The following is a 72089-nucleotide window of genomic DNA, read 5'->3' on the forward strand; positions in this document are numbered from 1 at the left end:
CAATTAAGTAAGAGTGTGACCTATTACCACTGACATAAAAACAGCTCAAAGGCCATGTACTATTTACTATTCATAGGAGTCCCGTGGCATACATTGGTTTTCAAAAGACAGCAGGTGACATTCATCAGCAGACTTTCTGTGTCCCTCTGCTCACACTTACAGCACAATTTTAGAGTCTCAGGTTAAGGCTGTTTTTCCTTAACAATACTCAATTTTCTTCTGAATCACTGAGAAAATCTAAGTCTACCGTGGGGTCATCCTCAGTAGACTGGAAATGGGGAAGAGAATGTGAGCTTCTTTTGTTTTTATATCCTCCTGTCCATAATTAGGCAATATTTTTAAAAGAGAAAAACAAAAACGTTCCAAGCACAATAACCTTGATGCCGTTCTGTAATCCAGAGTGGCATACTGGCAAACTGGGTTATTATTTTTTTTTAATTTCAGATAACCTTCTCTCAATTGTCAAGGGTATATTCAGCAAATCAAATCGACTTCCCTCAGCATCATAAATCCCATTTGTATCCTAGTAGAAACACACATTTCCTGAGAAAGGGAGCTGGGTCTTAAAAAAGGAAGTTGAAGTTTTTAAGCTGGAGATAAGGCATTTCAAAAGGGAAGAAACTTTTGGCAGGACTCGAGTGCATCCTGCACTAATGGAAATTGGAAACCCATCCTTCATTTCATGAACATTACTATACAAAATGTAAAACATATTGGTACCACAGCAACCAACTCTGCATAATGTACTTGCAGCTTCAAATGGCAACCCTGGGGGAGATAAAAGTTGATTTTTTTTTTTTGCTATCATGAAATGTTGGAATTTCTTAATTCCACAGATATTAGCAAGTGTATATTTCATGCCAGGAAATGTTCTTGGCTCCAAGGATATAGCAGTGAACACAATTAGGTTGCTGGCTTCATGGAGTTATATTTGGAGGTGGGAAATTTTAAAAATTACTGTATAATATAGCAGATTAGAATATATAGGGATGGTATAATATATATTATGGTATATTAGTATATATATTTATCATTATTACATGTGTCACATATAGAAACATAGTATATAATACCATATTATGCAATATAACAAAATATGTCAGGTAGATATAGATCATATCAGATGCTAGTAAATTTTAGAAAGCAGAGAAAAGGGGATAGATGAGTGTTGCATTTCTGAATAATATGTTTTGGGAAGTTCTCATGGATAGGCTGGGACACCTAACTAGAGAACTGAAGGAAGTGAGGGGGTGATACATGTAGAATATCTAGAAAAAGACCATTCTAGGCAAAAGGACCAGCAAGTGCAAAAGCTCCAAGGAAGGGGAGCACTTGATCCATTTGAGGAACAACAGCAAGAAAACCAGCATGGGTGGAGCAGAGTGAGCCGAGCAGGAGAGCGGGGAGGGTGGAGATGAGGTCAGAGAAGCAGCCTGGGGTTAGAAGAACAGCAGCGCAGATCCTGTGGCATTTTCTGGCAGAGTAAGGACTTTTTATGGGGGGGCCAGGGTGGAAGCCGGGAGGCTGATCAGGAGGCTATTGAAACAGTTCAACGTTTCTCTGCATCTGTCCCAGACCGTTCCCTTCCCATCTTGCTTTCTCTCCCAGACCACTGCTGGCTTTTTTTTTTTTTTTTTTTTTTTTAGATGGAGTCCCACTCTGTTGCCCAGGTTGGAGTGCAGTGGAGCAATCTCGCCTCACTGCAACTTCTGCCTCCCAGGTTCAAGCGACTGATTCTCCTGCCTCAGCCTCCCAAGTAGCTGGGACTACAGGCGCATGCCACGACACCTAATTTTTGTTTTTTTGTTTTTTGTTTTTTTTGAGATGGAGTTTCGCTCTTGTAGCCCAGGCTGGATTGCAATGGCACGATCTCGGCTCACTGCAACCTCCGCCTCCCGGGTTCAAGCGATTCTCCTGCCTCAGCCTCCCGAGTAACTGGGATTACAGGCTTGCGCCACCATGCCCAGCTAATTTTTGTATTTTTAGTAGGGACGGGGTTTCACCATGTTGGCCAGGCTAGCCTCGAACTCCTGACCTCAGGCGATCCACCCGCCTCAGCCTCCCAAAGTGTAATTTTTGTATTTTCAATAGAGACAAGGTTTCACTATGTTGGCCAGACTGGTCTTGAACTCCTGACCTCGGACGATCCGCCCACCTCAGCCTCCCAAAGTGCTGGGATTACAGGCGTGAGCCACCTGCCCGGCCATGGAGCCTCTTGCTCCTATGTCTCTTCTGACCTCCAGCCTTACTCACCCATCCATCCAGTTCATCTACACATGGATGGCTCAGTATGTTCAAGTGTGCCCGCCTTCCTCCATGCCCCTCTGGCTCCTCTAGGATCCCACCTTTCAGCAAATGGCACCACCACTTAGTTGCTTAAGACTTCTCTTGGGAGTGTCCCTCCTTTAACACCTCACATCCAGGGACTCACATCCAGAGTCCTGTTGCCGCAGACGCATTTCATTTCCTTTCATGATAACACAGAGGAGTAGAAGGGGCCAAAGGCATAGGAGGAAAACAAGAAAATACAGTGTCACCGGAACCAGGGGAAGTGTGTTGATAAAAGCAGTGGTTAGCATGTACTTCTCACTGTAGCAGACACTATGCTCACCACTTCCCACAAACTATGTCATTTAGACCTCGCTACAATCTGAGGAGGAAGGTGCTACGCCCATTTTGCAAATAATTTAGAGAAGTAAATTTCCCAAGGTCACAGTGTGTACTAAATCCCCTAAGAGAAATAAATTGAGTCTGAAAAACTCAAGTCCACTGAACTGAGTCATGTGGAGACCACCGGTGACCTTAACAAAAACCTGGCCAGTGTCCAGCCGGAAGAAGAGTGAGAAACAAGAGGGAGATGAGAAAATAAGGACAGGAAGTTAGCCAACTCTCTCCAGGGTTGGCCTGCAAAGCAGACAAGGAGGAAGATAAGGCTATAGTTGAAGGGAGGGCAGAGGGGCTGGGCACGGTGGCTCACGCCTGTAATCCCAACACTTTGGGAGGCTGAGGTGGGTGGATAACTTGAGGCCAGGAGTTCCAGACCAGCCTGGCCCACATGGCGAAAGCTTGTCTCAAAAATAAAAACTAAAAAAGAGAGTGCTGGGGGAGTGTCTAGGGAAGGTTTTATTTTAGGTGACAACAAAGTAATTTAAATTTCTAAAACTCAACCCCTTTGCAGAGTGTGGGTTAGCATGTCTATGTGAGCAATCAGCACAGAGAAGGTATTTGTTTTCTCTGCTTCCTGCTCCAAGGAAATTCAGATTTTGCTTATGAGTTTGGTTTAAAAAATCATTGGCTATGCATAAAATTTGCGTCCCATATCCTAGAAGATGGGAAAAGCTATAGAACAGAAGGTGTATAACTGGGTCAACAAAATAAACAAAAAGAGGATCTACTCTGGTTTTCTTGGGAAGCTGAAAAATCAGTGCTTTAGAAAAAACCAGTCAAGCCAGACTATTCTGTCACAATGTGGTGGAGAAACCCCAACACTGAACCCAAAAGCAGATGACCTAGTGGGCTGCTCTTTCCGGCCAGCCACTGTCTAGCTTTGTCATCTTGTATAAGTCACTCAATTCAGGGTCAGCATCCTCTGTGGATCAAGGAGCTAATATTTATTATGCCACACTTGGTTCTGGGCAGAATCAAACAACTGAATCAGCCAGAAGATTGACAGAGGATGCATGATTTCAAACAACTGAAATCAGCCAGTAAAAACGCTTTATACAAATGCAAGGTATTCCCAATATCTATCATAATTGAAGGTAAGCATTAAAAGATACTTATGGGCTAGGTACAATGGCTCACACCTGTAATCCCAGCACTTTGGGAGGCCGAGGCAGATCGCCTGAGCCCAGGAGTTCGATACCAGCCTGGGCAACATGGTGAAACCCCATCTCTACAAAATATACAAAAACTAGCCAGGCATGGTGGTGTGCACCTGTAGTCCCAGCTGCTCGGGAGACTGGGGTGGGGGGATCACCTGAGCCTGGGAGGTTGAGGCTGCAGTGAGCCGTGATGGCACCCCTACACTCCAGCCTGGGCAACAGGGGAGACTCTGTCTCAAAAAAAGAAAGAAGATATTGTACACAGTCTGGAAGCAAGCTGTTTGGATACATGTACATTCACCAACTGATTCAAGATTTTTAAAAAATTCAGTGATAGCTTAACAATGCCAGATATATAACAACAAACACCTGCATATTTACTTTTCATTACAGCTGGTGCTGTTGAAGCTGATTTCCAGTGAATCAGGTTAAGCCAGGCCTAAACTTGTGGCCATGACTGGTCTGTGAAAATGCTCAAAGTGTGACATACTTTCAGTTTGCTCTGGATCTCACAGCATACCAATTCAGTACACAGGTCCTGCCACAGAGGTGTTTCTGGCCTGTGATTTAATAAGCAAAGAAAAACCAGTACAGCCAGTCTAATTATTAGAGCAGCCAAGCTTTCAGACTCTCTTAAATACTTCCAACATCAGGCCTCCCTCAGGCAGGGCAAGATTACACATGACTCCAGCCCGGTACCAATTCCCTAACTGTCCATTTCCTATGGAGACATGGATATGGCCTTCTCTAATTAGAGGGACAAAGACAGAAGAGAACCATTATTAGGACTTTACTTTTTATCCCGTTTTAGTTCTAAAACATTCAAGTCCTGCCCTTCACTGATCACTATTACAAATATTAAAATGGGGGTAGGAGTGGTGGATTAAGTGCCACAGAGACCGAATGCATCAATTGTTTCACTTATGGAACATTCTGGGCTCTGAGAACCTCGGAGTAGGAGTGAATCAATCGTACATCCAAGCAGATAACAGCTCAAATCACCAGCTCAGCACAATTCTTCTGGGCACCCTCTTCTCTATCTGCAAAAAGAGACTGGCTTTCCTTCCTCCTCTTGCCCTCCCTCCTGCCCCCACCCCACCCCCGCCGCGCCCTAGGCCTGGAGTCTAGGGCTGCCCAATGACAGGAACACCCAAATCAGCACTGTCTTCTGGGCTGCGTTGGCTTCTGTGGTTGTAGCTAGGAATGGCCAGCAGGGCGGGGGTTGGGTGGGGTGGGATGGGGGCCGTGGGGGTGGCTGCACAAGGAATCATACACCTTTGGTAATACACTTACCGTTTACAAAAAGTTGAGAGTCCACATAACCAGGAATGTGTAATTCATGCAGCTTCCTAAAACTGCCAGGGAATTATTCTTGCCTCCAAGTCAGCCCTGGCTAGGATCGTAAGTATTATAAATGCAAAAAGAATAAAAAAAAGACAGTGCAATTCTTATTTAGTGGGTATTCAGCTCTCAAACCTGAGGGATGGACTAGGAGATTAACATGATGCTCACCAGCCTCTGAGACCTTCCACAAACGCCCTCTGACCAGTCTTTCCCACCTACCCTCCTGCACTCCCGCACCCTCTGCCCTGCAGTCATTCTGCCTCACTCACCGCGCCCTGCACGTGCCTTGCCTCTCCCTTTGTGCTTTTGCAGGTTATGGTTCCGCTGCTGCATAGAATAATCCCTCCTCTCTCACAGAAATTCCTCCCATCTGGGCCCAGATCAAATGCTCCTCCTCAAAGAAGACTTCTCTGATTGCTAGGAGCAGTATCTCCTTCTTCTTGCCACAAATAATATTTTGTTTACAGCAATAATAAGAGCTACTTATTGAACACATACTATGGGATGGGAATCCTATGAAGCACTTGATACATTTTATTTCATTTAATCCTACTACTATTCCTAGTTATAGGTGAGAAAGCCATGATTGAGAAAGGTTAAGTACTATCTCTAAAAGGGCAGTGGCGACACTGGACTTGGTCAGGCAGTTGGACACCAGAGCTCCCACACTCTACTACACGTTGCCTTATACTGTAATGATTTGTGCAAGGGTCCCATCTGCTCTGTGAATTTCTGAGGTCATATATCTTCAGATATCCCATTATATGAACTCATGGCTTGGCCTAAGTGGTCACTGGAATTGGAGCAAAAGTGCACTTAGAGACAGGTTGCTATGGCTGATTCTTCCAGGTATGCTATTTTATCTTTAACCCAGCTCTGACCTTTAGGATGGGTCAAGAGCAGCAACTAAAATGGCCTCACAAAGTCAAGGATCCAAGACCCAGGAAGCAGGAGAAATCTGACCCCTGGAATGCTCTGGAAGCACTGAGGGGCCCCACAGGATATGGGCACCATTGTGTCCTAATTTGGATAACAGGTACCTGAGACATACAAGCCTGTCTCTGTGCATATCAGCTAGATCTCTTAGAATGGTGAGTCCCGGAGCCAGGGGCAGGGTAGCTTTCTTTTCCAGTATATAATAAATGCACACTTGTTGCAGTCAATGTTTCTTCAGACTCGGTTTTCAGTCTCCCAGAGAATAATAAATTCTTGTTGAGAGGATAAGACAGCATGGCTCAAAGGTTAAAAGCAAATGGGCTCAATGTTAAACAGAATCAGTCTGAATGAGTCCAACTTTGCCCCAGTATTTGTGATCTAGGACACGATACTTAATGTCTGTACTTCAGTGTCCTCGTCTGATAATAGAGATAATATCACCACCCATTCATTCATAAGGTGACTAGGAGGACAGAGTGAGATAATGCATGTAAAGTGCTCACTATACTCCACTCAAAAACGGTTAGCTCTTATTATTTAACAATTGCTCTTTTCACTAATGCTAATTATTGTTGTTGGTTAGTCAATTTATAGCTAATGAGAGTACATTTTCCATCTGAAAAATTCTTTACTAAAATTCACTGGTTAGTGTTACTCTTTTCTGCTCTACAGAGCTAGCAGTGAATATAGAGATCAACAATTCTGAACATAAAGAATGAGAAGATATGCCAGGCATGGTGGCTCACACCTATAATCCCAGCACTTTGGGAGGCTGAGGTGGGCGGATTGCCTGAGGTCAGGAGTTCAAGACCAGCCTGACCAACATGGTGAAACCCTAAGTCTCTACTAAACCCTTAGTCTCTACTAAAAATACAAAAATCAGCTGCGCATGGTGGCAGGCACCTGTAATCCCAGCTACTTGGGAGGCTGAGACAGGAGAATCACTTGAACCCAGGAGGCAGAGGTTGCAGTGAGCCGAGATGCCGAGATTGTGCCACTGTACTCCAGCCTGGGCAACAAGAGCGAAAATCCATCTCAAAAAAAAAAAAAAGAAAGAAAGAATGAGAAGATATATAGTGATATGGTTTGGCTGTGTCCCCACCCAAATCTCCTCTTAAATTCCTATGTGCTGTGGGAGGGACCTGTGGGAGATAACTGAATCATGGGGGCAGGTCTTTCCCATGCTGTGCTTGTGATAGTAAATCTCACGAGATTTGATGATTATTACAAGGGGGAGTTTTCCTGCACAAGCTCTTTCTTCCTGCTGCCCTCTCTGTAAGATGTGACTTGCTCCTCCCTGTCTTCCGCCATGATTGTGAGGCCTCCCCAGCCATGTGGAACTATAAGTCCAATTAAACCTCTTTGTTTTGTAAATTGCCCAGTCTCGGGTATGTCTTTATCAGCAGCATGAAAACAGACTAATATATATAGCCTGGGCAACATGGTGAGACTCTGTCTCTACAAAATATAAATAGCCAGGTGTGGTGGTGCATGTCTGTGGTCCCAGCTACTTGAGAGGCTGAAGTGGGAGGATCGCTTGAACCCTGGATGTCAAGGCTGCAGTGAGCCATGTCTGCACCACTGCACTCCAACCTGGGTGACAGAGTAAGACCATGTCTCAAAAAAAAAAAAAAAAAGATATAAACATTAGAGGTACCACCTAACAATTAAAGCTGTTCAAAATATGGTGGCCTCTGAGAAAAATGAGCTGCCCCCTTTCCCTACCCAGCAGAAACTGCCTCCTATGGCCATTACATTTGGTTCAATTTAAGACCCTGATATGGTGGGGATTTGTGTCCCTGCCCAAATCTCATGTCATCCCCAGTGTTGGAAGAGGGGCCTGGTGGGAGGTGATAGGATCATGGGGGCAGTTTCTTGTGAATGGTTTAGCACCATCTTCCTGGTGCTGTTCTCATGAGAGAGAGTGAGTTATTACTAGAGCTGGTTGTTTACAAGTGTGGAGCACTGCCCCCTCTCTCAATCCTGCTCCTACCATGTACGATGCCTGCTCCTGCTTTGCCTTTCGCCAGGAATGAATGCTCCCTGAGACCTCCCCAAAAGCAGATGTCGCTATGCTTCCTGTACAGCCTGCAGAACTGTGAGCCAACTAAACCTCTTGTCTTGATAAATTACCCAGTTTCAGGTATTTCTTTATAGCAGTGCAAGAATGAATTAATACAGAACCCAATGGTCTTACTTCTTCTAATATCCTATTTTGCCCCAGCCACTTATGGTGATGATTCTCAAACTTTGGTGGACGTAAGAGTCACTTAGTGTGTTTAACAAATACAGATTCTTGTGTCTATTTGGGATTATGATTTAATTTTATTTACTTTTTAGAGACAGGGTCTTACTCTGCTGCTCAGACTGGTGTGCCAAGGCCTGATCATAGCTGACTGCAACTTGAACTCCTGGGCTCAAACGACCCTCCAGCCTTCCCTCTTAAGTAGCTGGGACCACCGGTGTAAGCCCAACTGGGATTATGATTTAATAAAGAACATCCCAGGTGGTTTCTGATACCAGTGGTCCTGTGAACCAATTCTCAAAAACAGGGTCAGTAACTGACAACTTAGAAATATTTTTCCGTGTAGGCTGGGCGCCGTGGCTCACACCTGTAATCCCAAGCACTTTGGGAGGTCAAGGCAGGAAGAACGCTTGAGGCCAGGAGTTCAAGACCAGCCTGGCCAACATGGTGAAATCTCGTCTCTACTAAAAATACAAAAATTAGCTGGCTGTGGTAGCATGTGCCTGCAGTCCTAGCTACTCAGGAGGCTAAGGCTTAAGAATCGCTTGAACCCGGGAGGCAGAGGTCACAGTGAGCCGAGGTCGTGCCACTGCACTCCAGCCTGGGTGACAAAGTGAGACTCCATCTCACAGAAAAAAGAAAGAAAGAAAGAAAGAGAAAAAAGAAATATTTATCCGTGTAAATTTATTTCCTGTAACAGAAAAAGATGGAAAAACTTTTAATTCTCCAAATCTGGGTCTGCATTTTTTGAAAATAATGTTCCCTGAAGCCTAATCCTTGGATTCGATAATAATGAGTTTGTCTATTAGTTATCACTTATTCTGGTGAGTAATTTCTAAAGTCTCGTTTTACTTCCTTTTTTTTTTTTTTTTGAGGCAGAGTCTTGCTTTGTCGCCCAGGCTGGAGTGCAGTGGTGTGATCTCGGCTCACTGCACACTCCACCTTCTGGGTTCACACCATTCTCCTGCCTCAGCCTTGAGTGGCTGGGACTACAGGCGCCCACCACCACGCCCGGCTAAATTTTTGTATTTTTAGTAGAGACGGGGTTTCACCGTGTTAGCCAGGATGGTCTCGATCTCCTGACCTCCTGATCTGCCCACCTTGGCCTCCCAAAGTGCTGGGATTACAGGCGTGAGCCACTGCACCCGGCTAGTCTCATTTTACTTCTCATTGCTGATGAAGCACCAGTTACTTTATTGTTTCTTCCCAAGGCTGTGTACTGGTAATAATTTTCTTTAAGAGAGGCCAGAATCTTGACATGGTCCTGATTCTGGGGCCAGGAAGCCTCAGTTTTGCTTTATTACAAGCTCTGAGGCTTCTTTTCAAATGGCTACAGTCAGGCTGACATTGGCAATGATGAATATGATGCAGAAACAGCTGCAGTCTCTGAAGCAGAAGGTGCTCACAAACCTGCTTTCTAAAATTCACTAATATCTGATATGACACACATCCATCCCTCAAGGGTCTAGAATACAGGATGTCAGGAGAGAATGAGGTTGTAAATATAGAATCTGCTCCAGCACTGGCCAGTCTGAACATTTCTTTCCCTTGGCTCCAGCATAGCATTAAAGACCAATAAAACCACAGACTCTAAAGGCAGAGACTTCCTGAGTTTCAAATCCCCAGCTCCAATACTTACTACTGTGTGAACCTGAGCAAGTTACTTAACTTCTGTGTGCCTCAAGTTTTAAGTTTTTCATCTATAAAGTGCTGTAGGGGGAAAAATATATTTTCTTCTATCCATCTTAGGTGTCTTGGCTAGTGCTCCTGTAATAAAAGCCAAATTAATAAGAGAGAAGCACACAAATTTATTTAATATGTTTTACATGACACAGCAGCCTTCATAAAGAGAGGAAACCATAGAGAAGCAATTAAACCTGAGTGTTTTTCATAGTAGGTTGATGAAGAGGATGGTGGTGGAGAAATATGATAGGGCAAAGGGTGCAAGGTGAGTGCAGTGACCTGGAGGAACTTAGCAAGGCCTGTTTGGATTCTTCTCTGTGTCCCATCGTCTTCAGAGATAAGGATGCTCCTTCCCTTTGAATATAGGGAAAGCAACTCTCACATGAGTGTTTCATGACCCTCTTCAAGGGAAGCTCAGAAAATCTGTCCTAGATTTTATGATGTGCTTCAGAAGGGAAGGGTAGAGGAAAGGTCAGAGAGACCTTCCTGTGTCTGCATTTTCTCATATTCCTTCAGATTAAAATATGCAGTATGCCAAACTGCCATATATTGGGGTAGTGTGTTCTGAACCCCATCAATGGGATGTTACAAGAATAGAATTGGCACATAGTGCTATGTGAGCATTTATTAGTATAGGATGGTCATATGGCCCAAGCTATCCATGACACTTCATTCCGGTACTTTTGCTGAATGAGATGCTTCTGCTGGAGTTGATAAATCGGTAAATATTTAAGCTGAGAACTGCCAGGGGCCACCTGTGGAGAAAGCCTTCCTGAGAGTGAAGCTACTGCAGAGGAACGAGGGCTGAGAGGTGGAGACAGTGTAGGATTTAATGCGAATGCTTAAGACCTGGGTCCAGTCATGCCTGGATATCTAGTGTGGACTTTTCAGTGACACGGGCTGTGAACTTTCTTTTCTCACTTGAGTTGGCTTGGGTTGGTTTCTATTGTCAGAGGCATTTGAACCAGAGCGACTCCATCTTGAATAGGGGCTGGGTAAAATGAGGCTGAGACCTGCTGGGCTGCATTCCCAGGAGGTTAGGAATTCTAAGTCACAGGATGAGATAGGAGGTCGGCACAATTTACAGGTCACACAGACCCGGCTGATAAGAGGTTGTGGTAAAGAAGCCGGCCAAAATTCACCAAAACCAAGAAGGCCATGAAAGTGACCTCTGGTTGTCCTCACTGTTCATTATACACTAATTATAATGCATCAGCATGCTAAAGACACTCCTACCAGTGCCATGAGTTTACAGATGCCATGGAATGTTAGCAAGTTACTCTATATGGCCTAAATGGGGAGGAACCCTCAGTTCCTGAAACTGCTCACCCCTTTCCTGGAAAATTCATGAATAATCCACCCCTTGTTTAGCATATAATCAAAAAATAACTATACATATACTCAGTGGAACAGCCCATGCCACTGCTCTGCCTATGGAGTAGCCATTCTTTTATTCCTTTTCTTTCTGATAAACTTGGTTTCACTCCATGGACTTACCCCAAATTCTTTCTTGCACAAGGTCCAAGAATCCTCTCTTGGGGGTCTGGATTGGGACCCCTTTCCAGTAACATTATCACCTTCCAACAAAAGAATTCTGACCTAGCTTTATTGAGATATAATTCGCATACCATCCAGTTCACCTATTTAAAATGTACAATGCAGTGGTTTTTACCACATTCACAGAGCTGTGCAACCATCACCACAATTGTTGGATTGTTGATCTAAAGATCCTCAGAGATGGCTCAGTAGGCCTGGGATGTGGAATGTGGACAGGCATGTGTGATTCTGCTTCCAAAGTCACCACGATTTTGTTTTGTTTCGTTTTTGAGACAGGGTCTCATTCTGTTTTCCAAGCTAGAGTGCAGTGGCTCACTGCAGCCTCGACCTCCTGGGCTCAGGTGATCCTCCTACCTCAGCCTCCTGAAAAACTGGGACTACAAGCACACACCACCACGCCATTTTTTTTTTTTTTTTTTTTTTTTTGGTAGAGATGGGATTTTGCCATGTTGCCCAGGTTGGTCTCAAACTCCTGAGCTCAGGGGATCCTCCCATCTTGGCCGCCCAAACTGCTGCGATTACAGGCATGAGCCACTGTGCCTGGTTTCACAATTTTGAAACTACCTTTTTTTTCTTTGAAACTGAGTATCGCTCTGTCGCCCAGGCTGGAGTGCAATGGCGCGATCTTGGCTCACTGCAACCTCTGCCTCCCAGGTTCAAGTGGTTTTCCTGCCTCAGCCTCCCGAGTAGTTGGGATTACAGGCGCACACCACCATGCCTGGCTAATTTTTGTATTTTTAGTAGAAACAGGGTTTCACCATATTGGCCAGGCTGGCCTTGAACTCCTGACCTCGTGATCCACCTGCCTTGGCCTTCCAAAGTGCTGGGATTACAGCCATGAGCCACCACAACTAATTTTAAAGTTAGAATTATCAACTTTTTGATTTGGAAGTAATGAAAGTTCAGCAGAGTATAATGGAAAAGGAAATAAAATAAGAGTTAGCACTCCTGCTTTCTTTAAAGAGACATTAGAAAATCCCTACAGTCCCTTTATACTCTCAATAACTCGACCAGGCACAGTGGCTCACAGCATTAATCCCAGCACTTTGGGAGGCCAAGGCAGGTGGATCACAAGGTAGGGCGTTCTAGACCAGCCTGACCAACATGGTGAAACCCCGTGTCTACTAAAAATACAAATTAGCCGGGGGTGGTGTCGCATGCCTGTAATCCCAGCTACTCGGGAGGCTGAAGCAGGAGAATCGCTTGAACCTGGGAGGCAGAGGTTGCGGTGAGCTGAGATCGCGCCATTGCACTCCAGCCTGGGCAACAAGAGCAAAACTCTGCCTCAAACAAACAAACAAAACAGAACAAAAAACCTCTATAGTTTTCATCAACTTATCTAATATTTCAGATGACAAAACTGAGGGCCAGTGAGGGTAACTAAACCGCCAATAAAACTGAAGGCCAGTGAGGTTAAGTAAATTGCCAGAGCTCACAGAGGTACTCACTTTTAGACACATTCAAGAATTCAGTTCAGTTTTCTATGTTGTTAGTTTCAAGTAGTTCTTACTTTTTCTGCAGGATTTCATACTCAAGACTCAGGTCAGTCTCTTGAAATGCCTGGAGATTAAGAGGGTCTTTGTAGTACTAATCAAACATTCATTCAATTCTGTTTTGACTCATTCAAGAAATACACTGTGATTATGATATTCCCTATATTTATGTTAAATTCATTGCATCTGTCTCTTTAGATAAAATAGTGTTCTACTTACAACCTAGAGAAAAATCAATATACTTGCCCTAAAGCAGGATGTAATAGGAAATTTCAAAAATATTCTATGGTATTTACTGGGTTAGGTAAATAATAAATTGGCAAGTTTCCACAAACATTTACGAAATAGTCTTAGTTTGTAGGACCAGGAGGTTTAATTACCATGTAGTGCTGCTGGGGATAAGGAAGGATGATGGTTAGGAGAGTAACTGCACTCTTTGTCTAATAAAAATAAAGAGATTTGATAACCAAACTGGAAATATAGAATAATTTGACTTCTAATAGCCCTTGAAGCTTCAGATAACTTCTCAAAAACATGAAAAACAACCCTTTAGCTATTGCTAATTACAAATCTGTGTATCTGGGCACATAAGGACTCTCTATACCGGCTTTGGAAATTTTTAGAAACACATTTCCTGGAAGAACCTGAGAGGTTGGATCTGGCCAAAAAAATATAATACAGTCTGTGGCAGGATGCATTGTACTTAACCATATTCAAGGACAGAAAGGCATTTGCTTTATCTGGGATATCCTGTGAAAACACATTAAGAACACCCAGGGAAACATCGTCAGCAGGGATATTATTTGTGGTCATCGTTGTTTTTAACGTGTGTTTTTTCCTTAGTAAATCCTAGACAAAGTAATTTGAACCTTGTAAAAGAGTACTGCAGGCCAACCTGGGCAACATAGCAAGATTACGTCTCTAAATACAAAATAAATAAATAAATTACAAGCAAGAGGCGGTAGAATTTTTAAACTGAGTTCATTGGTGAGGATCTTGGATGGAGTTCAAGGGAAAACAGTGAAAAGGAGATGAAACACTGTCCCTAATCCCACCGTCTTGATAGAACTACTCTGAGAACTTTGGTGCCTTTTTTGTGTTACTTTTCTTCTAAGTATTCCTTGTATATACTTGTAACTGGGAAGTGACAAAGTTCTAAGAGATCCTGGCAAGAACTGCCACCCCCAACTCATCACCACAACACTATCCTTCCCTTCCCCACTCCCTTCCAACACACATACATTCTCAGCCTTCAAAACCAACAAGATCAATCCCATCATGATTTGTTTTTAAAACTTTTTTTAGAGTCAGAGTCTTGGTATGTTGCCCAGGCTGGTTTCAAACTCCTGGGCTCAAACGATCCTCCTCCTCTAGCCTCCCAGTTGCTGGGATTACAGGCATTTTAAATTCACGACCAGAAACTAGGACTGCCAATTGGCAATCCTACCACATTCCCTGGTCGATTTACTCTGCCGCGCTGCTAGATGGTTAATTCATACTCCTCTTTCCTCAAACTTCCGACACCTCTCCTCCTCCTCCATCTTCACTCTTGGCTCATGATCTTGTTTTCTACTTCTCTGAAAAGTAATTGAAGCAATCAGGAGAGAATTTCCACACATTCCCTCTACCACATCTATTCCCACCTGCTCCTGTGCCCATATATACTCTGCCTCCCTCCTGCTGCCATGGATGAACTGTCTGTGACCCTGAGGCCAACCCCTTTCCTCATCTTTCGCAGTCCGAGCCCCCTTCCCTACTTAGGAGCCCTGCACCAGCAATTCTGCCCTCTTTCCTGCATTGTCATATTTCTCTCTCCATGCATCACTTCCAATAGCATACAAACACGCTGGTATTCCCCTACCCTTAAATATCCCTCTCTTGACCCCGTTAACCTCTGTCAAAACTAAGTCAAATCTGGTCATTCCTGTTTGAAACCCCCTAATGGCTCTCGTCTCACTTAGAGAAAAGTCAAAATCCTACAAGACCCTATATAGTCAGAGCCCATCTACTTACTACTCCACCACCTGTGTTCCCTGTTCCTAGAACACACACCGGGCCTCCTCCTTGCTCAAGGCCTTCGTATCTGCTGTTTCCTGAAAGGCTCTCTGAGTATCTGAATGTTCATTCCCTCACTTCACATCTTCACTCAAATGCCATCTTTTCAGAGAGGCTTTCTTTGGCCTCCCTACACAAAATAACCACCACACTCCCTCATATTACCCATCTCTCTTCCCTGCTTTATTTTTCTTCTTAGCACTTCACGCTTTCTAACCTACCATACCAACCTTACTTGTTAGGTTTATTGACTGTTCCCCCCATTTGAATATAAGCCCCATGACAGCAAAAAAAAATTTTTGTCTGTTGTGTTTGCTGCCAAACATATTCTCTAGCTAGCACTGCAGTGCCTGGTACATAGGAGGTGCTCAATAAAAGACACAGACATAATGTAGGTCATCTTAAAGTTTGCACAGTCATGCTCATTTATGATTCTTCTGCAGCCTCTGCTTAGAGTTCTCTGAATCAAACCCATGGACCTCGTCTTACCATGGTCTACTGTGTACATGTCTTTTTGTCTTTCAAATAAAATCTGACTGTAGAACGAGAAAAGCGAAGGACCTGGAGTGCCTTCAGCAATGCACTGAGTCTCTTTCCTCGCTTTCATTTTGGTTTCTACTAAGTTTGGTATGGAGAGAGGAAGCATTTGTGTCTATCTTGGAGAGAGAGCAGAGAAGATCTTGCAGGGGGTTTCAGCATGAGTATTTGGCAACAGAAAGGATGATTCAGAGCTTGAACGTGAAACTCATACAGAGGCTTAGGGGAAAAAAAATAGGAGCTAGAAAGAGAAGGGAGAATCAGTCCTATCGCCTGAGAATATGGTTCTCTGGATCAGAAAGACACTGTGGCCCAAAGCAGATTCCAAAGATGAAAGGAGAAGCGGCATTCCACACCAGGAATAAATGTTTTAGCCTTGGTTAAAAGTAAACATAAAAGCAAATCACCACAGGATTAAGATTTCAAAACAATAAGGAGGCAGTGAGCTCTAGAGTCAGAAAGACCTCGCTCTAAGTCCAGCTTCCACCACCTCGGAGCGCTGGGACGCAGTTCTCAGGGTTGCAGAGGATTTCAATGCAAGCCTGGAGCACTGTCTGGCAAACGGTGGGGCCTCAAGGGATGTTAGTTCCTTCCCCCGCTACAGCCTCCACTGCATCCCCACAGCCCCGCACCACGTAAGACACATAGCAGATGCTCAAGAAATACTAGTTTGATGAACGGATGGGTAACACAAGAGGAATCAGTTCCCAAATCAAGCTGCTTCTGCCCTCACACCAGACTTCATAGAATTCACTTGCTTTTTTATCACTTTCCTGCATCCCCTTGCCCTCTGCCTCACCCACTCCCAAAACCATCTTCACGTTTGTTGTTTGTGTTCCCACTCCACAATGGAGCCGGCGTCAGCTACGTCAATCCTCGAGCTGCCAAACGTTCATTTCCATTTAAAAACATCGTGTTTTAGCAGAGAAACGTGGACTAGGGAGGCACGGTGCAGACACCAGCCTCCATCTATTACTCCAGGCTGACAGATTTTTTTTAGCAGAGTCTTGTTTTTCTCCTCTGAAGGAAAGCTTGTTTCCATAGAAGGATTTCCCCTCTTTGTGTTCTTGCTTCATTCACAGTTTTAGTGTTTACTTTTGCTTTTTATCTTTGCATAATCCTTGCTGTTTTAAGAATCTGAGGAGACTCTGGACTATAGTCCCTCACCCTCCCCTGTAAATATCTCTGGTTCATGCCAATAGTGGCTGACACATTTCCCCAGTTTTCCTTCACATCTTTGTCGTGTGAAAAAATGCTGGTAAATCATGTGGACAAGCCTCAGATGACTTGGTATTTGTTCATGGGACATTTTTCAAATCCTTCTGCCAAGATTTTGTGCAATAATCAGTTTGTTTTAATGCAGTTCATGGAGAGAGGGTTCCAGTTCTGCACTGGCTGTGCAACCACCAACCTTTCTGTAAGTCCACCAAGGGTCTGGAGGCGGAGGGCCTCAATGCTTGGAAGGCCAGGAGGCCCACTGCTCAGGGAACAGGTGTGCTCATGGAAGTAAGTGGCTGGCCTCCAGGACTAGCTCATAAGCAATGGGGAAACTAGGGTTGGGAACTGTTTGGTGGAGCAGCAAAAAAAGTGATGCCATCGGGGCAACCCCAGCGTGAGTGAGGGCAGGGGACTCTTCTTGTCTTGTTCACAATGTCCCCAGCACCTACCTGTGTGCACAGCTCAGGACTGGTATTCTGTAAATATTTGTGGAATGAATAAATGAACAAATGAGGTAGAAAGACAGGGTACCACGAGAATCCTCTTGAATAAAATGGAGAGTTTTGAAAGGGATTAAATTGCTATTGTCATGTTTAATTTTACTGGAAAATATTTGTAATTCTACTGAAACACCAGGTTGGTGTGGTCTAGAGAAAAAAAATACTAGACACCATTTTTTTTCCATATAAGACAAACCAAAGCAAGGAACTTCATTTTTTAAAATTTATTATTTTTTTTTATTTTAAATGTTTTTTTTCTGGGTACATAGTAGGTGTATATATTTATGGGGTACATGAGATGCTTTGATACAGGCATGCAATGTGAAATAAACACATCATGGAGAATGGAGCATCCATCCCCTCAAGCATTTATCCTTTAAGTTACAAACAATCCAATCACATTCTTTAAGTTATTTTAAAAATATACAATTAAATTATTATCGACTATAGTCACCCTATTGTGCTATCAAATAGTAGGTCTCATTCCTTCTATTTTTTTTTGTATCCATTAACAATCCCAACCTCCCCGCCAACCCTCACTACCCTTCCCAGCCTCTGGTAACCATCCTGTTACTCTCTATGTCTATGAGTTCAATTGATTTGATTTTTCGATCCCACAAAATAGGGGACTTTAGGCAAAAAAATAATTGATGCCTAGTATGTGCCAAATATGGTGTAAATAGGAGGTGAGAAACCAAGATAACTTGTGTATATAATGCTATACACCTGGAGTTATTATGCAAACATACAGAGTTACAATAATTGAGCACTTGCTGCATGCCAGACACTATGTAATTCTTCTACTACCACTAAGATGTTGTACCATTATTATTTCCATGTTACAGATTTAGAAACTGAAGCTCTGAGACATTAAAAAAAAAAACAAAAAACCCAGCTCAATACAAGGTAACCTTGAAAATAATATGACACTCGAATTTTCCAGTGAAAAAATTACCCTCTTCCAGAGATTTTTGGCTAACCTGAATTAAAAAGCTTTTAGAAATGACAGCACAAAATCTCATACACATTGTTCAAAATAAGAAACCTACCAAGGTCACTGACTTAATTTTTCCTTTGGTCAAAAGAAGAAGAGACAGAAATAAGTTTCTGAATTTATTTCTCAGAGAACAGCTGTGCCCACTGATCAAACTTAATGTAATCTTTGGGAGTTACAGTTACCAATTTGAATAATGTTACCCCATGACAATTAATTAGCATGTAATGTTATTTCCATTGGAGACATTATTAAATTTTAGAAAGTCTAGATGTCTCCAAGTGGGCTTCTTAGAGATAACTCTGAAAGGATATTTAATGGTAACGAAACACAGGGTAGGATTTTACTGTGGGAATGTTTTCAGGCTTCCATTTTATCCAGCAGCTTTCCTCTGAATGGCTTTACTGTTTATCACTCAGTGTCATGCGCTCGCTCTCTCTCTCTCTGTGTGTGTGTATATATAATATATATTATATATATTATATATATTTATATATATATATATATATTTTTGATACTGAGTCTTGCTCTGTTGCCCAGGCTGGAGTGCAGTGGTGCGATCTTGGCTCACTGCAGCCTCCTCCTCCTGAGCTCAAGTGATCCTCCTGCCTCAGTCTCCCAAGTAGCTGGGACTACAGACGCATGCCACCACGCCCAGCTAATTTTTGTATTTTTGGTAGAGACAGGGTTTCGCCATGTTGCCCAGGCTAGTCTTGAACTCCTGAGCTTGGGTCATCCACCCACCTCGGCCTCCCAAAGTGCTGAGATTACAGGCGTGAGCCACTGCAGTCCCTATATTTACATCAACAGCCTCTCTTAGAGGCCTGGAGTTTCTCTATGATATGGTTTGGCTGTGTCCCCACCCAAATCTCATTTTTAATTATAGTTCCCGTAATTCCCACATGTTGTTAGAGGGACCTGGTGGGAGATCACTGAATCATAGGGGTGGTTTCCCCCATACTGTTCTCATGGTAGTGAGTAAGTCTCACGAGATCTGATGGTTTGATAAGAGGAAACCCCTTTGGCTTTGTTCTCATTCTCTCTCATCTGCTGCGATGTAAGATGTGCATTTCACCTCCCACCGTGATTGTGGGGCCTCCCCAGCCACATGGAACTGTGAGTCCATTAAACCTCTTTTTCTTTATAAATTACCCAGTCTCGGGTATGTCTTTATCAGCAGCATGAAAACGGACGAATACAACCAGCAATGCTAAAAAGGAAAAATACACTTTCAAGACCACAGGCAAGATTTTATTTGCTGGGTCTGAATCAGATACACAGACCCCAGACAAATCTAAGGCTAAGTGAAAGAATACGAGAAGAAACAGATTTTCAGGAAGGAATGTGAGACCTATAGCATTTTTCTTCCAGGGATGAAATCATGTGATAATCGGACATCTACTATCCATCAATTTCATTCAATAAACATATTTCAAATGTCTTTATCATGATTAGAGCCAGCCACTTTTAAGCCAACTAACCATTTTCTGAAGTCTTTGTCCTGTCTACTTTGTTTCCTCCATAGAAACACACATGAAAGCAAACACAGCCCCTTCCTCCACTACATTTGTTAAGTAGCCGCATATTATTTCAGAATTTATTACCAATTCTCTAAATTGAACATTGGGTTATTTCCAAATGCTCAATATTACAAAGGACATTGAAATGAACATCCTATGAAGAAACTTCTACACACGATCTTAATGATTTCCAAAGAATAGTTATGTCAAAAGTGTGCATGTGCCTAAGGTTTTCAATACACATTGCCAAACTCTCCAGAAAGATCACGTTATAGTTAAGGCAAACTTTTCACTACGTTTCCTGGTATTATCATTGCCACATTTGCCAAGATTTGGCTGTAACACTCAATAAATTTTTTTCAAAACCATTTTTATTATAGTGTATAAGAAGCAAAGTAGGTAAAGTACACAAGCTAAAGTATACAGTCTGATGAATTTTTACATAGGTATGCCTCTGTAACATCACTTGTATCAAAATACAGAATATTTCCAACACCCAGAATGTTTCATTATGACTCTTTCAAATCAATACTTCCCAGCCCCACCCTGGCATAAGGGATAATCTTTTTTTTTTTTTTTAACTTCCTTCCATAACCACTAACAAGTTTTACCTCTTCCTGAACTTCGTAAAAGTACTCTTTTAGTGTCTGGCTTATTTCACCCAACATGATATCTTTGAAATTCATCCATGTTCCTGCATGTTTCATTAGTTTATATTTTAATTAGTTCATTATTTATATTGCTATGAAGTATTTCCCTGTATAGGAAGCACCACATTTTATTGTATCCATTCCCCTCTTGATATCCACTTGGATTATTAATTAGTTTGGGGCTGTTAGGAATAAGGCCGATATGGACACTATTGTGCATGTCTTTTAGAAGACACATGTACATATTTCTCTTGGTTGTATACCTAGTAGTGGAACTGCTATTCTTGGGGTGGGTATACATTTAGCTTTAGTGGAAATTGCTGGTTTTTCAAAACGGCTGAACCAACTTAAATTCCCACCACAAATAATGTGTGAGAGTTTCAGGTATTTCACATAGTTACCAACATACTGCTTAAACCTTAAGGTACTTGGTAGATATATGACATGACAGTCCTTACGTGTTCAATTTTTACATCAGTAATTTATTCTAGAGTTTACCTGTAGTATACAGATTACAATAATGAGGGAGGAAGTTTAGTCAGTTGATTTAAGTGGATGATCCTAGGTAGAGAGGGTCCCAATTATCCTGGTCAGCATGTCTGAGACCGTCCAAAACAAGGGTGCCCCACTCCGGGGCCATGGACTGGCACCCGTGCATGGCCTGTTAGGAACTGGGCTGCATAGCAGGAGGTGAGTGGCAGGTGACCGAACAAGCGAGCGAGCAAGTGGAGCTTCATCTGTATTTACAGCTGCTCCCCATCACTCACATTACCACCTGAGCTCCGCCTCCCATCAGACCAGAGGCAGCATTAGATTCTCATAGGAGCATGAAACCTATATGAACTGTGCATGCGAGGGATCTAGGTTGGGCGCTCCTTACAAGAATGTAATGCCTGAGGATCTGTCACTGTCTCCCGTGCCCCCCGAGATGGGACTGTCTAGTTGCAGGGAAACAAACTCAGGGCTCCCACTGAATCTACATTATGTTGAGTTGTATAATTATTTCATTATATATTACAATGTAATAATAATAATAGAAATAAAATGCACAATAAATGTAATGCACTTTAATCATCCCCAAACTATCCCTTCCCCTCAACCCGCCCACTGTCTGAAAAATTATCTTCCATAAAACCAGTCCCTGGTGCCAAAAAGGTGGGGGACTGCTGATCTAAAGTGCAAAAATGTCAAAGAAAAATCCATATGACCTTTCAAGTCAAGTTATTCACCTCCAAGATGAACCTCTAAGATGTGACAGTCTATAATATGCCACAGAGTCAACAATCTAAAGAAAGATACAGGCACCTGTATCTCAAATCTAAGAGGGCCTATGTTACTCTGCACATTAAGACTTCTCATCTCCATGAGAAGTCTCAAAAATTGTTAAAAAGTCTATTAAAAATCATAATAAGGCCTATAAAACCTTTAGACTTTACCTAGTTGAGGCCTTACATGTCCCTGAGAAGGATGTATTACCGTGTTCATTTTATAAATAAGTGAACTGAGGTTTTTTAAGAGATATAGCTACTGAGATAATGAATCAGTCTCAAAGGCTATGTAGAAGAACCAATTTCAATTCGTTGTCCTCCAACTAATCCATTGCCGGACTTTTTCCAAATGCACACTTACAAAAAGTAATTTGTAACCGTCTACCTGGAAGATCTAGCCATCTGTTAGACACCTGGAGCCAAGAATGTCTGAATCTGCACGAATGCCAAGAAGTGTGCAAAACTGAACTTGCGATCTGCCCCACCATTTCCTGGGCATGCCCAGGGTGGCAGCGGTGCTGGTACCTTCCACCTGCCCCTCAAGATCCACCCCATCTTCTCTGGGAGTCCAGTGTACATGGCTGCATCCATGGACAAGGCTTCCTGCTGGGCTCGCCCCTGAGGAGCAGCAGCAGGGGGAAGGAGGGAGAAGAGGGAGGCTGGGGTGTTCATTTCCCCTGTTGCCTTCTCTATGGCTCACTGTGGGCTGGCTCCATCCTCTAACTGAAGGGCACAGCTTGGGTCAGGAAGCCCCCTCCACAGAGCCTCTTCACCCCCAGGTTTGGGTAAGTACTCCCTTCCCTCCTCAGGTCTAGGGCTGGTGTTAGCCCTTCTGTGACTAACCTGAAGGAGCTCTGCAATGATCTGCATTTTCTCTCTACCTTTGTAAGAAGTTACTTCATTAATGCTCTTCAGGTTATCTGATTTGGGTGTATCATCTGTTTCCTGTTTGGACTCTAGGTGATACTGTAGTCTTGTCAAAGCCCAGAACTGAAGCCTTCATAATAAATGAAAAGAAGGGCTCCATTGGAAATATCATAAGTGATACATCTAGTCTTAGGAGGCCTGGAGGAGGAAAAAGGAATCAATGAGCTTTTCCTTACTGACTCATAAACCACCCAAGAAGAGTTGGTGGTCTCCTCAACACTGTTGCTACATAGCAAGGGGAGGGTGGGAAGAGGAAGAAGGAGGGAAAGGGCCACATAGTGAGCACTTATTATGTGCCAGGTGCAGTACAGGATTTTCACACACATCATGTGATCACGTGCTGTGTAATCTTGTTTCGACCGTAACCTCTCTTTGTCCCAGTTTTTCATCTGTAAAATGAGAATAATAGTAGGATCTATTTTGTGGTGTTGAGACAATTAAATGAGATAATACCTGTAAAGTGGCTAACACATCATACATGTTCAATAAATATTATCTATTAATAATGATGATGAGGATAATAGTAATGATTTTAAAAGCCTCATAATCATCTTCTAAAGTAGATATTATTTTGCCCATTTTAAAAAGGAAATTAAGGCTCCACCAGTGATGTCACAAAGAAGAGGCAGAAGGGAAATTAATCTGGATCCTGACATAAAATCTTAGAAATTTCACCATCATCACATCACCCTGCCCCTCAGTTGCCTCCCATGTGCCACAATTCACAATCTATATAAGGGATGGCATATATGTGACCCATGTGCTGTCATGCTCTTCTCCCAGATGAGTGATGGACAAGGGTCCTCTTTTGAGCTGACTCTCAGAATGCCTCCTAACATACTCCCTGTCTTAGTCCTTTTTCTGCTGCAATAACAGAATATCACAGACTGGGTAATTTATAAAGGTCAGAAGTTTATTTGGCTCATGGTTCTAGAGGCTGGAAAGTCCAAGACTATGGCAACACTAACTGGCCAGGGTCGTCACCTAGAAGAAGGTATCATGTGGCAAGGAAGCAGGCACACAGGAAACAGAAAAAGGAGGCCAAACGTATCCTTTTAACAGGAACACATTCCTACAATAGCAGCATTAACCCACTCATGAGGGTAGATGCCTCACGGCCTAATAAGCTCTTAAAGGCCTCACCTCTTAATACTGTTACAGTGGCAATTAAGTTCCCAACAGATAAACTTTTGGGGGACACATTCAAACCACAGCACTACCTAAGCACCCACTAATAATCACTCCCAGTTGACCTGTGAGGTAAAGCTAATTTATCCTTGAAGAAAAACATTAATGCAGATGAACAGGACAAAGTCAGATTCAACAAAGACTGTGTGCTCCATAGATCAAAATTTTGTTTTGTTCACACCAGTATCCCTAGGGCCCAGAACAATGCTTGATATGTAGAAAGCACTCAGTAAATACTTGCTGAATAAGTGAATGAATAAAAGGTATTATATAAAGACCCATGCCTTCAGAGAATTTACAGAGAATGAAGACAGACAAAAGGAAGACCATAAACAGACCTAATGCAAACTAGCCTAAGATAGGCACCATAAAAGCATAGTCAGTTGTGGGTAAAATAAGAAGAGAGGGAAGTCTGAATTAGTCTGGGTAACAGCATTTAAAAAAGAATATGGTGTTGCTTTCAAGTTATCTTAATCTAAGCTCACCCTCTTCTCAGGCAGATACTCTAATAGGCCTGCTTTAACAAGCAGATGAAAATAATTTATAATTAGTAACACTATTTACCTTAAACTGTTTACAACTTAAGTTCATAAATCTCTTTGGAGAGAACAAATGGGACTTTCAACCCAATTCTGGGTGGGTCAGTGTGAATAAATGAGATCTTGAATTATTCGAACAAGAGCCCTAAGGTGCTATCACTTGTCCTTTTCTCACTGAAACCTAACAGGGGCCCACACAGAGACTTTCTCCTCTTCCTTTGCTCTAACATGGAAATATTTTTTTTTTTTTTAATTTTAAGAGCCATAGGCCAGGCGCTATGACTCATATCTATAATCCCAAGACTTTGTGAGGCAGAGGCAGGAGGATAACTTGAGCCCAGGAGTTCAAGACCAGCTTGGGCAACACAGGCAAACATCATATCTATTAAAGAAAAAAATTTTAAAAATTAGCCAGATCTGGTGGTGCATGCCTGTAAGTCCCAGCTACTTGGGAGGCTAAGGTGGGAGGATCACTTGAAACCAGGAGTTTGAGGCTGAAGTGAGCTACAATCATGCCACTGCACTCCAGCCTGGAAAAAAGTAATAATTGTTCTAAAAAGTTCCAAAAATACAAAAATTTAAACAGTAGAGAGTGAAAGCAAGCAAACAACTTCTCCCCAACCCAAATGACAACAGGCGTCAGCAGACTATGGCCTGTGGCCAAAGCCAGTCTGCACCTATTTTTATACCGCCTGTGAGCTTAGGATTGTTTTTATACTTTTAAATGACTGAAGACAGGAATAATATTTTGTGACATGTGAAAATTATATGAAATTCAATGTTCAATGTCCATGAAATTTTGGTGGCACATGGCCACGTCCATCCCTTTATATATAAAATCTGTGGCTACTTTCAAGCCAGAGCTGCAGAGTTGAGTAGCACCCCCGATCTAAAAGAATAGATTCTTTGGCCTTGCTAAAAAACACTTCTCTTTCCAACTCACCATCTCTTTTTTTTCTTTTTGAGACAGAGTCTCGCTCTGTTGCCTAGACTGGAGTGCAGTGGCATGATCTCAGCTCACTGCAACCTCTGCCTCCCAGGTTCAAGCAATTCTCCTGCCTCAGCCTCCCAAGTACCTGGGATTACAGGCCTGCACCACCACACTCGGCTAACTTTTTTACATTTTTAGTGGAGACGGGGTTTCATCATGTTGTCCAGTCTGGTCTCGAACTTCTGACCTCAGGTGATCCGCACGTCTTGGCCTTGCAAAGTGCTGGGATTACAGGTGTGAGCCACTGTGCCCAGCCCTAACTCACCATCTCTTATTCATCCATCTATACATCAAACAAGTTGTGTAATATAACACCTCCCGTTTGTCAACCGGTTTTTTTTTCATTTAACTATTTACTGTGGCTATCATACTCCAATCAGGCTGCTATAAAAAAATGCCATGGATTCTACACGACTGAAATTTATTTCTCACAGTTCTAGAGGCTGGGAAGTTCAAGATCAAGGCATTGGCAGACTCAGTGTCTGGTAGGACCTGCTTCCTCATAGATGGAGCCTTCTTGTTGCTTCCTCATGTGGTGGAAGGGGCAAACAAGCTCCCTCAGCCTAATCCCACTCATGAGGACTCTACCCTCTTGACCTAATCACCTCCCAAAGGTCCCACCTCCTAATACCATTGCACTGGGGATTAAGTTTCAACATAATGACTGGGAGTGGAGGCACACAAACATTCAGACTAGAGCAGTGGCCATCATTCTTCAGGTTTTCACAGAACAATCAACTTTCTAATATGTATGTCAATATCACCCATATCCCTATCAAGTTTCTTACAGGCATTTCATGACCAGCCATGCATTCAAAAGCATCTCTTCCCTACCTCACTTATCTTGCTGGGGAAACAGCACAGAGAGTACAGACTGCAAAGGGCTCATAAGAAATGGGAGCTATAACCCTGTGACTTCCCTTTGCAGTAAACACATGACCCTGGTAATCAGTCACTCTCCAACTTGGCTGGTCCGGTGTGGTAGAACACACCCTGGGTGACTGTGCAGTTTGGTTGGGAAAATATTTGCCAAGCAAATGTCTTGGGTAAGTGGGGAGTCCCAACCAAAAATGTGAGATGTTAGTCTTCTGCTCATTTAGCTAATGTGAAGAACTAGCTTTAGACTGTATAGTTTTCATACCTAATTCCTAGCAACTCACAGATTCATAGATAAACTGATTTTACATTGGCTTACTTCCTACAATTATTTTGATGGCACTTTGTTGATATTCTACTAACAAATGTGTTTTTTCCTAGAAAGTTTCAATTTAGTCAGTAAATATGTACTACTGTAGGTGGTCTTTGGTATTTGGTTTAGTGAGGATAGAGAAAAAAACATCTTTAGCATGCGAAAATTATTCCTGGAATAATTTTCAGGAATGGCTTAATTAAGAGTTAAGTTTTTGCTAGAAGAAACTTTCTATGATAGCACTAATATTAAAGAAAGCAAAACATTTTTTGATCTCACATATGATTCTAACGTATATTAGTTAACCAAATTGGCTGGTGTTCCAGTTACTGCTATATAATATGCCATCCCAAAAATTGGTGGCCTAAGACAATACTAGTCATTTATTTTTCTCATGAAATCTGCAATTAGGGCAGTGCTCAGCGGGAACAGCTCATCTCTGCTCTATGGGGCATTAACTGGGGTCATTCAATTGAGGCAGGGGATCCACTTCCAAGATGGCTCTCTCATATGGTTGGCAAGTTGCTGCTGGCTGTAGGATGGCAGCTAAGCTGGGCTGTCAGCCAGTGTCCACATTTCCTTTCCATGTGGGCCTCTCTATGGGCTTCTTGCAGCTTGGCAACTGGATTCTAAGAGTCAGTGTTCAAAGAAACCAAGGCAGATGCTACAAATCTTCTTACAGTCTACCTCATAAGTCAAGCAATGTCATCTCCACCGCATTCTACCAGTTAAGCAAATTGTTAAGACCAGCCCAAAGTCAAGCAGGGGATAATAAGATCCCACATCTCAGTGAAAGGAGTTGCAAATAATTCATGGCCACCTTGAATCTACCACAGCACATAAAAGAAACAATATAAATGAATCTCTGAAACTCATGGTTTGGATATCGAAGTGGCAAAGAGAAGCCAAGAGTAGAATTAGAGTCTCTCATGGTTGGACCAACTCTCTTGACAAGAAGGAAGACACAGTGGTCAAGAGCACAGGCCAAGGCCAGGAGCTATGGCTCACTCACACCTGTAATCCTGGCACTCTGCGAGGCTGAGACAGGTGGATCACCTGAGGTCAGGAGTTTGAGACCAGACTGGCCAACATGTGAAGCCCCATCTCTACTAAAAATACAAAAATTGGCCAGGCATGGTGGTGCACACCTGTAATCCCAGCCACTCAGGAGGCTGAGGCAGCAGAATCACTCGGACCTGGGAGGCGGAGGTTGCAGTGAGCTGAGATCACGCCATTGCACTCCAGCCTGGGTGACAGAGCGAGACTCTCTCTCCCCGCCAAAAAAAAAAAAAGAGCACAGGCCACCCAAGTGTGACTCCTATGTTCTGTCATGTACCAGCTGAATGACCATAGACAAACTGTCCTTTCCATGTCCCCATATCTTCATCTACAAAATGGGGAAAATAATGATGTCCACTGCAGGGTTTATCCAGAGAAATCAAGATTCTGCTTTTTAATTAACTTTAAAATTTTTTTAACCTGGTATATAACATGCTCACAGAAAACTGCAAAATAAGTGCTCTGTGAATTTTTACTAACTGAACAGACTTAGCTGACCACCACCCAGACCAAGACGTGGAACACAGGAAGGACTGGGAAACAACAGGGAGCGGGAACAATAGGGAGTGGGGAAGGGGAGTAGGAAACAACAGAGGGTGCTGGAGACTTCAGGAAACAGGAGACCACAGATTCTTGGCTCTTGCCAGTAATAAAGGTGGGATGTGTAGATTAAGCAAAACATGGCAGAGGCCAGACTTAGTCCACATACCCCTGTTTGGAACCTTGAAAATAGGAGGTGTTAGCAGCTTGAAGAAGTGGGGAGGGTTTGGAATAGTGTTAAGGGATGGGAAGATGGAGGTGCGTGAAGAACAAGAAGGGAATGTCAGCATAAGAGAGGCTGACATCATAGGTATAGCTCAGTATGGCAGGGATAATGGGCGTGGGGTTAACTAGGCTCAAGGTTCTAGAAGGAATCTTGGTGTGAAGTTGTCCTAATACAGGAAGAAGCCTACCAGGTGCTGAGAAACGCTCAGAGACAAACCTCTTGCCACAAAGCCAAGTGATCACCCTTCCTAGCTGTCACCTATTTAATCACTAAAACATCACAAGGAGCTCCACTCCCATATGCAACTGTGCTCAGTCTTTCTCCCCCTCTCCTTTTGCTCATTCCCACACATAGTAAGACGTTTGTTTTCTCTCCCTTGCTCACTTTGTCTTGCTTTTGTGTATACTGCCCCTCTGCGTAGAGTTCCTAAAATTTCTCTCTCTTATGAAACATCTCACAGCGCACATACTGTTGGAAGATTTGGGCACTTCAAATCCTTTTTGGAAAGAGGCAGATACAAAATGAGGAACACGAAAAGTGAAGTCCTGTTCACAACTCTGGCTCTGAAATCCAAGGTATCTGGTAGACCTCTTGAAATAATCCCGAGCCCTCCTCACCTTGGCTACGGCAGGCAGTTTAAGAAGTATGTAACTAACCTGCACAATGTGCACATGTACCCTAAAACTTAGAGTATAATAAAAAAAAAAAAATTAAAAAAAAAAAAAAAAGAAGTGGCTAATGAGATACTCAAGAGTGGTGGGAGGAGGGGAAATCCGGAATCATTAGCAACTAACTGGGTGACTGGCAGATCTGGAGATGACGGCCCATGGCATGCAGCTGGCAAGGGTAACATCAAGAAGAAGACTAATTTATTTAGAAATATTTAAATCAAACTCCCATCTGAACATTAGAATATGCCTGCACCTTACTAGATGAGACAGCACACAATAAGCATTTCAGTTTAGTGCTTGGCAAAGAGCAGGTGCCTCTAAACGTTTTCCCCTTACTCACCCCTTTTCCTTTCTTCTCCTACTCTATCAGGCTGTATATGGTTACATGAAGCCTTATTTACTTAGGGACCCTGCTGGCTACAGTCAGCTCTTCTTCTCAAGCTGTGCCCCTGGCCTGATCTGAACTACATGGCCACACTAGTTTTCAATTGACTTTGGAAGAAAGATTTTTGAATCATTTCATTCATGTGTTAAAGGTGAAGTCTCTAGTTCACAGATCTTGAGTGTCTTTGGAAATATGTTCTGCCTTTTATCATCCCTGCCTTTTATCATACTACCTTGGAGGCAGTGTGATGGTGCAGCTGGTTAGTTCATGTGTGTGAACACTTTTTTATGTTCAGTGCATGTTCTATTGAAAGATACAGGTACTTTACATATATTTGGAAAGAGGCAAGATGTAAATTAATGAAATCAAAGTGAAGAAAATCCCATTTGCCACTGAAATCCCATTTTTCACCCTGTATTTGTAAGTATAGTGTTGTTTTTTTTTTTATGAAGCACTGTTTTGGGTATTTTAACTACTGTAGCATAAAATAAAACTAAGGAACAATAACTATTTGCTGGCTTCTCTATAACACAGCTCTAGATTCTTCACACTGTGAATGAAAATTCTTACTCAATAATTTAGGATGAACTACAATTTTTATTTAAGAAATTCAGGATTATTTTGGAGAGGAAGCATATGGGTGGTGATGGGAACATGTTTTAGGCTCTACAAAAATGATAGTAATTTATGAGAGGACCGTTTACATCACTCAGAATTTAGCACTGAGAGTCCACATTTTGGTTTAGAATTAAAACATTTTTATTTTCATTTACAGTTTAAAAGCATTTAAAATTTAGCATATGTTCTTTTAGAAGTGTACATGCACACATACATTTTGTATAAACTGGACTATATGAATGCATTTTGAAATATGTTTTTTCAAAAATTTAATGCAAGCCTTTCTATTATGATTGCTACATCTACAACACTGAAGCCAACCAGTGTCTGTCTTGTTGGATGTTATCCTCAGTGCTTTACTATTTTAAACAATGCTTAGATGGTCATTCTTTACATATATCTTTATATGCCTATCCCATTGTTTCCTTAGGATAATCTCTAGAAGTGGACTGACTGAAACGAAGGATAAATACATTTTAAAGTCTGGAATATATATTTCAAGCTGCCCTCCCCCTATATTATGTTGATCTATAATCCTGCCAGAGTACTCTTCTTCATACTCTTGCCAGCATTGGTTCCTGCATTTCTTTGCTATCTTCACAAGTTTAATTATACATCTTTTGTTATTTGCAAAGTTTAATTTTGTTCACACATGTATTGCCACCTGAATTTCTTTTTCGGTGAAGTGCCTGTTCATGACCTATGCAGGCGTGAGGTCTTGCCTGTGGTTTGATCCTACACTGATAAATTTCACATATTTCATATATTGTTAATGCACAGCAGACATCGCAGGCCTCTGATGAATGGCTGTGTGTATTTTTGAGGCAGTTCTGGCTGTAAAATATAAATAGGGTAGAAAAAGGAATGACTCAAAGCTCTTACTTCTTGTCTGAAGTAAACAAAACATGCGCTCCAGTATATTTGGGTCAACACAACCAGCATTTCTAGCTAAAGAAAAAGGGCTGGCTCTGGCTGCTGAGTCACTTAAATCATGTTTCACTTGGCAACATGACTCTAAGTCCTTCTGCAAATAAAGAGGGGCTGATAGCTACTCCAAGCTCCAAGCAATGCATTAATGACAAAAAGATAAATTTACCCACACAGAAACATAGAAACAAGAGCAGGAGTCCAGCTATTTATACAAGTTCAATCACTACTTTATTTTTAATCCAGTTCCTCTTTCTTTTTAAATTAGAATTTAAATGCCAAATGCTGTGAGGCTAGAGGTCATTTTAAACCAAACATCTGAAATCCAAAAGCCCTTTCTGGCCATTTTTATTACTTTAACTGTTAAACGGTACATCGCATTCATGGATATATCCCTAGTACCACGAGTTCATTATTTCCTATTGCAAGCCAGACTGCCTCCTATATTCTGTCATTTCTGTCCACTCGCATAGCTAACTTCCGAGGTAATCAGGCCAAAGACTTTCACAAAAATCTTTATTCCTCCTTCTCCCTTGCCCTCCTTACCTAATCAATTGCCAAATCCTAGAGATTTTTAATATTTTCTTAATATAAAGCTTTTACTGTAGAACAGTTTTAGATTTATAGCAAAGTTGCAAAATTCACCTATTCTCCTAACCTAGGTCCCTGTAATGTGAACATCTTACATGGCCACAGTAAATTTGTCACAACCAAGGAACCGACACTGATACATGACTATTAACTGAGCTCCACACTTTGTTCAGATGTCACCAGTTTTTCCCTAATGTCCTTTTTCTCTCCCAAGGTCCCATGTCCAGGATACCACACGATGTTTAATCACGTCTCCTTAGTCTCCTTTGATCTGTGACCGTGGTTCAGTCTTGCCTTGTTTTTATGGCCTTGGCAGTTTTGAGGAATAGTGATCAGGTATATTGTAGACTGTCCCTAGGTCTACCTGGTCATTTTCTCATGCTTCAACTGCTGTCAATGGCTTTTCTGGAGGATGACCGCAGGGCTGGGGTGCCATTTTCATCAAATCCTATCAAGGATGCATGCTATCAACGTGGCTCTCGGCTGCTTCACTCGCAACACTTCTAACACCAACTGTGGGGGTTTTTCCTCACACTAATTCTCCAGTTTTCTGGACAGCAGCCAGGTATCCTGTAATTCAATTCAATTCAGTTCTGACACTAACTACCCAGAGTTAACACAGAGCCCCACAAGACTGCCCCATTTCAGACACCAATTGCAAGTCCTGAGCCCTCCACACTTCTGACTGGCTATAAATCTGGGGTCAGGGGAGTCCTAAAACTCCCTCCTCAGGGCTCACAGAACTAAGGAGAATACTTTCCTACTCTTACTTGTTTGTTATAAAGGATACACATAAACAGCTCAAGGAAGAGGCACACGGGGTGAGGTCCAGAAGGGGCAGAGTACAGAAGCTTCCATCCCTGTGGGGTTGGGATGTGCCCCATTCCTGGTACATGGATGCATTCATCAATCTGGAACCCTCAGAACCCTGTCCTTTAGGTTTTTTAATGGAGCTTCCATAACAGAGGTATGATTGATTACATCATTGACCACTGGTGATTAACTCAATCTCGACCCCTTCACCCCTCCCTGAAGGAAGGGTGACTGCATTAGTCTGTTCTCGTGCTGCTAATAAAGACATACCTGACACTGGGTAATCTATACAAGAAAGAGTTGTAATTGACTCACAGTTTCATATGGCTGGGGAGGCCTCACAATCACAGCAGAAGAACAAGGGACATCTTACATGGGAGCAGGCAAGAGAGAGCTTGTGCAGGGGAATTCCCCTTTATAAAACCATCAGATCTCATGAGAGTCATTCACTGTCATGAGAACAGCACGGGAAAGACCTGCCCCCATGATTCAATTACCTCCCACTGGGTCCCTCCTACAACACACGGGAATTGTGGGAGCTGTAATTCAAGATGAGATTTGGATGGGGACACAGCCAAACCATATCAGTGGCCCTGAAAGTTCCACTCTTTAATTACATGGCTGGTTCCTTTGGCAACCAGCTCCATCCTGGAGCTATCTAGGGGCCCACCAAAAGTCACTGCATTAGCAGAAACTCAGGTAAGGCTGAAGGGGCTTGTTATGAATAATAGAAAATGCTCCTATCATGCATGCCACTCAGGAAATTCCAAGGGTTATAGAAGTTCTGTGTCAGGAACCAGGGACAAAGACCAAATATTTCTTACTCTATCGTGACTTAGCACTGATGATGTTGACCATGACCACCTGACTCAGGTAGTGTCTGCCGGGTTTCTCCACTGTAAAGTTCCTGTTTACCCTCTTTTCATACTCATTTTTCAGATGGGGAAACTGAGGTTAGAAGTTAAATGATTATGTCAAAACTAAAAAGTAATAAAACCAAAATTGGAAGGCAAGGCTTCTCACTCCTTGTTCTGAGTTTCTTCCACTCTACCAGGAGTTGGCAAACGACAATGGTCCAGGGGCCAAATCTATCCCAGCACCTGTTTTTCATAAGGGCTGTAGTTTTAAGCTGTTGGGAAAAAAAATCAAATGGACAATATTTCATGACATGTAAAACTTACATTAAATTCAAATTTCAGTGTCCATAAGTTTATTGGAACACGGCTATGCTTGCCTGTTTACATATTGCCTATAGCTGCTTTCATGATACATTGGCCAACTTGAGTAGTTACGGCAGAGACTTATGGTCCACAAAGGTTAAAATATTTCAGCTTAAAAATGTAAAATATCTGGCCCTTTACAGAAAGTGTTTGCCAACACTGCACTATACCATGATGCTAAGCTGCCTCTTTATTTTTTATCTATCTATTTATTTATTTATTTATTTATATACTTTTGTCAGGGATAGAGAAAACCAGCAGCTCTTAATCTCTTAAGATGGGTTCATTGTGCAATATACGAAGTGTAAAACAAAATCCTCTAAAACATTTCTTTAGGGGCTCAGACTTGAGGTTTGCTCAGCTTTCCCACTCTTAGTGATGATATCACATAAGCGCAGTGGAGAGCTTGAGTGTGGGAGAGAAGAAGAGATGCAGAGACAGGGACACAGAGCAGGGAGAGGCAGAGACACATACATTACTCTGGACATTAGAATTGGAGAGAAGAAGAGTGACTCCCCCAATTAACAGATCATAGATAAAATTTGTGCAATGAGTCTAAAACACCCCAAAAACCAAAAAACAAAACGTACCGGGGAGGCTGTGACAGGCCAGGATCTTTTAAATGCAAAAATCTGAGATCTTCCTCCAACATGTACAGCAAAGACATTCTTAGAAACGTTGCCTACATGTTTCCAAGTCTCAGCTGCTCCAACAGCATGCTCAAGAGACTGCCTCTCCACTCTCTCCCTCACTCAAACATGACCCCCATCATTCCTATCTGCAGACGACAAGGCTGGCTACTCGCCCAACTCCAAAACTGTTCTCTGTTTATTTCTAACTCTAGGAAACGACAGAGATGTCTCAAGAGAACTGTATTCTGGGGTGTTACGTTCCGATTTTTATTGTATGTATAATACAGAAAGCTACTTTTCGTTTTTGTCTCAGTATCTTTTGTGAATAGTCACTTTTCTAAGTTCATATCGAATACCTATGAAATTTCTTAGGAGGCCCCTCCTTTAGAAAAATATTTTGCAAGGCAGATAAAAAGCTGGCACCATTCAAGAATCAGGAAAGTGGGATAATCCTTGGAGAGGAAAATGCAACTGTCACAAAAAGACAAAGGGCGAAGTGAAGGCCGTGTGAGGATAACTTCATGAAAGCAGATAATAGAAAAAAGAACTGATGTTAGAAAGTTCAAGGTTAAGGACATTGCTGAAGCTGTGTCATCATTCTGACCTCAGGAACTCTGCATTTAATACTTTATACTTTCAAAAATGTGTTTCACCATCACAGCAATCCAGTGAGGTTAGGAATTAGCTTCACTTTTCAAGTCAAGTCCAGGCATTAAATGGCTCATTTAAGTTACCTCCATGAGATCAGGGCTCAGCTGGATCATCACTGTATACCCAGAGCCAACCATTATGCCTTGGAACACAGCAGGTGCTCAATAAAGACTTGCTGGGAAAATGTCATTAGGCCGATTGACAAATCCCCAAATCTTCTATCTCCTAGTATTTACATCACTAATGGATAAAGACGACCCCCTGCTACAATAAATACCCCTCTCCTTTCTATTCTACCATCAAGGTGCAATTTGTTGATCAATGACTTCCCAGCTTAGGCATCCTCTAAGTGCAGCTCTGACACTCAGTGAGTCAATCGCAGACACAGAGAGCAAGGAGAGGGCCTCAAAATCCCATTTCTTACAGGAGAGGATGGGTTATATTAATCTTAAAACACAAATGTGGACACCACAGTATTTCTAGAGGATCAGTATTTATGGAGGAGACGTTACCTTTTAATAATTAAGTCCTAAGGTGGCTTTTCAAACTTACGGATGGGACTGGCTTACTTAACAGTTTAGCAATAAGAAAATAAAGCACAAGATGAGAATTCTGCACAACTCGCCTTCTGGTAGAAGCCATATCTGTGAAGCAGAACGAGTATAAGGATTCTAAAAAAAGCAGAAGAAAATCCAGCTGTCTTTCTGTGATCATCTCATAAGAACAGCAACTCTCAATCACAGTCTACTTAGTACAATCGATTCATTAACACCTATTTACATAATAACACCAGGGTTTGAGGCTACAATTTTCTGTACAGAGGCATGATTTTAAAGCAAGTATCTTCACAATGCCACACAATGATCCTCAAGGCATGAAGATATCTAGCAGACAATGCCATGGGCTTCTGGAGTCCCCTTTAAAATTTTATTTTTCCTTTTCAGTCCCAGGAATGAATAGGGACTTCCTGGAAATGCCATCTAACCTTGTATTTTAGAGACATTGTTGGGGATAACAAGGCATGAAATTGCTTTCCAAAAGAAATCATTTTTCTGTTTCAATAAATGGTGCTGGATATTGGGGGAGTCCATTCAATAGCCGATTTGAATAAGGGAGAGCAAAGAAACTCTTTAGATGCTGTTCAAGTTATTCCTGGATTGAGATATTGGTACTGAGAGATGATGAGAAAAGAATTTATTTAAAAAGAAAATGTGAAGAGCAGTTGGTCATGAGAGAGAGAGTGACTGTGTTATTCTCAAGAAAACAGTAGACTGTCCCCAGTTTTTGCCACCAGGCCACCCAGCTATGATGGGATAACTAGATATATAAAGCCCAGTGTCTGCCAAGGGCAAATTGGTTCCTCAGGTAAAGCACAAATAAGTCACTAGCTTGACAGTAGAATCAGCAGCAGGTTGTTTTGGTTTTTTGTTTTTTGTCTTCTATTTTTTGTTTTGTTTTGTTTTTTCAGTAAGACAACAAAGAGCTCACAGTCCCCAAAAGAAAAAGTTACTTTCTTGCCAACATTGGTCAAAAGTATGATTCTTTTAGAAAAATTCAATGAAGGTTTCCTCTCCCAACCCCATCAAGGCAGGAAATGGAATTGTATTTCTTAAATGAATGAATGTTTTCATAATATTTATGTTTTTGGATATATATGATCATTAAAATGTGACTTCTATTTGCATGTGAAGTGGAGACAAATTAGAATTGATTGCATGTGGAGATTTTGTTTGTTTCGTATCCTTTTGTATATGCTATGAAATCTTAAAATCATTAGACCAGGAGGAGCCTGGAGGGGCCATTGGATCCACCTTACGTCTCTCTGCTTCCAAGTGTGGGCCTTGGACTAGCAGCATCAACATCTTCCGAGACCCTGTTAGAAATGCAGTGGACCCCATCTCAGACCTAATAAATTAGAATCTGCTTTACTACAAGATTGCCAGGTGATTTGTATGCACTTCCATCTCCCATCTTCTTCAGCTGTAACTTTCCTGGTCTCAGACAAACTCATCTAGCCTACAGATGGGTTAGTGGTCAAGGAGGTAGTGTCCAAGAATCAGAATCACTTTGGCCGTTGGTAGGATGGGTGCTGACTGGCCATGCCTAGGGTCGCATGCTCAGCCCTGGATGAAGGAAGGTCCCTAGAACCATGGGGACTTAGATTGAGGAAGAAAATCAAGGCGCTACTATCAGAAGAACAGGGAATGGATGACAGGCAAGCAAACCAAAAGACCTTCCCAGAAGTGATCAATTACTTGGGATGAGTATCTGACCAAAGTCAGATCAACGAAGAACAATTGCATGACTTTGGCTGTATCTACAGAGAAGGGGAGGCTCTTAGATTGAGGTTATAAAGTTCATAGAACGTAAACCTAGAGCTGCCACGTGGAGAAAGCCTGCCTGTGAACAAGGCAAACCCCAAGGAAACAGGGCTGGGAAATGGAGAGAGACCAGGTCCCTGTAAGCTTAGTTGTGTCCCTGAATGTATGGCCACTAACTCCAGGGGGCAGCCTTCACACTGTTTGCTAATGCAATGTGACTGTGCCCCTGAAGCTGTGCCATGACATGCCAGCCCTCCCTAGATCCAGCTACACCTGAAGCACATTTTCTCTCTGGACTTTTGTTATCTGTGCCCATCAACTTCTCCATCTTTTTTTTTTTTTTTAATTTTGATTTAAGTCGGTTTGAGGCAGATTTTCTGTGACTTGCAACTGAAACACTGCTGACACCCATGCGGTGAGTTTTAAAAATATTCATGCTCATCCCAGACCAAAACTTTTTCTCCTGCAAAAGACAGACTCTGATATGGCCAAGGTGGAGATGGGGAGAAGGGAAACGGGTTGGAGGATGCATTCTTATGCACTGCCAGGAAGAAGTCAATGAAGAAATCCTCTACAGGAGAGCAATATGATTATCTCTATATTTAAATATTTTAAATATTTAAAGGTATATGCCATTTGGCCTAGTGGTTCTATTTCTGCAAACTGATAATATAGATTAACTAGCATATGCGCCAAAATATTTATGTTCAAGGGTAACATTTAATTTGTTGGGACAGCAGAAGATTGTACAACCAAAATGCCCAGCAATAAAAGGCTAGTAAATGATGGACCATCTAAACAATGTTTAAAAAACATTCCTGTAGTTATTAAAAAGCAAATATGGGAGGTCTACATGTGCTAACCCGGAACAATCCCTAAGATAAGTAAAAACAAGTAAGGTGGCCGGGTGCCGTGGTTCATGCCTATAATCCCTGCACTTTGGGAGGCCAAGGAGGGTGGATTACCTGAAGCCAGGAGTTCGAGACCAGCCTGGCCAACATGATGAAACCCTGTCTCTACTGAAAATACAAAAAATTAGCCGGGCATGGTGGTGGGTGCCTGTAATCCCAGCTACTCGGGAGGCTGAGGCAGGAGAATTGCTTGAACCCAGGAGGCGGAGGTTGCAGTGAGTCGAGATTGCGCCACTGCACTCCAGCCTGGGCAACAAGAGTGAAACTCCATCCCAAAAACAAAAACAAAACAAAAAGAAACAAGCAAGGTATGGAATTATGTATATGTTACCATTTGTGTGAATGCAAAAGATAAATAGGTCTATATGTATATATATACACACACATACATTAAATGCATGTACATGGATATATCTCTAGGAATAGACAGAAAGTTAATAGGGATTGTTTCTGGGAAGGGGACAGGATTGGGAGAGAGACCTACTTTATGTCTTTTAAATATTGAAAATACTATATGCATCCACTATATATTTAATGCCTTGGCAGATTTGGAATGTTTCCCTCCTTTTTCTTTCTTTTTTTGAGACGGAGTCTCACTCTGTTGCTCAGGCTGGAGTGTCGCGGCACGATCTCGGCTCACTGCAACCTCTGCCTCCCGGGTTCAAGCGATTCTCCTGCCTTAGCCTTCTGAGTAGCTGGGATTACAGGCGTGTGCCACCACACCCGGCTAATTTTTGTATTTTTAGTAGAGACAGGGTTTCACCATGTTGGTCAGGCTGGTCTCGAACTCCTGACCTCGTGATCCACCCCCCCCCCACCCACCCCCACCCCCAGCCTCCCAAAATATTGGGATTACAGGTGTGAGCCACCGCACCTGGCCCCCTCCTCTTTCTTTTATTAATACAACTACTGGTCTAAAGAAACTGAGAATGCATGTCCCAAGCAAGAAGTCTGGAGACTGAGAAATCAGCGGCCCCCTCTTGTCTAATTAGGCCAAGAGCTGAGCATATCATACTCACAAATGAAAAATCACTGAAAGAACTTCATTAATTGGCTAGGGTAGAGCTGCAGTGGGAGTGGAAATTATTTTTCCCAGGAGCAGCAGGGCAGAAAGATTCAGCTATGGAAACATCTGTCCTACTGTTAGGTGCTGCAGGGCATGTTGCAGAAATTCCCAGGACCCATCAATCAAAGCAACCCTACTGGTAAATACTTTCTCTCCTGTGATGTGAATCCTCAGTGGCCTCTGGCCTGCCCTACTGGCCATTTAGAATTACCAAGCCCTCCTTTGGAACAACACTGTTTTCTGAAGCTCTTCCCTTATTCTTTTATCCCTTCTAATACATGCGCAGCTGGAAACATTTAAAGCTTCAAGCATAGTTTAAATGAAAAGTGTAAGTAAGGCCGTGTGTTGATTCTTAAGCTCCAACTCTCCTGATTACGAGGGTTAGACAGTCTCTGCCATGACTCTGTGTGATCTGCAGTGGCCACGGTGTACTCACTGACACTGAAACAGCAAACACTGGAACACATCAGGGTGACCTGAGACACTCAGAGCCAAGTCCACCACACAGTGACAGCTGCTGTTTGGGAAGCTCATGATTGGCATTCGAGTTGGCTATCATTTTACGGGTTTAAAATGTGCAACCCAAGCATGACGATGTTATTGTTTCCATCAAGCTGTAATTAACCTACGAATTAACCACTGCTACATTGATTCAATTCAAGGCTATCTTAGAAAGAGTTTGATCCCAACTTTTGGGATTAGAAACTCGTTCTCCGCTTTTTTCCCAACAAAGCTCCTCCTCCTCTCCAAATTATATATTTTACCAGTTAGAAGAGTTATTACTTGGTAGCCTTCTGAAATGATACATGCAGGATGGGTGGGGCAGTGGGAAGTGTGTGGAGAAGGTGGCCCATGTTTCTTACCAGAGGACCACAATTGATTTTGATGCTATCCCTAATGAACACTCAAAGTTTGCAATATTTATCTTCCTAGGCCTCAGCCTTCTCATCTGCCAACTTTCTTGGGGAATGAGATAGATGATCTCAGAGGTTCCTGTACTGCACCATCAGCACTTGAAACGAAAGCACCCAAAAAGGTGAGGTGGCATCTAAAAAATCCCAAAGTTTGGTTGTTTTGAATATTACTGTGGATTTGAGTGTATGTGTTTTGATCTTTCACAGTGCTTTTCTTAGGAAAATGCTTAGTAAATACTTGTGGAGCTGAGCAACCTTTATCTCTAGTCCAGCTGCCTATAAGACTGTGTGTGTTCAGTTTAAACATTAAAGGACAGTTCAAGTATGAAAATTTGCAGACCATCCCATTTAAATATATTCAACATGGACTAGTGTCTATTATTCTTTATAGCAAGCTAAGAGGAATGTGTAGTTCTTTTTCAGTTGGGGAGATTTTAAAAATTACACAGAAAGTCCTAGTTTAAACTAGAACTAGTTTAACCTTGAGCCTCTCAAGTTTGGGCAGATTGTGAAGCCAGCCAAAGAGGGCTACGAATCATGCCATGGTGTCTAGGGAAATAGCTTTGCCTTTGCTTCACTGCAAGCTTTCCGGTTCCCTCCTTTATTCCACAGAACATGATGCGGTCACAACAGGTGCCAGATGCCCCATCTGTCCAGAGATTGCTTTAAGCACATCAGTCTGGGCAGCTGCGAACAGAATCTGACCTCATTCACTTTATATGTAGTCAGTTAGCATGTGGTCGGGTTAGACTACATCATGGACAAGAGCCCTAACAAAAAAACATCCTGAGCAGTCTGTGACCAGGTCTGAGTCATTGTTTTACTTCCAGCAACAATGTCAATGCTTAGGATATAGTAGGTACTCACTCAATCAAGGTTAGCTGAATGAATGAAGTATGACAGCTTTCATCAGTGTTATGACAACATGGCTGGGAGAAAAGATGATCTACGACTATGAGTTTGAATTGAGGGTTACAGAGCCTAGCTTGTAGCACCACATAGTTTTTAGTTTTAGACGTCATTCCCAATTGAAAGGTTTATACTAAGAACAGGCATACACAGCAAGAAGCTAGCAATATATTGAGATTTTCATAGCTTTAAGTAGAGCATATGTACATAAATATGCACATATGCACATTGGGAAACCTATACTTTCACTCACTAAAGCAAACTTCATGATAAATAACTAAAAGACATAAAATTGATTTAACAAAAATAGCCCAGGGGATTTCTTTTCATCACAACTGAACACTGCAAGTAACAGAATAAGATTCATTCCTAAATGACTCTAGACTCACTAGACTCACTACAAGTGAAATTTCATCCCCCAAAATACCAACACACAGCAAAAATTTGATCAGTTTTAAGTCTAGAAAGAAATTAGTTTGGACCCCATGCTGCAATATCACACTGTATCTGTTGAAAGCCCTTCAACATGTTTCACAGCTTGAAACATCAACCGATTCCAGAGATATTGATGGCTAACAATAATTAAACATCTTTTTTTTTAACTGGAAGCTACTAATAAAATATATCAATAAGGCTGGGCACGGTGGCTCACGCCTGTAATCCCAGCACTTTGGGAGGCTGAGGCGGGCAGATTACTTGAGGTCAGGATTTCGAGACCAGCCTGGTCAATACGGTGAAACCCCGTTTCTACCAAAAATACAAAATTTAGCAGGGCATGGTGGCACGCACTGTAATCCCAGCTACTCGGGAGGCTGAGGCAGGAGAATTTCTTGAAGCTGGGAAGTGGAGGTTGCAGTGAGCCAAGATCATGCCATTGCACTCCAGCCTGGATGACAGAGTGAGACTCCGTCTCAAAAAACAAAAACAAAAACAAAAACAAATCAATGAGCCAATAGATTCCTTAGTAATTCCATAATGAGCACACATTGTGGAGTTGGACTGAGTTTAAATCCAGATTATACTGTGCTCTCTTCGGCAGCACATACACTAAACAAAACAAAAAGCAGATTACATCACTTTTTAGCTGTGTGATTTTGAATAATCAATTTAACTTCTCTGTGCTTCCCATCTATAAAAGGGGGAGAATAAAAGCATGTACTTCATAAGGTCATGGTAAGTATCAAATGAGATAATTGACATAAAAACTTTTAGGAAGGAAGTTAGCACATGGCAATTAATCAGTAAATGGTTTTTATCATTATTACATCTATCCGCAAAACATGTCCATTTAACAAATGCTCGCCATTCTAATCATAACCCCATCCTTCCTAAATGCTCAACCTCAGTGTTTCCACCAGCACAATACCAACAGGAAAACCAATTTGTCTTGCATCCCTGTTCCCAAGTGCCTGATACTGTGCCTGGCCCAGAGTTGAGTAAGTCCTCACTTAATACCAGCCATAGGTTCTTGAAACTTTGACTTTCAGTGAAACAGCTGAATTGGTATGATGAGACCAATTTTAAGAGTTAAATTCCTACATATTTCTGGTCAGAAAAACATCAACAAACTTCTAAGTAAAGAACCAAAACACTTCTATATTAAACACTGAAATCAATGTGAGCTAAATATACACTTAAGAAAGATTAATGAAAACAAGTAAGATAATTAGTTACCCAGTTATTCCAGTTCAGGGTTTTATGTGGCTGGAACCTGTCCCGGCAGCTCAGCTCAGGGTGCGAGGCAAGAACACACCCTGGACAGGACACATCCCATAGCAGGGGGCACTCACACCCACACCCACACTCACACTCACTCAGACTGGGCCTATGTAGACATGCCAATTCACCCAATGTGCACATCTTTGGGATGTGGGAGGAAACCAGATTATCCGGAGAAAACCCACGCAGACATGGGGAGAACGTACAGCCTCCACACAGACAGTGGCCCTGGCCAGGAATCGATTTGTTTCATCATCAATGCAATAACAAAACAATGTTGAACAAAATGACGTTATTCAAGGACCCACTATAGTTGCTCCAAAAATATTGGGTAAGATAGTGAAATGATGATAGCAATATTTTAAAGCACTTAAAAATACATCACAAAAAGTATGATATTCACTGTGTTCCTTAAGGGTTAAGGGAGAAAGAGAAGGAATTCTAAGCTTAGATTGCTTTTCTTTTCCCACGGGGATGGAAGGGAAATGAACAACAGCAGATACTGAAAGGTGCGCTGGAATTAAATTGTGTCAATTCCCCAGCATAATAAAAACAGAAAGTCCATTCTGGAGCCAAGGCTGATCACCTATTCATCCACTCTATTTTTTTTTTTTTTAAAAACCACTCTCTCACACAAATTCTCTCTCTTACCAATATACATGACTCACTAAGAATTCACATTACATGAAATCACAAAAAAGCAATAGGAATTCAATAAGGCATTTTCTAACTCTCACAAAAGTTTGGCCCCCAGACAGTCGGCAACAGAGAGTGCTGAATTTCCAACGGATTTACCACTGCTGTCTGACAGCAAGATCCTGTGAAAGAGGTTGGGGCTGACGCTTTGATGCTTTGTATGGGGAGGGGATCCTGCGCTGGGAAAGGGTCTTAATCAGACCAGTGTGAGCTGCCCACGGCTTGTAATTAAGGCTCTTCCTGGCCAAAGCCCACAGAGATGCCAGGCTTCAAGTACAGGTATTCAGCACAAAAAGCCAAAATTATCCCCCGGAGTGCAGAGGTTACACGGTTACAAAAGCCGAGGATTTTTTTTTTTTGTCCTCTTTAGAGAAATAAAATCATGAACTGCTCCGATATAAAATTAAATGGCAAAATGTCCATGATATAGCAAGCTCCCTTTCCCAAAATAAAGTTGTAGACAATATGTATTAGTGAGTCCATTTAATTAAGCAAAGCCAAAAACCAAACCCTCTCCACTATCCCCTTTCTCTCTGTAATGCATACATTGAAAGCTTCCTGAAAATAGATATCAAAGTGTTAAAACTGATTACCACTGGAAAGTGAGGGGGAGTCTTTAAATTTTATATAATCTTTCATCACAGGAAAAGTAAACAGATTAGTTTAATGAACCCTGATGTACCCATTACTCGGTTTCAGCAATGATTAATTCATGACTAGTTCTGTTTCATCTATACCCTTCACTCACTTCCTTTCTTCTGTATTGTTTTGGAGCAAATCCCAAATACTATTCACCCTTAAATATTTCAGTATGTATTGTTAAAAACAAGGAAATTTAAAAAAAAAAACATAAAAATAATACCATCATTATACCTAAAATATATCAATGATAACAATTTAATACTTCAAATATCCAGTGTTTAAACTTCCAATTGTCCCAAAAATGTTTTTTAAGTAAAAAGAAAAACTTGATACAAATTAATTTAATGAAGTTTAATTGAGCAAAGAACAATTCATGAATCCGGTAGCACTCTGAACCAGAGGAGGTTCAGAAAGCTCTGCTCCATAACTGGGCAGGGAGTATTTATAGAAAGAAAACAGACATGAGGCACAGAAACAGCTGGATAGGTGGCAGCTCAGAATTTGCCTTATTTGGACATGGTCTGATCAGTTAACAGCCTGTAACTGGCTAACACCTAACACCCAGCTCCTTGTTACAAAATACACTCCTAAATTAGGCTTTCAAGTTTATTTACATTCTAAGTTAGGTTAGCTTGTTAAGTAGGGACTCATGGTATGGAGGCAGTCTCAGGCCAAATTTAGTTTAACATTTGTTTTGTTTTACAGTTGTTTGAATCAAGATTCAAATAAGGACCATATATAATGATTGGTTAATATGTCCTTTAAGTCTTTCAATCTATAGGTTCTCCTTCTATCTTACTGGGTTTTTTAAAAAATAATTACATTTAGAATTTTATGTATCTATTAATTTGAAATTGATCACTAATAGGTTTTCTGTTTTGTTTTGTTTTTGAGATGGAGTCTCGCTCCGTGGCGTGATCTCAGCTCGCTGCAACCTCTGCCTCCCAGGTTCAAGCGATTCTCCTGCCTCAGCCTCCCAATTAGCTGGGACTACAGGCATGCACCACCACACCCAGCTAATTTTTGTATTTTTAGTAGAGATGGGGTTTCACCATGTTGGCCAGGATGGTCTCAATCTCTTGACCTTGTGATTGGCCCGCCTCAGCCTCCCAAAATGCTGGGATTACAGGTGTGAGCCACCGTACCTGGCTCTGTTTTTTGTTTTTTGTTTTTTTAATGAGGAAGGAAAGAAAAATTAAATAGCTGAGAGTACAGCACTGAGTTCCTTCATTGATGAAAAAATAAAAAAGCAACCCATGGTAAGAGATACAGCAGTCATTACAGGATATTCCTCTGTCTCCCAAAAGGCAACTGGACAAGAGTCCATCAATATATAAAACTTGCTTAAGAGGTAACTTTATGAAGCTAGTGAACTATCAGTAGCACAGTGAGACCAATGGCAGTGTAAAATGTCATCAGAAATGTCATCACAAATCCATCTGAGGGAACAGACAAATCAGCTTAACTGTCGGTGTGTCTTGGTTCTGCCCTAGTTAAGAATGGAAATGGGGGTTATTAGGAAGACAGAAGGGAGAAATCATATTGGGGAAGCAACGGATAAATGTTCACTGTCATCACTGTTTATATTTGTTGTGCTGTGATGCTCTTGTTAAATATGGGAGGTGGTTTCAGTGCTGAAATTAACTTCCAATTGGTAGAAGTTGGGGAGAGAAGGTTTCCAATTGTCAAAGTACAGGATGATGCCTTACACTTGGTACGTACTACACACATTTGTTGAAAGGAACATAAAATAGCTTAAATTTTTAAGGCAGATAGCCAATGATGCTTCCCAAACTACAAGACCAAGAAAAGTAAATTTACGGACTCTCCATGTCACCCCACCTGCATTGAAAAAGAGTCCGTATTTACATACATGCTTGAATCTCTTAGTTGGTTATGCAAACAAGCAGCATTCATTGATCAAATATTTGTCATCGTGTCTTTCCTTGTAATGGAAATCAAAGAATCATATCATTAAAAAAGTCAAATTCATAGAAGTAGAAAGTAGAATGGTGGTTACCAGAGGCTGGGGGTGGGGACGGGGAGAGGGATGGGGAAAGGAAAGACGCTGAACAAAAGGTACAAAGTTTCAGACCATGCACAATGGCTCACACCTGAAATCCCAGCACTTTGGGAGGCTAAGATGGGAGGATTACTTGAGGCCAGGCGTTTGAGACCAGCCTGGGCAACATAGCGAGATCCAGTCTCTATAAAAAAAACATTTTAAAAAATTAGCCAGGCATAGTGGCATGCACCTGTAGTCTTAGTTACTCAGGAAGGGGAAGTGGGAAGATGGCTGGAGCCCAGGAGTTCAAGGCTGCAGTGAGATATGATTGTACCACTGCATTCCAGCCTAGGCAACAGAGTGAGACTTTGTCCCAACATTTTTTTTTTTTTTTTAGTTAGACTACAGAAATAAGCTTTAGTGATCTATTGCACAGAATTTTGACTATAATTAATAATAACATAATACGTATTTCAAACTTGCTAAAATAGATTTTAGGGCCGGGTGCAGTGGCTCACACTCGTAATCCCAGGACCTTGAGCAGCCAAGGTGGGAGGGTAACTTCAGGCCTGGAGTTGGAAACCAGCCTGGGCAAGATGGTGAGACCTCCATCTCTACAAAATAATACAAAAATAAGCTGGGCATGGTGGTGTGCGCCTGTAGTCCCAGCTACTTAGGAGGCTTAGTGTGAGGATCTCTTGAGCCCAGGAGTTCAAGGCTGCAGTGAGCTATGATCATGCCACTACATTCCAGCCTGGATGACAGAGCAAGACACTGTCTCTCTTTTATTTATTTATTTTTAAAGTAGATTTTAAATGTTCTTACCACAAAAAGAAGATAAGTATGTCAGGTGATGGCTATGTTAATTAGCTTGATCTAATTGTTACACAACTTAAACATATATCAAAACATTTCATCATACCCTTTACATATATACAATTATCGTCAATTAAAAAGCTTTTAAAATAATTTTAATAATTCTAGTTTCTTTCTCTTTTTTGGCATATCCCTTTAAAAAATAAAATCCAGCTGGGCGCGGTAGCTCATGCCTGTAATCCCAGCACTTTGGGAGGCCAAGGCGGGCAGATCAGGAGGTCAGGAGATCTAGACCATCCTGGCTAACACGGTGAAACCCTGTCTCTACTAAAAATACAAAAAATCAGCCGGGCGTGGTGGCGGGCGCCTGTAGTCCCAGCTACTCAGGAGGCTGACGACGGAGAATGTCGTGAACCTAGGAGGCAGAGCTTGCAGTGAGCCGAGATGGCGCCACTGCACTCCAGCCTGGGCGACAGAGCAAGACTCGATCTCAAAAATAAATAAATAAAATCCTACAACATATTACACATTTAAATCAAATAAGAGTTGAGTTGGGCCTGTTAGAATAAGACTGGAGGACTTGAAACCCTCCCACTAATCTAGTCCTACTTACCACATAATACTAGTAACTCCTACAATATCAGCTTGAATATCTCTAGTGACAGGGAGTTTACTACCTCACAGGACATAATCTTATTCTAGTTTCAGTTCCTGATACTAAAGCAATTTCCTACTATTGACCAAAAGTCTGATTTCCTGTAATGTCTACTCAGTGGACCAAAACCCTCTTCTACAAGTGAATATTTCAAGTATCTTAAGACAGCTGTCATCCCGCTCAGCTCTGCAGTCTGCAGCTCACCACCCCCAGTTCTTCAACTGTTACTCACCAGACATGGTCACTGCTCCTTATCATCCTGCTCCCCTTTCACTGGGTATGTTTTGGGAGTTTTAAATATGCCCTTGACCCAGGGGAGTATGCTAACCGCTCAGTGTCTGTCGAATTTATTTCTCAACTGGCTTTTATCAACGCACACATTTTCTGTCTTTGTCAGTCAACCCTGTTTCTAATTTTCAGCCCTAAGCCTGAGAGAATGCCCATCAAAACTCATCTCTTGACTTCTTGCTGTACTTCCTGAACTTGGATTATCTTCTCCTCTTCGTATACCGTAGGCTCCCCAGACTCATCATTCATAGCAAATGCCCTGCGCTCCAGCAGACAATGTGATGCCTTTCTTGATGCTGCTACTTTTCCCAGCTCAATCCAAAGGCCCAGAAAAAAGTTCTCCTCTTGTCTGTATTCTTCCTAAAACAGAATACAACACCCCAGATGTGCCTCGGTCACCTCAGAGTTCAGTGTGACTGTTCTTTCCTCTCTCCATAGAGTGCTTCTCTTCAAGTAGATGGGTCATATTAGTGAATGTGTCTGGGGGGGTTTTAGCAGCTGCCCCTCCCTGTTCGCTCATCTCAAGCTCACAGCTGGCCATCAGTCTCCACTGGCCACAGCTACTCCTAGCTGTCTCCAATGAGGTGGCCCCCCTGCAGATTTAGTTGGGCCCTGAACCAATGACAACCAGGATTGATAATAGAGTAAGACAATGGCTGTCAATGCTAGCTGCACAGTTAAAATCATCTGGAAAGCTTTAAAAACTATGAATGGCTGAGTCCAACCACAGAGATTCAGGGTCAATTGTTCTGAGTATCCTTTAAAAAAATCAGAATTTTAAAAAATGCTCCCAAAGTGATTTTAATACACAGGATTCAGAGTCACTTCTGCAACCGGAAATGCCTCCTAACAGGTAAATATGTTCTAGAATTCATCTGTGTCTGTAAAATAGAGCCCAAAGTGCCTGGTAGAACTTCTATTCCACAATTCAAGGAGCTGTCCTAACCATCTAATAAACCATATTTAATTTTCCCAACAATTCCCCATTGAATCAAGGCAAAAACCCAGCCTCAGAAATGTCCAGTAACCAGTGCAAGGCACACTGGAAGGAAGGGGTGAATACAGAGTACTCTGGCAGGCTCCAAAGGTAGTGTCCTTAACCCTGATACACATTCCCCAATGTAGCCCATTCCTTGGCCTTGCTGGAGTGCTCACCCTTTCTTCCCAGAGTCCTGGGACTCGGGCTTTCCTCAGTTTCCAGGGGGGATTAGAGTTCAACTTTGAACCTCTACCTAGTTCCTACCAGCCCTTCTCTGTTGCTCCTGATATGTTCATCATTTTGAAGGAACTCTGTCGACATAGCCTGGATGCTTCAAAATCCAGTCACTAGGTCAGTCAGTCCCTTGGGTGCAATTCCTTCTAGCCACTGACCCAGCACTCTGTGAGGCCAAAGTGGATCTCTTTATTCCTTTCCCTTCTCCCCCGATCATGCCCTCCCCACTCAATCTATCCTTTTCTTCCAGATTCTGCCCATAGTCAGTCCTGGTTTACTCCCAGTTGTTTGCATGCTATGTGGCAAGGCCCAGCCAATTACAGCACCAATTAAATCCCTCTGATTTCTTCTTTCCAAATGAAGTGCCATAAAGCTGCTTCTATTTCATCGTGTACATTTATGATCACTCTTTGAAACCTAAATGTATGACTTCACAATTTTTGCTTTTTTATTTAGCTTTATTAGTTTGTGCCTATTATGTCAGCACTTCCATAGAATCTGAAATTGTCATTTATCATAATGAGGTATCTTTCTGAGATGTTTATATCAGCTGCATTTTCTGTTTTTTCTTTTGAGACAGGGTCTCACTCTGTCGCCCAGGCTGGAGTGCAGTGGCACAATCACGGCTCACTGCAGCAACTCGTTTGACTTCCTGGGCTCAGGTGATCCTCCCACTTTAGCCTCCTAGGTAGCTAGGACTACAGGCACATGCCACAATGCTAGGTTAATATTTTTGTATTTTTAGTAGAGACAGCATTTCACCATGTTGCCCAGGCTGGTCTCGAATTCCTGGGCTCAAGTGATCCACCCACCTTAGTCTCCCAAAGTGCTGGGATTACAGATGTGAGCCATCACGCCCAGCCCAGCTGCAAATTTTTTGATAAAGTCTTCTTTGTTTTTATCCAAGTTACTAATAACATGGCTCTTTATTACAGGCATTACTTTAGTTTGGTCTAAAACCAACAGAATCAACATTTTCTGGCAAAAATCATCCACTTGACTGTCTCCAAATAAGTATACAATCTTATTTTCAATATTTTAATGAGGAGTTTTGTGACTGCTTTGCTGAAACTGAGATTCACTATCTAGATATTGTTCCCTGAGCCTGGTTACCATAATGAGTGTTGTTAGCGAACCCTTATGGGTTCCTGGTGATCTCTTTATTCTTCTCCAATTGCTGACAAATATTTGAGGATCTATTATAAACTTGTCAGGGTTTACATGAAATGTCAAAGACCATTTGTGAAAAAGTGGAACAACACCCTGCATTTTCCTATTTTTTAGGATCGCTCCTATTCTCTATAACCTTTCCAAATTTACTAATAGGGCCAGGCGTGGTGGCTCATGCCTGTAACTCCAGCACTCTTTAAGGCAGAGGTGGGAGGCTGGCGTGAGGCCAGGAGTTTGAGACCCGCCTGAGCAACATGGCGAGGCCTCGTCTTTAAAATAAAATAAAATTAAAAAAAAAAAAAAAAAGAGTACTAACAGTTGCTTTGAGGTCAGTTCCTTTACATGTGGGATGTAATCAGCTGGGTTTTCTTCACATCTTTCCACCTATCCAGTGTTTCAGTGTCCTTTTAATTCATTTGTCTTTTTAATTGAAAACTTTGCTGAGATAATTAAAGATTTGCATGGAGTTGTAAAACATAATACAGTGATCCCTTGTACATTGTACTGTTTCCCTCAACTGTTTTTGCAAAACTATAGTATAATATTGCAACCATAAAATTGACATTTGATATAATTCCCCCCATCTTACTCAGATTTCCTGTTTCACCTGGATTTTTGTATGTGAACCTCTATACAATTTTATCACTCATGTATAATTGCGAATCCAGTTAAGATATTCAACGGTTCTAACTCTGCAAAGATTCCCTGTGTTGCCTATTCATGACTCTTTTAAACACTGCTTGCTTTACTCTCTTTGGTTTTTAGATCAATTTCCATGAAGGAAAAAGGAGATGCAAAATAAGAGTTGAGAGGCTGTGCCTTCACTGCGCTACTTGTTAACATTATCACTTTCTATTCCTTTTCAGCATGGTTTCTTAATCTGCATAAGAATTTCTTTTTAAATATTATTGTTATTTTTTCCTAGAATTTTAAAAATGCTTTCATGTCCTTAGGTTTTCTTTATCTGATGTCCATTTTCATAATTTCTTTGAAATGTAGCTTGGTAAGTGGGTAGAGTGGTTTGCCTGTTTTTCTACTTTGTAGTAGAATGAAATAAATAACAGCACCCATTTGGGACACAAATTAATTGACATTGTTTCCTACATAGTTTCCAATTATAAATATGTATGAAATACCTTTTATTTGGGTATTAAACTATAATGAGCATTTGTAGCTATTTAATGCACTAAAATATCGTTTCTGGGCCAGGCATGGTGGCTCACACCTGTAATCCCAGCACTTCGGGAGTCCAAGGCAGGAGGATCCCCTGAGGCCAGGAGTTCAAGGTTACAGTGAGGCTACTATTGCACCACTGCACTCCGGCCTGGGCAACAGGGTGAGGCCCCGTCTCTACTATATATAAAATTTCCCTCAGTAATCTCTTTGAGGAATAAGATCATATTTTATACCTCTTTTGTATCTACAGTGGCCGCTGTGCTTGCCTTTTCAACATATATGCCCCAAATGATTAGTTTTAAGCCAAAGATTGGCCCTTGCTTTATAAAGTGGCAGACAGTACATATTTTAGGCTTCGTGGGCCAAACAGTCTCTGTCACATTACTCAACTCTGCCACTGCAATGCAAAAGACAATATGTAAATGAGTGGGCGTGGGATATGCCGATAAAACTTTATTTATAAAAACAGGCAGCTAACTGTAGTTTGCCTACCCCTGATCTAAGCCAACAGTGGCAACTTCCTCAGCCAGTGACTGGTTTACAAATGCACATATGATCCAATCTGGTGAAAGGGATGTGAGAAAAGTCTGATGGGGGCTTCTGGGAGAGACGATTTCACATGTAAGACACACAAGGAAGAGACAACCCTTTTTTCCCCCTTGGATGTTACCAAATCTGAATGTGATAGCCAGGATTGCTAGAGCCATCTTGTTCCTGATCTAAAGATGAGGCCATCAAACATAAGGGGGTTAGGCCACGAGAATCACAGAGGAGAGCAGCAGCTTGGCATACTGGGCCTGGAGACAGCCCCACTTCTTAGGGAAGACAATAAACTTCCTTATTGCTTAAGCCAATGCGTTGGCCCAAAAGCATCCTAATTACTGTAGCACCCCCTCTGGCGTTCAGCAAAGTACTTCACAGAGAATAGATGTTCAGCAAACAACAGTTTGCTGGTCTGGCTAACAATCTGAACCATGAATTTATGCAAATCAGAATTCCTTCCGCTGTAAATAAACTAGTTCCTCTTATAATCCTCTTTTTTTCTTAAAAAAAAAAAGGATTAAAAAATAGAAAAACACCAATGAGAGGAATAATATAGTAAACCTATATTATTTAAGATGAATAGAAAAGTGATAAGTTTTCATGTTTTCTGAAAATAAATGTGTTTTAACTTATTTATCCGTTCCCTGCAGTTTTCCTCCTCTTACTTTAAGCCTCTCTCTCCGTGGTTGGCCCTTGGAAGGCCTGCCATATGCAAATGTGTGTATACTCATCAGTCTTATTAGGCGTAGTTCCAACTGGCCACCCCACATGAACACAATTAAAAGTTAAACATCAATTAAAATTCACAGACTCCATTTAGCTTTCTCAAAAAGCACTAAATAACGGTACACATTTGGGACACAAATTAATCTACATTGTTTCCTTCATCAGTCTTTAGTTATCAAACATCCTAAGCCTCATTTTAGACTCTGTTAATTGCTCATTCAGCCCACACTGAGTAAGCAATGAAAAACGAGCCCGAGACAAAAGAACAAAAGAATGAGATGCCACAGTGGATCAAGTTTAGTCAGCCAGGTGGTTCGTCAATGATGGTGGCACTGGAGAAATCCTGTGTGAGGACAAACACTGTCCAAGTGAGGGGCATGTGGGTGATCTCTCTTACGAGACCTCCACTGATACATGCATCTGCTTATTCATGGACGTCGATATCTAATAGGCATGTCAAGTTTCAACAGGGCCCAAACGGAATGCATAATTTTCCCTCTAAATTTATTCCTTTTCCCTCTTCCTCCATTTCAATAAATGGCACTCAGTTGCATAGGCCCAAATTCAGCATCACCCCTGATTTCCCATTTTCTGTATCCCCACGACCAAGCCATCAGCAATTCCTATCGGCTCTGTGTCCAAAATCTGTTCATCCCTCTTCATTCCGCTGCCAACCCCTTAATCCAGGCCTCTGTCATGTGTCCCCTGTGGTGACTGCCTCCGCTTCCTGACTGGCCTCCCTCTGCCCCTCCTGCCTCTCAACAACCTACTCTGCTAAAAACTAAATACCATCCCATTGCTCCCCTCCAAATGTGTCTCCACTGCATTTTAGAATTAGACACCTGTTTACTTTCCTATTGCTGTAACAAATGATCTCAATTCAGCAGCTTAGACCAACGTACATTTATTCTCTTGACAGTTCCGCAGCTCAGAAGTCGAAAATCAGAGTGTTGGCAGGGCTGTTTTCCTTCTGGAGGCTTCGGAGGATAATCCAAATTCTCACCTGCTACAGGCTGCCTGCACTCCTTGGCTCATGGCCTCTTCCTCACTTTCTCTGACTCTGATCCTCCTGCCCCGCTCTTATAAGAACCTTTGTCATCATATTGGGTCCACCCAGATGATCTCCCCACATCAAGATCCTCCACTTACTCACAGCTGCAGCGTCCCTTTTACTATGTAAGCTAATATAGTCACACAGCACTGGCTCTGGAATGAGACACAGACATTTAGCGGGGCCTCATTCAGCCTACCACAAAACTAAAACACAACACACAAAAAAACCAGTTCCTTCCTGTGACCACCCGGACCTATGTGCCCAGCCTTGCACATCTCTCTCAGCTTGTCCTCTACTGCTCTCTCCTCACTGCTACACCAGCCTTCTTCTGTCTGTTCCTTTGATGTTTCAGCTCGCCCTTACCTTAGGGTCTTTACCCTTGTTGTTCTCTCCATCTGAAGTGTTCTCCCTCCAGAAGTCCACATAGTGGTTCATTCACGAGAGCCCAAATGTCCTTTCCTCACTTACTGTCCTTCGAGATCATCTCGTCTATTCTCCCAGACCATAAGCAAACTCTGAGGGAAAAGTCCCCATCTGTCTTACTCATGCTCCACCCAGCACAGTGACTGACACACTTACCAACTTAACAGTTGTTGAAAGAATGAACTATCTAATTTCAAAATGTTAGTGATCTCTGGCTGGGTGCAGTGGCTCATGCCTATAATCTCAGCACTTTGGGAGGCGGAGAAGGGCAGATCACCTGAGGTCAGGAGTTTGAGACCAGCCTGGCCAACATGGTGAAACTCTGTCTCTACAAAAAATACAAAAATTAGCCAGGCATGGTGGCCGGCACCTGTAATCCCAGCTACTCAGGAGGCTGAGGCAGGAGAATTGCTGGAACCTGGGAGGCAGAGGTTGTAGTGAGCCGAGATGGCGCCACTGCACTCCAGCCTGGGCGACAGAGAGAGACTCCGTCTTAAAAAATAAATAAATAAATAAATAAAATTATAACCCATTTTGGTTTTATAATCCATATATTTATGTAAGTACTTTTTAAATACATCGACATTTTGACCCTAGATCAGCTCACAGGATAAGACTAAACAAGATGAAATGTAATAAAACTGACTTTGAAGTATTACTTGAGACCAGGAGTTTGAGACCAGCCTGGGCAACATGGTGAGACCTTATCCCTACAAAAAAATAATAATAATAACAGCCAAGTGTGATGGCTTGTGTCTGCAGTCCTAGCTATATGGGAGGCTGAGGTGGGAGGATTGCTTGAGCCCAGGAATTCGAGGTTGCAGTGAGCTATGATCATGCCACTGCACTCCAGCCAGGGCAACAGAGTGAGACGTTTTAAAAAAAAAAAAAAGACGATAAAGCCTACAAAATATTGGAGAGGTGGAAATGCAGTGAGGCGATGGTGCTGAGAAAAATATGAATAACAATTACTATATAAAGAAGACTTAGAAGGATTAATTATAGTTAACTCAAAACTCCGTGTGACTTGTCAGCATGGTGTGGCTACCAAAAACATGACCTTCTGTGCACTGGAGATTCCTAAGCAAAAAGAGGAAAACCGATTCTTGGACACACTAAGATGTTTTAAAATTAAAGCTAAGTTTCAACTAATCCTTAATTGTTACAGTCCTGTGTCATTTTTGTATGAGGGCCATCATCACTAAGATCTGTCATTATTGTAACAGGAGTAGTGATGCTGTAAAAAGGAACAGGACACAACTGGAGGCTGCGGAAATGGTAGGGAGCATGCCAACATCTCTCCTGCGAAGGGCAAGCGGAGATACTCACATCCCCAGATTAACATGGTATTAAGTGCTCAATTCAAGCCAAGATAGACTCTAAGGTCCAAAGGCAAATGAGGTATCCAAGAAAGGAAGCAGAGGTCCCACGGGGTGAGGGGTGGGAACAGGAAGCACCACTATATTGCACCGTGTCAGGTCCGCCATAGTGGAGGTGTGGAGGGCCCCACCTTGTGAACGATTTATGTTTTATCCTAGAATGCAAAGTAGGTTCCCTCTTGACTGACAAAGTACAATGCTCTTCCTCTGCTGGTACCACTGATAGCATTCATAATATGCTTTTACGAATAATGCAATCTGGAGACATCTGAAGGATACAGCTTTTGGTCAATAAATCCAACTCTAAAAGCCCTTTTAAAGCTTTGCCCAACCACCTCGGCCTTCTTTAATAGAATTACTTCTGTTTTTCCACAGAATGATTTCTCCTCTGATTAAGAATCACTTCAAACTATAGAAGAGATGCATATGACAGATCTGTGTATCTTCAGGACTTTCGTGATGCTAAATGGCAAACACATGTGGGTCAGAGTTGAATTTCTTAGGACAATAGTGAAAAGCTGAGTGCCATCTCCTCCTCCCCATGTCATCCCTCTTCAGGATATGCTGAAAAACTATTTTAAAATATCATTTCAAAGGTGTCAAGTTATGAGCTAGCTGAGCTAGATGTTCATGTGTCTCAGTTTTGTGTGTGTGTGTGTGTGTGTGTGTGTGTGTGTGTGTGAGGGTCTCAAGAAAGGATCTCTTTCTGCAGAAAAATACACGTGTGTACACATCCCTACAAATTAATGGTGCTCTTGGACTTCTAGTGCATGGCCAGGAATTCCAAGTTAAGAAACTTATGTCTTATTCCATTTTGTGTTGTGTATTAGTCTGTTCTCACGCTGCTCGTAAAGGCATACCTGAGATGGGGTAATTTACAAAAGAAAAAAAATGGACTCACAGTTCCACATGGCTGGGGAGGCCTCACAATCACAGCAGAAAGTAAAGGAGGAGCAAAGTCACATCTTACACGGCAGCAGGCAAGAGGGTGTGTGCAGGGGCAATGCCCTTTATTTTTATTTTTTATTATTTATTATTATTATTATTTTTTGAGATGCAGTCTAGCTCTGTCGCCCAGGCTGGAGTGCAGTGGCACAATCTTGGCTCACTGCAACCTCCACCTCCCGGGTTCAAGCAATTCTCCTGCCTCAGCCTCCCAAGTAGCTAGGATTACAGGCACTCACCACCACGCCCAGCTAATTTTTGTATTTTTAGTAGAGACGAGGTTTCATTGTGTTGGCCAGGCTGGTTTCGAACTCCTGACCTCATGATCTACCCACCTCGGCCTCCCAAAGTGCTGGGATTACAAGCTTGAGCCACTGCGCCCGGCCAGAAATGCCCTTTATAAAACCATCAGATCTCGTGGAGACTTACTCACTAGCATGAGAACAGCATGAGAAAAACTTCCCCCCATGATTCACTTACCTCCAACCACGTCCCTCCCATGACATGTGGGGATTATGGGAGCTAAAATTCAAGATGAGATTTGGGTGGGGACACAGCCAAACCATATCATGCTGCCATAAAGGAATACGCCAGGCTGGGTAATTTATAAGGAAAAGAAGTTTATTTGCCTCATGATTCTGCAGGCTGTATGAGAAACATGGCACCAGCACCTGCTTCTGGTGAGGGCTTCATGCTGCTTCTACCCATGGTGGAAGGTAAAGGGAGGCCAGTGTGTGGAAAGATCACGCGATGAAAGAGGATGCAAGAGAAAGCAGGGAAGGGCCAGACTCTTTTTAACAATCAGCTTTCAGGAGAACCAATAATGTAAGCACTCCCACCCATCCCCAGGAAGAGCATTAATCTATTCACAAAGGATCCACCCCCATGACCCAAATGCCTCCCATTAGGTCCCTCCTCCAACACTGGGTATCAAATTTCAACATGAGATTCGCAGGAGACAAACACGCACACTTATAGTATCTTACTACAGTGGGTAAGTATACCTAGAGAGACTATTTTAAAGACACTCTAAAATGGCTTATGAACACCCAAGAGGCTTATTTTTCCAGCTTCTAGGTTTGTCATTGTTCAGACCTACCACAGGCACATCTGACTACCTGTGGAGCCCACCCTAGATGGAGCATGCACTGGCCTGCAGATGATTGGGTTTTTTTCAGTATAAAATTTATAAACAGATTTTGTTTTTGTTTTTGTTTTGTTTTTTGAGACAAGGTCTCACTCTGTCACTCAAGCTGGAATGCAGTGGCACGGTTTTGGCTCAGTGCAGCCTTGACCTCCCAAGCTCAAGTCATCCTCCCACCTCAGTCTCCTAAGTAGCTGGAACTACAGATGCGCGCCACCATGCTGGCTAATTTTTGTGTTTTTTTCTATAGATGGGGTTTTGCCATGTTGCCCAGGCTGATCTCAAACTCCTGGGCTCAAGCAAGCCTCCCTCCTCAGCCTCCCAAAGTGCTGGGATTACAGGCGTGAGCCACCACCACTTCCAGCTATTAACAGGTTTTTAAATTATAACTAGCTTGTCTTTGGAGAAAGAATGCAAGTATTTGAGAACAAATTAATAAACTGGCATTGTAATGTTGTGTGCATGTGTATGTTTGTACATGTGTGAGTGCCTGTGACCGCTGTGTATGTTGTATGTACGAGTTTACGTGCGTCTTCCCTTAAGAGATGAATCATCCATCCTCCCTGGGTCTGCCATTTCCTGGTTTACCAGACAGATGATTCACTCAGGTAGGAGCCAACCTATGGGTCCCCAAGCAGCCTATCCCCTAGGAGCTCAGCTAACCTCCTCCCATCCACAACCACCCCATCTTCAGGGACGCTATCATATTGGAGACACCTGCCCACACTGAAGCCTTTGCAGCAGCTTTGAAAAGTTCCAATCCCTTCTTATCGCAAAGGACTAATCTGCTTCTTATCGCTAAGCTTCCTCAACTACATCCCACTGTGCGGCCTAAAGGGGATTACCAGCTGTCAAGTCGCTTTTATCTTTCCACCTACCCAACAGCAGACAGGAGAGCTCAAAATGGGACAGAAATAATAACTAAGAGTAAAGGAATTCCCAAAGGGGCGAATCTGTGTCTCTGAGGCAATGAAAGCATCCTACACAAAATGTAAAACATGAGTCTTGGGTTTTCCTAAATTCTCCTGTCTTTTTTTGGCTGAAAGCATGAGACCGATAAATAAGTGTCTGCCAACTGCTCGCTCTGACCAGCAAAGAAAATCAACTGGGGAAAGAAAGTCAAATCAGGAAAGGGAGTTGAGCACGGGCTTGCATATGGGGAAGCACGCACACACGCACATACACACACGCGCACATGTATGGACGCTCACACGTGCAGGGAGAAAGGAAAGGAAAAGCCACCACCCTTCCTGAATTTTCTGAGACAGACCTATAACTGTTCCAGACAACACAGGAACTCTTCGAAGTTCAGCTAAGGAAAGAGAATGTTTCCACTTCACAGGATCATCAGACACTGGCTCTGTTTCTAGGTATATGTGTACACAGAGGTTCACAGATAATACTGCTGTCCTGTGGCAGCAAATGTCACGCTGCTGACCAGCACTTGAGTTTATTTTCCCAGTTCTGATATCTTTTCCAGTCATCCTGGAGACCAAGAGCTTGATGGTCCGAGTCAAACAAAAGATCTTTTTATTGCGCAAGGTCAAGTGGCCCAAATCAAGCCAAATAACTTTTGACAATGTGCATTTGTTTAAAATTTTCAATGGCTTCCCACTTCCCTAAGGATAAATTCTCAGTTCTCTAACTGTGAGAAGGGTGGGCCACATACTTTGATGGTCCAAATCGGGACATTTTTGAGAGTGAAAGAGAGTGCTATTAATAATAGTGCTGGGGCTGGGCTCGGTGGCTCACACCTGTAATCCCAGAACTTTGGGAGGCTGAGGCGGGCAGATTGCTTGAGCCCAGGACTTTGGGACCAGCCTGGCCAACATGGCAAAACCCGTCTCTACTAAAAATACAAAAATTAGCCAAGTGTGGTGGCACACTCCTGTAATCCCAGCTACTCAGGAGGCTGACATGGGAAGATCACTTGAGCCTGAGAGGCTGACGCTGCAGTGAGCTGTGAGGATGCCACTATACTCCAGCCTGAGCAACAGAGTCTCAGAAAATAATAATAGTGCTAGACAACTGCCACACGCAAGAGCTGTCTTCACTGACAGACCAAACAATGGGCACCCTACCCTGAGGTCTCTGGCTCTGGCTTGTGATCAACCCACTTATCTCACCGTCCTCTGCTCACTCTCTTCTCTAGCCACACTGGCTTCTCTCCGCTTTTTGAAAGGGGCTAGCTTTCTCCAGCCTCCGGGACCTTGGCATGCCCTTTCCTTTCCCTGCTCCATGGGTTTGCAGCTTCCTCACCTGGCTCACTCCTGCTCATCCCTTCTTCAGGTCTCAGCCTAGATGTCACTTGGGCAGGGAGGTGTCCTCTGCCCCCCAGGACAAGGCTAGCTCCCTCTTATGGGCTCCCACAGCATCCAGAACACCCCCCATCACATCTGTGATGACTTAATGCTTGCTCCTGCCCCCACAGATGCTCAGTGTTCCACCACAATGAATAAGCCACCGAGCCAGCTTTCCTCGCTGCCAAATCCCTGGTCCCCAGTGCAGTGCTGACCCAAGGAGGTGCTGGGTTCAAGTCCCACCACAGGCATCCCCACTCCAATGCTTGAACGCCACTGCCCTTCCCCACACTGCTGTGATTGTGGGCGGCCCTGAGTGTTCCCTTGGACTGAGGCTGCCTTTGACCTAGTCTGTCACACTGGACTGACATCAACCCACTTAGTGCTGTGCGTTCCTCCAAGGCAGAGACTGTAATTCACTCACCGAGGCACGTGCTGATGAAGATACTGGTGAAGGAAACACAACATCACGACCCCTCATCCGAAACCTAGGGCTTAGATGTGTTTTAGAATTTAGAATTTTTCACTTGAAAATGATAATAATATGTAATATTGCCCATGGGGCTGGGGCAGCACCCTGTAATCTGCCACACTGATATTTCTGCAGCAAAATGGGTGAATCTTCACACTAAACAGCGAAATAAAGCCTCAAAATTATCTCACATCCTTTCAGGTCAGGCTCTGCAAGTCATTTAGTTCAGATCAGGTGAGAATTTCTGCCCAAGTATGAAGAAACTTTGGTTTTCAATAGCTTTTAAATTTTAGAATTATGGGCAGGGCATGGTGGCTCACATCTGTAATCCCAGCACTTTGGGAGGCCAAGGTGGTCAGGTCATTTGAGGTCGGGAGTTCGAGACCAGCCTGGCCAACATGGTGAAACCCTGCCTTTACAAAAAAATACAAAAATCAGCCAGGTGTGGTGGCACATAGCTGTGTCCCAGCTACTCAGGAGGCTGAAGCGGATCATTTGAGCCTGGGAGGTTGAGGCTGCAATGAGCCAAGATCATGCTACTGCATTCCAGCCTGGGCAACAGAGACCCTGACTCAAAAAAAAAAATTTTTTTTTTTTCTAGAATTGTGGAAAAGGACTGTGGACTTGTAACAGCTGACATTTCATTAACACTTATATGCTAGGCACTGCTTGAGGTTTACATACATATTATATCTCATTTAATCCTCAAAACAGTCCTACAAAGTAAGTATTATGCCTTTGTTTATTTTTCAGATAAAGAAACCAAGGCATAGATACTATAATGAACACTCAGAGAGTAAGCAGCAGAGCACAACACTGGACGCATGATCCACAGCAGGTGCTCAATGACTTCTGAATAAATGACAGGACGCTGCGAGTGTGCACGTGTTAGGCACAGTGAGGCAGGCTCGAAGCAGTTACACAGGTAGACTGCTGAGATGGCCTTGCCAGTTCCTATGGAACTGTCTGCCTCAACTGCGTCTTCCAGGCATAGCTTCAAGCCCAGCTTGATGTTTACAAACACGACATGACCATACAGCCTACCCTCCTGGACGCAGATGACTGCAGCAGGGGCAGGCTCCTGACCCATGTTTGGGCGATCATAGCGATACCCTAAGACTTAGGAACTGGAACCACAAAGTCATTTTCTTTCTTGGTCCCTGGACTCTAAAACATAAACATGTTTCAGAGAAAAACAGGGAACAAACACATAGCATCTATATGTTTGTACCTATATTTAGGTTAAAACCTAAACACCCAAATAAAGCCTGACATATTCTAACAAGTAGCTTACGTTGTCTAATTTTTCCACTTAAATAAAACATTGGCTAGCACACAGGAACTACTAGGCCAGTTAGGACTGCTTCTGCTGCTGAAATGGAACTGATCATTAAGAGTCATTTGGTAATTAAATTATTCAACCCATGTTTACTGTGTACCTACTATGAGCCAGGAACTCTGCGAAGCAGATGGTAAACAAGACAGATGTGGTTCACGTCCTCTCAGATCATACAGTTGTAGTGGAAAGTAACACTACAGTGTGAGTGTTATTATCCATGGGAAATAAGAGGAACAGAGAGAATTCAGAGCAGTAGGTTTAAACAAATTAGTCATTGAAACTGAAGTGGAACAAAAATTACACTGTTTATGAGTTGTTTGATCCCAACAAATTCTTATAAAATTGAATGATTATGAAGAATTATTGATATAAAATAAATGCTAAATGTATAAATAAAGTCTTACATAAATAATACTAAAACTATAAAGTCTTCATATGCATATTGAGTCATTCTAACAATCATATATCAAGTATGGACCATCCAGTCTCACCATGATTAAACAGAATATTAGTAAGATTTGCATATGCATTATGAATGTCTGATTAAACCACTTGACAGTGAAAAACTAAGTGGTTTTCAGAAAACACTCAATCCAACCAATACCTTTTGCCAGTTTAACGCCAGGGCTAGCCTAATTAAAACTACATTCTGCAGGAAGCACTTTGCAAAAATATTAGAATATATTTGAAGTTCGCAAGCTAAAAGGGCAACACTAAAAGGATTTCAGCAATAGTAAACAGGACGAGTAGCTATGGTGATAGAAACACATTTGATGTAATATATGACAGGTGCTATTAACTGTGAGTGCATTAACCTTCCTTCCCTCCTTTCTTCCTCATTAGCATAACCCCAATTGTGTTCAGGTTACTAAGATGCCCTGCTAAATATACTCTTTCCTGGCCTCTCTTGAAATCACAGATGCCTTGTATCATAGTTCTGGTGAATAAAACCTAAATAAAAATCTGTTTTGAGTTTCTTTTTTTTTTTTTTTTTGTGACGGAGTCTCACTCTGTCACCAGGCTGGAGTGCACTGGCGCCATCTCGGCTCACTGCAACCTCTGCCTCCCGGGCTCAAGCGGTTCTTCTGCCTCAGCCTCCCAAAGATCTGGGGCTACAGGCATGTGCCATCACACACAGCTAGTTTTTGTATTTTTAGTAGAGATGGGGTTTCACCATGTTGGCCAGGATGGTCTCGATCTCTTGACCTCGTGATCCGCCCGCCTTGGCCACCCAAAGTGCTGGGATTACAGGCGTAAGGCACTGCACCCAGCCAAGTTTCTTAATAAAAGGAGGCAGAGTTGGTGAGAGAAATCCTTTCCCTACCCTTCTTCTCTTCCATGCAGACATGAGCTGCAGCCACCATGCTGTCACCATGAGGACAAAAGCCAACATACCATGTAGCTCTGATGAAGCCCTGAACCCCGCCTACCTCTAGATTTTGTGTCATATGAGAAAAAAATGGCCCTGTTTGTCTAAACCACTATTCTTTGATTTTTCTGTTATTTACAACCAAACATTCCTAATAAGGTAGTGCAAGACAGAAGGCTGTACTTAAAATGTTTGAACCTTGGGCAACCGTAGCTATAGAGACTGAGAATTCTGTGTGCAATGAGAGACTCGGCATAGATACCAGGAAGTAGCCCATCCGTGGTGAAACAGTGTAAAATATTGATCATTGTGGGACACTGAATCAGAACTGTGGTAGAAGCTGGTGCTTGTTTACTCAACGTACACTATCCATATTCTTCCTCATCAACAGAATCCTGTATTTGTTCCCATGGTGGGCACTCACATGTCCTTTCCTAGCCCCAGGGCAAGTCCCATTTCAGGCATTTAGGCAAAGCCTAGTAGAAGACAGGAAGGGCAGTGCTCTGCCAACTGTGTAGACGTGATGCTCCCTCCAGCTCCCACTTTACGTTCAGGAGATTTTGATATGGAATACAGATCTAACGTGTGACTAACTCTAGGGTATGTTTAATGACATTGTCGGCCCCTTCAGGACTTTTTTGGTTTGGTGTAGAAGTAGGTGTACAAGTACCTGGTATATCTGATACAGGGTTATTACTATTCTTGAACTCAAGTACAGTTTTTTTTTTTTAATTTTTTGAGTTAAGTGCTCTCATTTTGTTTTGCAGCATAATATTCCTTTTCTTAGCTTTCCTATGACTTTACTTAGCAACCTTTGCCAAAAGAAGTACAATATACGATAGACTACTTTGAAGACACATACATTGGACACCTAAAATCAACAAGAGCAGAGAGGTATGGCATAATCTTTTTCATTTGTTATGTGTTGTTCCTCGAGTCAAACTAATCTTCTTAATGGCAGAAGCTAAAGCAAAATCATCCTCAAGTTAACTTTTAGGAAATTATATTGTAATATTACAGATATCTGATACCTTCATATTTTAAGTACATTTTAAATAATAATAATTATTATTATTAACAATAATAGTGCAGTGGTACAATCTCAGCTCACTGCAACCTCTGCCTCCCAGGCTCAAAAGATCCTCCCTCCTCAGCCTCCCGAGTAGCTGGAACTATAGGTGCATGCTACAGTGCCCGGCTAATTTTTTATAGTTTTTATAGAGATGAGGTCTTGCTATGTTGCCCAGGCTGGTCTTGAAATCCTGGGCTCAGTCAATCCACCCGCCTTGGCCTCCCAAAGTGGGATTACAGGCATGATCTACCACACCCAGCCTGTTTAAGTACTTTTGCTAACTGGATAATTTTTAAAAATCATTATTTAAGACTTTGGCAACCTCAAATTTTCATGCTGTGGTACAAAACTACACTTTTTGCTCACTTTCATCTTTGAATACCTTATGAAAGTTTGCTGCTAAACAGAGCAAAGCACTGGTGATTGGTCCATAGAAGAGTATCTCACCAGGCAGCCAGCATGGATGAAAAATTATGGTAACTTACACTGAAGTAATAATGATTACCTGCTGCATTAGGTACAAGGTTTACAGGACAAAGTAATATTTTAATTTAATAGCAGTGGTTACTTATATGATATCTTGAGTAAATTTAATAAATAGGAATCCATTATATCCAAATTACCATTTCAACATGTAAGTATTAGAAAAATTACTAATGAGATAGTTTCCATTTCTTTGAAGGCTTTCAAAGCCTTCAGAATTCAGTGTGTGTTTTATACTTATAAAACATCTTATTTCAAGAGCTAAATTTTTACTAGACATACTTGAGATACATTAGATTTCATAAAACTTATATTTATAAGAGTAGTTTCACATACCTAAATTGTTTGAAACATATTTAAAAGTTTCCGCAGCTCAACCATCAATAAATCATTTTTCTCTTACATTTGCATCTACTTTGACAATTCTTTATCTTAGCAAAAGCATATCAACTTGAAAACTATCTCTGTCCAAGTGTATTTAAATAGCATTTTAATTTAAAATTATTAACATCAAATTCAAATTTGAGTTGAAAAGCAACTCCCTAAATTTATCAATATAAAGAAGTGTTTCTTTTTTTTTTTTTTTGAGATGGAGTCTCACTCTGTCACCCAGGCTGGAGTGCAGTGGCGCTATCTCGGCTCACTGCAACCGCCACCTCCCGGGTTCACGCTATTCCCCCGCCTCAGCCTCCCGAATAGCTGGGATTTCAGGCGCCCACCAACGTGGCCCACTACTTTTTGTATTTTTAGTAGAGACGGGGTTTCACCGTGTTAGACAGGATGGTCTCAAACTCTTGACCTCGTGATCCACCCACCTCAGCCTCCCAAAGTGCTGGGATTATAGGCATGAGCCACCGCGCCCGGCCCTTTTTTTAACTTTTATTTTAGGTTCAGGGGTACATGTGCAGGTTTGTTATATAGGTATATAGTGTGTCACGGGGGTTTGGTGTATAGATTATTTCATCACCCAGGTAATAAGCATAGTACCTGACAGGTAGTTTTCCAACCCTCTCTCTCTTCCCACCCGCCACCCTCAAGTAGACCCGGCATCTTCTGTTCCCTTCTTTGTGTCCACATGTACTCAGTGTTTAGCTCCTACTTGTGAGTGAGAATATGCAGTGTTTGGTTTTCTGTTCCTGTGTTAGTTTGCTTAGAATAATGGCCTCCAGCCCCATCCATGTTGCTGCAAAGGACATGATCTCATTCTTTGTTACGGCCGTGTAGTATTCCATGGTGTATATGCACATTTTCTTTATCCAGTCTACCATTGCTTGGCATTTAGGCTGATTCCATGTCTTTGCTACAGCAGCTTTTTAAACAGATACCATAGTGATAAGTATATTGCCCCTGAATATAATGATCTCTTATTTTCCCTTTATAATTTGAGAAGTGGTCTATACATTTTTACTCTTATATTAAGGCTTCATTTGTAAGTAATAAAGCCTAATTTTTTAAAAAAGAAAAGAAAGCATGAAAAGGAATCTTAAGAGAGCAGAGCACATTCAGAAACTGCTAATGGGCCACAAAGGCTGTAGAGAAAGCAAGAGATGAAGACGGGCAGGTGGGCAATGGAGATTTTTGTATATCGCACATCAAAGTGTGACTTTCATCCCAGTAGCAATGAGGAGCCACTGAAGGATTTTAAACAAGGGACTGACATAACCAGATTCTTTATATAGGAAGATTAAATGGGCTGCACTATGGGAAAGCAAATTGCAAGGTGGCACAGGAGTCTAGTACAAGACAGTAAGGCCTGAATTAAGGCCACAGCAGTGGATGGATTTCAGAGGTGTTTAGGAGGTAATGGGGAAAGGGTCTGGTGACAGACTGGATTTCTCAGGTAAAGAATGAGAAGCAGTGAAAGTGACTCCCAGATGTGACAGGGGGTGGCTGGTGATGCTGTCCACAGAGGCAGGGAATGCAGGAGGCTCAGGTGAATGGGAGTGTCAGGAAGGGGTGAGAGACACAAGGCACATTCAGTTTTTGGCACTTGGGACATCTCATGGAGATGATCACCAGATAACAGAATCTATGGGTCAGGCACTCTGATCTAAGCAGTAACTATAATTTGAATGCAAATAGCAATTGAAGTCATGGGACTTCATGAGATCATCTAAAGAAAATGAAAAAACGGGTAGATGCATAAGTGAAACTATAGAAAATACTAATACCAGGGATGAATTAAGGCGCAGCATCCACAGAGAAAAAACTGGAGCCAGGCATGGTGACACATGCCCATGGTTCCCGCTACTTGGGAGGCTGAGGCAGGAGGATCTCTTCAGTCCAAGAGCTCAAGGCTACAGTGATCACACCTGTGAATAACCACTGCACTCCAGCCTGGGCAGCACAGCCAGACCCTGCTTCTAAAAAGAAAAGAAAAGAGGGGAGAGAGAAAAGAAAAGAAAAGGAAGGAAGGAAGGAAGGACAGAAGGAAGGAAGAAAAGAAAGAAAGAAAGAAAAAAAGAAAGAAAGAGAGAGAAAGAGAGAAAGAAAGGAGAGAGAGAAAGAGAGAAAAGAAAGGAGAGAGAGAGAGAAAGAAAGAAAAGAAAGAGAGAGAAAGAAAGAAAAAAAAGAAAAGAGAAAAACAGAGACAGAGAGAGAGAAAATGAAGAAATGGCCAGAGAGGCAGGAAGAAAACCACAGGGGAGGTGGAGTGGGGAGCAGGGTGGGAAGGCCAGGGAAGAGGGCTATAAGGGCTGAGTAGTCTGCAGTGCTCAATGCTACAGAACTCAGCTCACGCTGACTTAAGGGATTCTCTTCCCCAAGGCACATGGGCTTTGCCCCCCACCGTGTGTACATGTGATCCTGCTTCCCTAGCCACAGTTAATTGGTCAAGGGGTGATCAATGACCCAAGTAGCATCGAAACCTTCCCTGGGCTGAGCTCTTGAAAGGTAAAAGTGGGCCAGACCTGGAATTTGTGGAATGTCACCTGCTTCTGCCACGTGGATTGGAAGCAGACAGAGAAAGGGGAAAGATGAGCAGGGACAGCCAGGAACAATCTTGGTCCAGGGAAGACACCCTGTATTCTGATAAATGACTCTTTTATGCTGCAGCTGGTTCCTGTTGGTTTTTCTTACTTGGAACTATAAAAGTCCCAAAATTCATCCAACAAGAGAGACAGAAATATAAAGAGCTGGATTACCTGACAGAATGAAACATGTGCTGAATGGGGACCTAAGAGGGGGCTGTGGGAGCTCAGGAGCAGGGGAGAGTCATTCCAGCTGGGCGGAGGGAATGCCTCCAGAAGGGAGGCAGCACTTCAGCTGGCACTTTAAGGATGAGGGGGTTTTTAATGGGGAAAGAAAGGAAAGGGTGGATTCTAGCCAAAGGAAGAGCACCAGCAAAGGCAGAGATGAGAGTAAATGGAGCATTAGGGAAATGGAGGCAGCGGCTGTGCCTCTGACAGTTTCCTGGTCTGGTTAACTCCAATATGCCTTTCAGGACCCTAGGAAGCCTTCCTGCCCTCCCACAGAATCTGGCCACCCCATCACAGCCTCTCCCACACTGTATCAAAATGCCCCGTTGACTGGTCTGCATCCCACACCAGACCTGAGGCACTGCATCTATTGATCTTTGTATGTCCTGTGCCTGACCCAAGGCAGGGCTCAATACAGACTTGATCATCTCAAACATCTCCATTCAACCAGTGCATTCAGAGGAGGGAAAGCCATAGGAGACTGAGGGTTTGGCATCCTATTCTAAGGACCAGGAGTGGCAGGAAGGATGCTATTCGGGGTTAGCTTGTGAAGACTTGCAGGTATGGGAACATTAAGACGACTAACATTTTTTTTTTTTTTTTTTTTTGAGACGGAGTCCCGCTCTTCAGCCCAGGCCGGATTGCAGTGGCGCAATCTCGGCTCACTGCAAGCTCCGCCTCCCAGGTTCACGCCATTCTCCTGCCTCAGCCTCCCGAGTAGCTGGGACTACAGGTGCCCGCCACCGCGCCCGGCTAATTTTTTGTATTTTTAGTAGAGACGGGGTTTCACCGTGTTAGCCAAGATGGTCTCGATCTCCTGACCTTGTGATCCGCCCGCCTCGGCCTCCCAAAGTGCTGGGATTACAGGCGTGAGCCACCGCGCCCAGCCGACGACTAACATTTTTTAAAAATTATAGTAAAATATACACCACAATTTAAACCATTTTTTAAAAGGGATGGGTCTCCCTATGTTGCCTTGAACTCCCAGGCATAAGCGATTCTCTTGCCCTAGCCTCCAGAGTAGCTGGGACTATAGGTGCACGCCACCACATCCAGCTTATGTGAACCTTTTTCTTTTTCTTTTTCTTTTTTTTTTTTTTTGAGACGGAGTCTCACTCTATTGCCCAGGCTGGCGTGCAACAGTGCGATTTCGGCTCACTCAACCTCTGCTGCCCGGGTTCAAGCGATTCTCCTGCCCCGAGTAGCTAGGATTACAGGCGCCTGCCACCGCGCCCAGCTCATTTTTGTATTTTTAGTAGAGATGGGGTTTCACCATCTTAGCCAGGCTGGTCTTGAACTCGTGACCTCGTGATCCACCCACCTCGGCCTCTCAAAGTGTTGGGATTACAGGCGTGAGCCTCCGCGCCCAGCCCATGTGCACCATTTTTAAGTGTACAGTTCAGTGGTATTACACTGATACACAGCCATCATCCCAAACTGAAATTCTGTACCCATTAAACAACAACTTGAAACAACAACTCTCTAGCCCATCTCCTCAGGCCCTGCAATCACCAGTCTACTTTTTGTCTCTGTGAATTTTATTCCTCTCAGGTACCTTATATAAGTGATATCACACAGTATCTGCCCTTTCAAAAACAATTTACATTTAAATGTGTTTTCAACTGTAAACATTTACCAAGTATTGTCACTTCCTCCCCTGTGAGGCAGGCAGGGCAGAAACTATTGGTCTGGGTTTGGAGGCCCAGGGAGCTGAGGTTCAGGAAGGTTCAGAGATCTGTCCAAGCCTGTGGCACATAAGATACCCGGCCTATCTGACACCCACACACTCCTCAGAGGCTGGTACAGAATCTGAATGAATCTGGATAGGCGGAGGGCCATGACCACAACTCTCAGCCCACACCAGGTAACCTTCCTGTACCCACAGGCATGGTTTGAACACGTCACTGCAGATTGGCAATCAGAACAGGAAATAATCAATGCAGTAGGGTGAAGCTAAAGGAAAAGGATTCAACCTAAGGACATTCAGCCAGAGGCCAGGATGTATCTATCTACAGTTGGGTGCAGAGATGGCTAGAAAGAAGACCTTAGTTTTTAATTACTCTTTATCTATGGCCATGACTAAATGTTTGGCTAATCAGGGAGACGACTCAGGGAGGTCAAAGTCATTGCCAGCATGAATTATTAATCTGCACACTTGTTTGGAGTCCACTGGAATAGGCAGCATAGTCAAGTCACAGTGGAAGGTGCTACATGATTAATCTTCTTCCTGCCTGAGGCCCCCAGCTCTTGAGTGGGCATTCTTCATACTGAACATCAGGGGAAAGATCTTGTTTTCCACACTCAGGTCAAAAGGTTTGCTCACTTTTTTTTTCCTGCATAATAATGGTTGATACTAATGACCTATTTGCAAACTGCCAAGAGACAGTAGGGTTTCTTCACGTTTGTTTGTTTTCTGGAATCAGAAATGGTTCAAACTGTGCATTACCTTCTAAATCAATGTACTGCAGAAAGCTCTTAGTGAACCTGAAGAAAACGAGTGATATGCATTTTGTTCTCATCAATACTTACTAAAATAATTTATTAGGTGTTTAAATTGTTAGATGAGACAGAGTTATCAGACTGGAATAAAACTTAGTTTTCCTCTGCTATCCTGCTTAGGAGAAAAGAGGGGCTCAAATGAGGATTGGGCTAGCTATAGAAATAAAGCTATCCTTTCTTTGCACTAAGTGTAACGTGAATACATTTTCTGCCCTGTTACAGGATTAATAATTACTGAGTGCCTACTACATACTGGGTCCTTTCATACATATCCTCATTTCATCATCAAAATAACCCCATGTAGGAAACACTATTATTTTCCCATTTTTAGATTAGGAAACTTAGGCATAGACAGGTTAAGGTTGAGCAGCATTCCCAAGGTTCCACAGGTAGCAAGTGTCTGAATCCTTACAGGAACTTACAGACTAAAAGAGCACAGAACCCATAAAAAGGAGACACTTACAATGCAGTGTACTAAATGCAAGGACAGAAATGAGTGCACGGAGTTGGGGACATAAAGAGAGGCTAAATTTCACCTGGGAAAGCTTTCTGGAGAAGATTATGTACATGACTTATTTTTTGAAAGGTATTATTAATATACAACAAAATGCACAGATGTTAAGTATTCAGTTTCATAAGTTTCAACAACTGCATATGTTTGTGTAGCCACCATCAAAAACAAGGTTTAAAACACTTCCATCACCCCCAGAAAGTTCCAGCATATCCCTTTCCTATCAATCCCTCCCCCTTCTCCGATTTCTGAATTCTTTCATTACAGATTAGTTTTGTGTGTTCTTGGACTTCATAAAAACAGAATCTTCTGATGTACACTTTTGTCCCGGCTTCTTTTGCTCAGTTGAGTCTTAAACAACGAACAACCCTTTAGCTGAGCAAAGGGCCGGTGTAAAGCAGATGCAGGGAGGTGAGAGGTGGCCTGGAGCCGGGGTATTGGGCGGGAGGTAATGGGGGTGGGAAGGAAGACAAGGGGAGGGACTGAGGACCCCGAGTTTTAATCTAAGAGGGCTTGGATTTTATTCCATGGGCAAAGGGGAGCTAATGAAGGCTTAAAGCAGCTACAGATGCACCATTTTGCACTTATAATATCTCAAACTCAGTAGTCTTAGGACAAGGTTATTAGTGATCCCCATTTTTTTGGAGTCATTTTATTTTTATTATTATTAAACAACAACATTGTCATGTTTTCTTGAATATTGACAATTTGAAATTTAACTTGTTCATGAAAATAAATCTGGAAAAACCTCAAAGAGGCTAATTTCCGGCCACAATTTAAAAAAACAAACAGAGCCCCAATTGAACTTTAGCTTTAAATTCATTTTAACTTTATCCCCAAGACTCCCAGTTTTGTCCTCCTAGATGCACCGAGACTACACAACATCCTTCGTTAATGGTGGAAAATAAACAGCTTCACAGGAAACAAGACTTCATCACACAAAAATTTATAGACTTGTTCATGATCCCCACTTTTAAGTAAAATTTCCTAGCTGGTAAGTCAGGATTCAAACCCAGACTGACTCCAAATATCCTGCTTTTTCCACCCAGAGAAAGCTTTGAAAATAAGGAGAGAAAAGCCAACATAAGCTATGAATTGCTGCCTGAGAAAGGCAATGAGGAGACTGCAGAGGATGAAAAGT

General features: G+C 42.4%; 1 long non-coding RNA gene across 1 annotated transcript, besides 6 other annotated features; it reads right to left on the bottom strand.

The window, feature by feature from the left end:
- Positions 2352-2461: an enhancer, noted in NCBI's record as "active region_6791". NCBI's record gives its function as "activates an Ori minimal core promoter by ATAC-STARR-seq in GM12878 lymphoblastoid cells {active_cell/tissue: GM12878}" and the evidence as "EXISTENCE:reporter gene assay evidence [ECO:0000049][PMID:35858748]".
- Positions 3052-3161: an enhancer, noted in NCBI's record as "active region_6792". NCBI's record gives its function as "activates an Ori minimal core promoter by ATAC-STARR-seq in GM12878 lymphoblastoid cells {active_cell/tissue: GM12878}" and the evidence as "EXISTENCE:reporter gene assay evidence [ECO:0000049][PMID:35858748]".
- Positions 9638-9727: an enhancer, noted in NCBI's record as "active region_6793". NCBI's record gives its function as "activates an Ori minimal core promoter by ATAC-STARR-seq in GM12878 lymphoblastoid cells {active_cell/tissue: GM12878}" and the evidence as "EXISTENCE:reporter gene assay evidence [ECO:0000049][PMID:35858748]".
- Positions 15475-15714: an enhancer, noted in NCBI's record as "active region_6794". NCBI's record gives its function as "activates an Ori minimal core promoter by ATAC-STARR-seq in GM12878 lymphoblastoid cells {active_cell/tissue: GM12878}" and the evidence as "EXISTENCE:reporter gene assay evidence [ECO:0000049][PMID:35858748]".
- Positions 27779-27848: an enhancer, noted in NCBI's record as "active region_6795". NCBI's record gives its function as "activates an Ori minimal core promoter by ATAC-STARR-seq in GM12878 lymphoblastoid cells {active_cell/tissue: GM12878}" and the evidence as "EXISTENCE:reporter gene assay evidence [ECO:0000049][PMID:35858748]".
- On the bottom strand, positions 30117-38820 carry LOC124902989 (uncharacterized). Its single transcript, XR_007063412.1, has 2 exons — positions 34299-38820; positions 30117-33617 (listed from the first exon to the last, which is right to left on the bottom strand). It is a non-coding gene; the product is annotated as an uncharacterized LOC124902989 (long non-coding RNA).
- Positions 32884-33013: an enhancer, noted in NCBI's record as "active region_6796". NCBI's record gives its function as "activates an Ori minimal core promoter by ATAC-STARR-seq in GM12878 lymphoblastoid cells {active_cell/tissue: GM12878}" and the evidence as "EXISTENCE:reporter gene assay evidence [ECO:0000049][PMID:35858748]".
- Positions 38821-72089: the final 33269 nt, after the last annotated feature.

The sequence above is a fragment of the Homo sapiens genome, chromosome 12 (genome assembly GCF_000001405.40).
Source record: "Homo sapiens chromosome 12, GRCh38.p14 Primary Assembly".
Taxonomy (NCBI): domain Eukaryota; kingdom Metazoa; phylum Chordata; class Mammalia; order Primates; family Hominidae; genus Homo; species Homo sapiens.